General features: G+C 37.0%; 4 protein-coding genes, 1 non-coding gene and 1 pseudogene across 7 annotated transcripts; 1 reads left to right on the top strand and 5 right to left on the bottom strand.

Annotated features, from left to right (window-relative positions):
- Nucleotides 1–17966: 17966 nt before the first annotated feature.
- On the bottom strand, nucleotides 17967–21349 carry LOC132604646 (uncharacterized). The gene is made up of 3 exons (XM_060318244.1): nucleotides 19777–21349; nucleotides 19169–19533; nucleotides 17967–18198 (listed from the first exon to the last, which is right to left on the bottom strand). The coding sequence occupies exon 1, from the start codon at nucleotides 21246–21248 to the stop codon at nucleotides 20559–20561; it is 690 nt and encodes a 229-aa protein (XP_060174227.1). The 5' UTR covers nucleotides 21249–21349; the 3' UTR covers nucleotides 17967–18198; nucleotides 19169–19533; nucleotides 19777–20558.
- Nucleotides 21350–23591: 2242 nt separating this feature from the next.
- LOC132604639 (T-complex protein 1 subunit beta-like) lies at nucleotides 23592–31518 on the top strand (annotated as a pseudogene).
- A 368-nt stretch (nucleotides 31519–31886) lies between these two features.
- LOC132626209 (sister chromatid cohesion 1 protein 1) lies at nucleotides 31887–39008 on the bottom strand. The gene is made up of 20 exons (XM_060340999.1): nucleotides 38669–39008; nucleotides 37169–37237; nucleotides 37017–37075; nucleotides 36904–36948; nucleotides 36767–36786; nucleotides 36549–36625; nucleotides 35742–35862; nucleotides 35230–35299; nucleotides 35009–35081; nucleotides 34762–34871; nucleotides 34341–34414; nucleotides 34083–34244; nucleotides 33677–33842; nucleotides 33523–33596; nucleotides 33233–33434; nucleotides 33062–33140; nucleotides 32696–32841; nucleotides 32519–32603; nucleotides 32303–32415; nucleotides 31887–32195 (listed from the first exon to the last, which is right to left on the bottom strand). The coding sequence occupies exons 1-20, from the start codon at nucleotides 38719–38721 to the stop codon at nucleotides 32113–32115; spliced, it is 1881 nt and encodes a 626-aa protein (XP_060196982.1). The 5' UTR covers nucleotides 38722–39008; the 3' UTR covers nucleotides 31887–32112.
- A 2118-nt stretch (nucleotides 39009–41126) lies between these two features.
- Nucleotides 41127–46059, bottom strand: LOC132604629 (serine carboxypeptidase-like). The gene is made up of 8 exons (XM_060318225.1): nucleotides 45594–46059; nucleotides 45180–45348; nucleotides 44489–44608; nucleotides 44221–44364; nucleotides 43965–44115; nucleotides 43782–43870; nucleotides 43316–43574; nucleotides 41127–41534 (listed from the first exon to the last, which is right to left on the bottom strand). Exons 1-8 carry the CDS (start codon nucleotides 45911–45913, stop codon nucleotides 41287–41289), a joined length of 1500 nt encoding a protein of 499 aa, XP_060174208.1. The 5' UTR covers nucleotides 45914–46059; the 3' UTR covers nucleotides 41127–41286.
- A 17186-nt stretch (nucleotides 46060–63245) lies between these two features.
- LOC132604613 (vacuolar protein sorting-associated protein 24 homolog 1-like) lies at nucleotides 63246–69173 on the bottom strand. 3 transcript variants are annotated; one of them, XM_060318209.1, is made up of 6 exons: nucleotides 68777–69168; nucleotides 68555–68631; nucleotides 67158–67260; nucleotides 64772–64893; nucleotides 63755–63946; nucleotides 63246–63673 (listed from the first exon to the last, which is right to left on the bottom strand). In XM_060318209.1, exons 1-6 carry the CDS (start codon nucleotides 68886–68888, stop codon nucleotides 63611–63613), a joined length of 669 nt encoding a protein of 222 aa, XP_060174192.1. In that variant the 5' UTR covers nucleotides 68889–69168; the 3' UTR covers nucleotides 63246–63610. The 3 variants fall into 3 exon arrangements, with proteins under 3 accessions (XP_060174192.1, XP_060174183.1, XP_060174197.1); XM_060318200.1 differs by lacking the exon at nucleotides 63246–63673 and having other exon boundaries at nucleotides 63689–63946; nucleotides 68777–69173; XM_060318214.1 differs by lacking the exons at nucleotides 63246–63673; nucleotides 68777–69168 and having other exon boundaries at nucleotides 63689–63946; nucleotides 67158–67278; nucleotides 68555–68624.
- A 1144-nt stretch (nucleotides 69174–70317) lies between these two features.
- On the bottom strand, nucleotides 70318–70412 carry TRNAY-GUA (transfer RNA tyrosine (anticodon GUA)). Its single transcript has 2 exons — nucleotides 70376–70412; nucleotides 70318–70353 (listed from the first exon to the last, which is right to left on the bottom strand). It is a non-coding gene; the product is annotated as a tRNA-Tyr (tRNA).
- Between the last annotated feature and the right edge of the window lie 1332 nt (nucleotides 70413–71744).

Here is a 71744-nt window from a genome sequence, read left to right as displayed (position 1 = left end):
CGCCCTTTGCATCGCTTTCATATTGCCTGGGCCATGCACTGCCCTTTTAAAATTTCTGCATAAGGCCGTGCACCGCCTTTCATATGATGCATGAGCTGCGCACCGCTCTTCGCATCGCTTTCATATATTTACTGGGCCATGCACCGCCGTTTTAAATTTCTGCATAAGGCCATGCACCGCCTTTCATATGATGCATGGGCTGCGCACCGCCCTTTGCATCGCTTTCATATTGTCTGGGCCATGCACCGCCCTTTTAAATTTCTGCATAAGGCCATGCACCGCCTTTCATATGATGCATGGGCTGCGCACCGCCCTTTGTATCGCTTTCATATTGCCTGGGCCATGCACTGCCCTTTTAAATTTCTGCATAAGGCCATGCACCGCCTTTCATATGACGCATGAGCTGCGCACCGCTCTTCGCATCGCTTTCATATATTTACTGGGCCATGCACCGCCCTTTTATATTTCTGCATAAGGCCGTGCACCGCCTTTTATATGATGCATGAGCTGCGCACCGCTCTTCGCATCGCTTTCTTATATTTACTGGGCCATGCACCGCCCTTTTAAATTTCTGCATAAGGCCATGCACCGCCTTTCATATGATGCATGGGCTGCGCACCGCCCTTTGCATCGCTTTCATATTGCCTGGGCCATGCACCGCCCTTTTAAATTTCTGCATAAGGCCATACACCGCCTTTCATATGATGCATGGGCTGCGCACCGCCCTTTGTATCGCTTTCATATTGCTTGGGACATGCACCGCCCTTTTAAATTTCTGCATAAGGCCATGCACCGCCTTTCATATGACGCATGAGCTGCGCACCGCTCTTCGCATCGCTTTCATATATTTACTGGGCCATGCACCGCCCTTTTAAATTTCTGCATAAGGCCGTGCACCGCCTTTCATATGATGCATGAGCTGCGCACCGCTCTTCGCATCGCTTTCATATATTTACTGGGCCATGCACCGCCCTTTTAAATTTCTGCATAAGGCCATGCACCGCCTTTCATATGATGCATGGGCTGCGCACCGCCCTTTGCATCGCTTTCATATCGCCTGGGCCATGCACCGCCCTTTTAAATTTCTGCATAAGGCCATGCACCGCCTTTCATATGACGCATGGGCTGCGCACCGCCAATTTGCATCGCTTTCATATTGCCTGGGCCATGCACTGCCCTTTTAAAATTTATGCATGGGCTGAGCACCGCCTTTCATATATTACATGGGCCATGCACCGCCCTTTGTAAATTTCTGCATAAGGCTGAGCACCGCCTTTCAAATATCACATGGGCCATGCACCGCCCTTTTAAATTTCCGCATAAGGACATTGCACCGCACCTGCCTTGTTTTATTATTTTATTAGTACCCTGCACGTGCTTGCAGCCGCATTGCACCGCATTTGCGTCGCTGTATTTCAATATTTATTCTTACTGACTATTTTCATCTAGTTTTTAGTTTCGCAGGAGCTTTAGCGCAATGTGGAACTATTTCTTCGGCAGCGAACTGGGGCAATACGTCGGGAAGGACAAGCAGACTTCTCGACAAGGGTCAAAGATCTACCTCGAACACTCGGCTCCAAATTCGAATTTCCCGTTCACATTCCAGCACAATCAATTTTCAGGGTTCTATCACAATACCCAGTGTCATCATAATTCGACACTGGGACAATATTTTTTGCGAAGATTCGCATCAAATCGTGAGTTGCCAGTCATAAGTGTCGTAGACATTCCAGAACTACACGCGACCTGATTCTCGTACAGCCCGAGATATGTAGGCGATTCAGAGACCAGAATTCGACCGTAATACTCTTTACCTTTAGGCCTCATAATCCTTTAGCCGGGAAAAAATAGGCTACTAAGTCAACGTCTTTGCCCGACAACTCTTTTCATCATTACCGGGCAAAGAGGGACAAGTTGTTGACACCCAATTTTGCCCCGCCTCTCCTCCGAAACACCTATTTATACTTCTGGTATTTTGAGAATTTTTTTTTAAAAAAATATGCATTTAAGTTTTACTATAATTATTAGTCTCTTATTAACACCCTCATTTTATTATTCTACTGCAGTTATTATTATTATTATTATTATTATTATTAATTATTATTATTATTCTTAAATTATCATTATTACTAATTGTCATTAATTATTATTATTCTTGTTATTTCCATTATCATTATTATTATTATTATTATTATTATTATTATTATTATTATTATTAATTACTAATCATTATTATCAGCGTTATTTTTGTTATTAATTATCAATCATCATTATCATCGTTATTTTATTATTAGTTATTATCATTGTTTTTATCAATAATTGTTATTTATTATTATTATTATTATTATAATTATTATTTATTATTATTATTATCATTATTATTTTATTATTATCACTATTATTGTTATTATTATTAATTTATTATCATTTTGTTATTATCAATAATTGTTATTTATTATTATTATTATTTTTTATTATTAATTATTATCATCTTTATTATTATTATTATTATTAATTATTATCATTATTCTTATTGTTATTTTGTTATTAATTATCAATATTTGTTATCTACTATTATTATTATATCTATTATTATTTTTTATCATCATTATCATCAGCATTATCATTATTACCATTATCATTATTGTCATTATTATTAGCAGTATTACTACTGCTATTTATTTGCTGCTATTATTTGGTATTATTGAAATTTGCATTTCTCAGCGTTTTACTGATTTTCGCATGCACACCGCATTTATTTCGCACATTTAAAATGATAGTGTTTATTTATTGTTAAAATATTATTGCACGGTCATTGCAACATCATATAATTTTGTTATCCGGATCTTTTATAATTACATATTTTCCGTACTAGGTGATATTCCGGCATCCTCAGTACACCGTTAATCTAAATGGGTCTTTTATTCAAATTTAGAAGCCAAACTATTTCTTGCACTCAGTCCGTATTTTGACTTACCGGACCCCAAATCAAAGTCCGATTAATTCCTAATATTTTGGACTAGCCCATATCGTTTATCTCAATTTTTTTTAGACCAGTCCATGTCTTAATACTAGCCCATTCTTTTAATACCCGGTCTAAAAAATTCGACTCAATCCATTTATGGACCGGTTCCGACCCATTTTCAAGAAAATAAGGGAAACCCTAAAAAGGGTTCCCCTTCATTTTCTTCTTCATTTTCCGCCGCGTCTTCATCTTCTCCCTTCCCCCACTTCTCCATCGCCACTCCACATCACCGCCGTCTCCACCGACACACCACTTCCTCTCCACTCCCTCTCCTTTCTCTCCGCCTCTTCTCCACCATACCCTGACATCATCACGCCCCACTGCCACCCTGACACCACACCACGTTACCACCCACTTCATCACTGACACCATCACGCCCCCATACCCCCACGTTACTTCCACTGTACCACTGACACCCCACGCGTCTGACACCCCCACGCCTCTGTCACCCCACCACAGTCTGTTCCCCACTCCTCTTCTTCCTCCATCATTTGTTCTTCAACCAAGAACCCTATAAATAGGGGTTTTTTTTTCTTTGGTTTCAGAACGGGAAAATTCGATAAAAAGAAGTTTAAATCACTGCACCCCCCAAAAAATAAAGGTTCAGTCATAGAATTTCTATCGAGTCCAAGTCCTGTGTGTGGACCTTGATTTCTCTGCTCTGTTCTTCGTTCTGTTTGAGCGAGGCGAGGCCTCATAAACGAGGATTCGACTTCATTATAGCTGAAACCGCACTAAAAAAGAGACCCTAGTATCTTGCGAGTTCGAGCGTAGATTGGAGATTCAAAATCCCATTTCGCTGCACCTGCAAAAGGTCAGCAAATCCCATCTCTTTTCCTTTTATTTCAGTGTATACGTTTGTGTGCCCATACGGTTTAGTTTGATGTTAGTTTAGCTATCGCGATTTGAGGAGTCATTGTTACGTTTAGGCTTAGTTGAAACCTTGAGGCTGTTGTTTCCTCACTATGATTTTGGCACTCCCTTGCCTCGAATGAAACTCTTTGCCTTGGTTTTCATGTATGAGTTTATCTTCCTGTGTTAGTATGAAATCAGTTAAGTGCTTCCTTCCTTTGGTATGTAATCCACTTTCCCTTAGTTAAGCTTTAGTAACCGTTTGGGTGCTTTAAACCACTTATATGATCTGTTGGTTAGTTATGGTTTAGTTCCTGTTTGTAGTTGTTTTAGTCGTATCACGCATGATTAAGCTTAGATTATTCCTGCTTTCTAGTTTTGTAGTTGTTCAGTTCCGTAGCATGTATCAACTTGGATTAGTCATATGTATTCAGCTCATAGCAGTTTAAGTATAGTTTGCATGCACGATAATGTTTGTTCATAGATCAGTTCAGGTCTGTAGCTCGTCTTAGTTGTGCCACACATGCCTAATTCTGGTTAATTGAGCATCAGACTAATCTGTGGAGTTGCCTGGGCTGTCCCTATATGTCTTGTGTCTTCATAGATGATGATCAGAGTCAGAGTTGGCCTTATATGTCTTTGTTGTCCAAATATAGTCATGTCCACCTGTTTGCTCGAAGATAAGCTTGTATCTGATCATCTAAAAATGTCTAAACACCCATTTCACTGATATATGAGATGTTGTCTTATGTCTGAGATGTTTTACATGAACACTTTGGCTCTGAATTTCTGTTTCATCTCGATTGCTGTGTTGGTTTGAATTCTAAACATATTAATATAAGACCATGTTTAATAGCATCACTTGTATCCTTCTGTGTTTATCAACTCCTGTGATTTGAATGCTTGTCCCTGTCTAGACTAAACAGTAGTTTTATATGCCTACATGCTTGTCAACAGTTCTACTCTTTGGTAATAACAGATTGAATTGGATAACCTTTCCTTGTGTCAACACTAAGTATCAACTGCATGTTTGGTTGTTTCAAAACTGTGGTTGGCTGGGATCTTGTTTAGTTGGTCTCTGACAGTTATTAAATAGCTTGACATGATCATGTTGGAGATTTAAACTGAAGTTTAATTAGCTACATAGGTACTTGAATCCTAACTTTGCCTAGTTTTAGAACTTCCTGTTAAATGCTTTCTGTCAATGCAAGAATACTCTAAGTGTAATGGTTTGGTCTTCCGTTATTTCATTTATTAACCATAGTCCAAATAGGAATTAGATATCAGTCCCATCTAGTCTCCAGGTCCTCTATATGTTAAGATAAATTTGAAGCAACTAGTTATGCTTTTTCTCCTCTCTTTCTTGTATTAATCTGTGTATGTGAACTTAGAAGTCTACAGTTGACCCTGTCCCTCCTTTATGTGGAAAACTGTTTTGCTTGAATTTGTATAAGAAATTGCAAGTGATGATGAGTTTTTCTTCTACAAGAACTGAAAATGATCCTAATACTTGATAAGTTGCCTCTTTTTTTTTTAAACTCTTTGTGGAGGTGTACCCCTTTCTCCTCTTTCCTCTCTTCAGGTTAATTGAATTGTGCCAATGAAATGTCCCGATTTGTTCAGTTATATGCACACTTGACTAGGCATGTCCTATTTACTATATCGTTCTCAATCCTGAATCCATCAAGAGCTTTCGATATTAACCTTTCTAATCATCCTTATGAATATGTGTACATGAGATATATTCGAATATTCATGATGTATATATAACCCACTGGTCTGTTGAACTTGCATTATATATTTTGGCTTTGTTGGTCATGTACTAATCCCTTTCTTTTCATTTTGTGTGCATGACCATCGCATACGAGTCCGAGAGACTCGTTCTTCTCCCGCATTCGGAGTTGGGCTAAGGGCCCAACGAAATCTTTCCGGATCATTCCCTATCAATCCTGTCCGCAGTCAAGAAAATAAGAAGCTAAAAATTCTGGGCCCGAGCCCACTAGCAACCATGGGTCGCAGCAGCCCAAATTGGGCCTAAGCACCATCCTGTGCATAGTTCCAGCATTTGGGCCTTAAATGGGCCAGATCCATTTCATCTTTTCCTCCTCCCTCTTCCGTATTTTATTGTTGTGTATTTTTTTTATCTTGTATGACTAACCTTATCTTATTAACTTAGATGAATCCTAATGAAGTAGTAAATTTAATTTTAGTAATGGGTAGTTAGTTTAAGAGAGATTAACAATCAATTCCATAAATTCAATCTTTCTTCTTTTTATACTAAAGTTATTTACAGTACCCATAGTATTTACTTATAGAATAATTGATAGTATGAAATTCACATTTTTGAATTAAAGGAGTCACATTCGCATTGTCTTAATTTCAAAACATCATTAATATGCAAACATAAATTCGAACTTATTTTAGATAACTTTTTTTTCAAGTTTTAGTCAATCACGCATATTCTTAATTAAGCATAGTTGATAAAGATAATGAGAAAAATAAATCTATTAGCTATTTTCGTATTTTTATCCACACTTCTAAAACTGAAAGGCAATTAATACTTCATTGCTTAGTTCGTTTAAATATATATTGAAACATTGCATAAATTCACATCTTCTTTACTTATATGTAAATTATCATATTTTGTGAACTTCATTTTTATTATCCTATTGCCTTAAAACTATTAGCAACTATTATAAATTTTATTCCAAATAGCATTCTAAGATTTTCTTTTATACAAAGTATTAGCCTTATTTTGATAGCTTTCTTATTTAAGGCCTTAGTAATATTTATAAGTTTTATTTAAAAAATGGCATTTGAAGTCCTCTTTTATAAATTAGCACTTTAATTAATTAACCTAAGTTTGGTTGGATAACCGTAAGTTAACGGATTCTAAAGGATGCCTAACCCCTTCCCTTTAGGATAATATAGAGCCCTTACCTAGAATCACATTGGTTACGCAGATTGTTAATAGAGGTTTAGCTTTAACTTTTCCTTAGTTAACATTTAGGTGTCCTAATTCACCGTTAAATTAATTAGGTGGCGACTCCTTAAAATAAACAAGCAATTTAGGAATCTCCAATATGTTGTACTTTACTTTAACCCAGTTTAAAATGGGGTATAACATCCCTTACTAAAGGGCCGGGTTCTGTTATATGCATATGTGATATATGATGTCAGTATACATAATGAGTCCATCCACCGCGTCCCTCACTAGAGGGCCGGGATCTACTATATGTATATGTATATGATGACATATGAGGTCAGCACGTATGATCTGTGTTTGGAAAGTAAGTATTCTGATACTCTGGACGATTTACTCATTTTCTGTACTCCTTCTGACATATGACATCGGTACACATGATTTGCATTTGGAAAATAAGCTCCTTGGTTTTCTGGTTAATGTACTTACTTTTGTACCGTTGTTCCGATTATGATTCTGTTTCCTATACTTCATGCCTTACATACTCAGTACATATTCCGTACTGACCCCCTTTCTTCAGGGGCTGCATTTCATGCCGCGCAGGTACACCCAGATGAGTTGAAGCTATTATAGAAGATGTTCCAGCGAAGTTGGCAGACTCCACTTGTTCCTGGAGTGCTGCCGAGTCGGAGTATATGTGCTATGATGTCTGATTAATGTTAGAGACTTTACAGACAGAGTCGTGGGTATTGGTTGTCAGTTCTGTAAATGGCTCCATCAGCCGATGTGTCATTTGTGTTATGATACAAATTCCATATGATCACAGATTTTGTTTGATTTGTGAACGATAGAAGAAAGATTTTGAAAGCTTACTTTGCATTTTACTTTTATTTGATTTCAGAGTCCGAAGAGGTTATGTATGTAATAAGAGTCTGTGGGTTCGCTCGGCTCCGGATATGGGGTCGGGTGCCCATCACACCCTAGGGAGATTAGGGTGTGACAATGAACATACGACTTCTCAACAAATTTTGTCACATAATCCTTTTCAAGCTATTGCTCAAAGTGACAATTTGGTACCAGCTGGGATTTTAACTACTACAGATGAGGTGCAAGAAAGAGAATCGGGGCAGAAATTCATGCTCAAAGAAATTGATAATGTAGGGGTAACATCAAGAGTTAAAGTCAATGAATTGCAAGTTGATTCGGGGCAGAAAATAAATGCTACATGTGAGATTCAGGCTGCTGATTCTGGGCAGTGTGTTATTGAAAATGAGAACGCTACTGGTGAGACTAATGCAACTATTTTTGACGATGCATGGGATCTTGACTACGAGGCGTTGAATATGGGAAACAAGCAACACAAAGATAATTCAACTTCGAAAGAGATAAGTAAGGAGCAACCTGGACAACTAAATAATGATTTAGTTTAGGTAATTGACGAGGTTTCGTCCAAGTCTAAGACATGGGCAGAATAGGTTGAAGATGAAGAATATCAAATTAGTGGTAGTGAAAGAGAAAGCTTACAGGAGAATAGCTCACCAATTTCGGGCAGTAATCTCAACCATAATGCACCAAGTTTGTGCCTAAGAGTAGTAGAAAAATTGCAATTCAGGTGACTACTCCAGTTGGTAGGAATCAGCAACATAAAGGGTATGGTGTTACACCTCTAGCTAAGCAAACTTGCACAACCAGTACCACATCTCTTGGGCATATGGGGCAGCAAGCAACATCACCTACAACTTATGATATTGACTTGGGCGATGACGATGACATGTCCCATGGGGATTATGAGGATGCTATGCTGGACATATGCTTTGATAAGATGGCCAAGGATGGAGATCTCTCACCTAGGCAACAAAGAAGTGGAAGCAACAAAAGCACAAAGAAGACACATGGAACGCAACACAGTTGGGATGGTAAGGACACATGGAACGCAACACAGTTGGGATGGTAAGGTGACTGTGGAATTTATTCCAAGGCACTTACCGATGCGACTGGCAAAGCAGAATCATCTGACAATGTCAATAATTTTAAAAAGATCCAATAAATCCAAGAAGTGATGAACTATCAAGTATTGTTGGACAAATTTGAAGAAAAAGACAAGAGAAAAATACTTCAGGTTGACGGGCAAGCTATATTTTTTAGTTCATACTTATATAACATGAAGTTTGAGGTTGATAACTCAACTTTATTCATAACTTTTATATTTTTACACTACTTAAGCATCCTCATTTGTAATATCATCATAGAGTGTATTATAAACTCTGTGATGATCATAGAATACCTAGTTTTCTCTAGCTCTTATTTTCTTCATGCTTGTTAATTAGTAGAGATTCATTACCTCATTAGGATTAGTAAGGTAAGGCCTAGCCCCCTTGCTTGTACTCTTCTCTTTGAGGTTCACTTTTATTTATTAAAAAAAAAACCATTAAAAAAAAAAGCCTTACCTAGTTTGGTTACATCAATTCATTATAATCCGGTACAAGATTTGATTTGTATTTGGTTATTGGTATCAATTAAAACAAGGCGGGCCAGGCTCAACAAATTTGGTGGACTAAAGCCAAACTATAGTACGAGATCTTAATTTATTTTGTGTTCTTTATTCCAATGGTAAATGTAGATGACCCAAAAAGATCTTATATTTAGAGTTAATGTAAAAATCCAAATGATTTTTTTTTTCAACACCAATAACAATCATAATTTCAAAAAATTATTTTTTATACTCGTTCCATCCCAACATACTTGTTATATTTCGTTTCTAAAGAGTCAAATCGTATACTTTTTTATCAACATTTTTAAGATGTATTTTTTAATCATATTGATATAAGAAAAATTGCAACTTACAGTACTTTTCGTATAGTTTTTTTAATAACTAACTTTTAATATATTGAATTAATCAAATCTAATTTAGCTTCGAATATTAATCAAATTGACTCTCGAAAAGTGAAAGATACTAGTTATTTGGAGTGAATAAATATTTCATAGTTTCTAGTTTCTACATATAATTTTAAAAATAACATATATATATATATATATATATATATACTATAATTAGAAAATGGGGGCCTCAAAATTTGGGGGCCTAAAGCAATAGCCTTAGAGGCCATACCCTCTAGCAGGCTCTGAAACGAGGATAAAATTTATACAAAAATTGTGACATTATCTGTCCCATATAGAAGGCGAAAAAATCTATCTTATAATCTCCTATAGAAAATGGGAAAATATAAGATGTCCACTTCGCGTTTTAACATTTTCAAAATATTGTTGTTTGAAGTCAAACCGTCACCTAATAAGTAACCAATTAGTAATATTAACTACTAAATTTTAAGCAGTGTATTACTATGGAAATTTATTAAGGCTGTTTCATTATTGTACATTAGTCAAACATACATAGGAACCTTTACTTCTTTTTTTTTCCATACATAGGAACATACATAGAAAGTTTTTGATAGGTTACTAATTAGATGGCCTTGACGATAGGCCCTTCAAAATCCATCGCACGGAAAAATATTTTAAAATTTCTAAAAGTAGTAATATTTAAAATCAACTGTGAGTTGAATTTCTAATAAAATATTTCAACAATATATAAAAAAAAAAAAAAAAAAAGGACGAATTTTGACAACATCATGAGAAAAGATACAGGATAGAAGTAGGTAAAAGGAACTCTTATGGCATGGAAAGAAATGGGTGCACATTCATGTGAGATTTCTACGTTACAAGAAACCGACTAGAAATTATGAGAGTGAAATATGAGATAATTATGTCATTATTTTGCTAGACCAAGAGTTCATGAGTCAATTAAGTTAAATGATATTAGCCTCCAGTCCCCTCCACCCCACCCCCACTCCTACCCAACTTTTCATGTCATTTTTCTCATTGGTTGTAAAATTGTCATGCATTTTAATAAGCACTACATCTGGAAAGCTATATAATCTAACACGTACCCCATGAAATATAATAAACTAATCAATTTAGTCGTTGGCATGTCAATTATGTATAAGTCGAAGTATAGACTGGACACTTGTTGTTTGATAGATAAAATAATATTAAAATATTGCAATTCAACTTATGATTAGAATACATGGCCAAGTTGGAAGATTATGCATTAAGCTAGCACATGAGTTGCATTTGTCTTATTAGTAGTGGTCCTTATAAAGTATCCTCTCTCCCAAAAAAAATTTTTAATTTTGATAGAGTGCTTGAATATAAAATTTTTAATTTTTTGAAATAAAATTTACATATTTGAAAACTACGTAAAAAGTACTATAAGTCACTATAATTAATAATTTAAAATGTTTAAAAGACATATGAAAAAATTACAGTCAAGAACAACTCGATTCACTCTCGAAAAGCGAAAAGTGCCAATTTTTTTGAAATGGAGGGAGTACTATCAACCTCAAACAGTCTTGATTTTTCTGCATAATAATTATCATTTTTTTAATGACTTAATTGTATTTTGTTTACTCCATTAGTATATATGTAGGACATAAACTTGTTTTTAATTTACCCCTTCAATTTAACCAGGTATATAAGCATTAGAAAGGTAGTCATTTGACATGGAACTAGATGTGATAAATGGGTGGGTTGGATTGAATTTAGATGTATTGAAAATGGGTTTAAAGAATGGGTCACAATTCAACCCATCCATATTTTATGTACGGATTGAATACGATTTTACTATGAGGGGGTTGAATAGGTTAAAGAAACTTGAGTTAAAATTGCCCCCACTACATGAAACTATGACATTTCAAGAGGCATATCGTCTAAATTTAACAGGAGTGTAACAATCGCTCCGGGAGAGATTTGTATGGTCTGTATTCAATCCCAAAAATATGATTAATTATTTTGCATCAACCCTCTTCTTCTATTGTCCTATCCATTTTTTTTTATATATAATGTTGCAATCATTGTTTCACTTTAAGTGTCTCTTTCATTGACAGAACCAACATGTAATATGTCCTTAATTTTTCCATACACCATTAAGACTTAATTAGTTGAGATAGTTCCATATCTTAACCAAACACACCTAGGACAAGTGTCCAATGTCAAAAATTTGAAAACATAACCAATAATAATTAATACTAAGAAATTTAAGAAAGAATAACGAATAATTAATCAATGATTTGACCGATTACTGATCATTAGCGTGTCTGCGCAGTCTAGATTGAGTTCACAGTGTGTGTACTGTGAAAAAGCAAGAACCACGAAATGTCCATGGATCACTACTTAACACGTAAAGACTCATATATGGAGAAAGACGTTACTATAGTGCAACATTTTTATTCTTTTTTTGGAAATTCTAATTAATTAAGTGTGGATCTGAATCCGATGTTGATTGAATAATTCCACCTTGCAACAACAAAAATGGAGTCTCGCACAGGTCGAAGAGTAAAGCAATGAGGATTCCACTTTGAAAAGGGAAAGGACAATTCCCAACGAATGATCCAATCTCAAGATGCAAGCTTCTCGGTGTCTAAGTGTCATGTCCCGTGCCCGTTGAAAACATTTCTTTTTTAAAGTCTTTCCTTGCAATAAATCAAAGATAAGAGGCGAGGCTCAGTCTCAAGATTTATTTGCAAAATTGCAATTGGATGCCCAGTATGCGTGGGTAAGTCATGTATGTATAAAATATTTTTTCTTGGGTGACCTCGTTAAAATAAGTAGTAGTACGAAGTAAAGAAGAACCACACCAAATTAAGTCCTAGAAGATTTGATGTTACTCATCACCTTCTTTGAGCAACAAGTTTATAATATATGATGATAGCCTAAGAACGAAGAGTAAGCTAATCATATATTCTAAAAAAAGGGGTTTGAATTATATTTCTTGTCCAGGATATTGTTTGGTGATAACAACGTTTATATTTTCTAGCAATATTGTCACCTACACATCACCAACTAGAAGGTTTCGTTTATTCCTTAAACATTATAATTATTTAAGATCATGATAACATGAATAATGATAATAGTTCCGGTCATGATAAGTAAATAAATTAATTAAGCAGTAACTTTTTCTTATAAGATTTATCAAGAAAACTCCATGTTGGTTCTTGTCAAAGGCTGCTGACAAAGACAAAAGTTGACGACCATAGTAGCATGTCATTGCATAATTAAGAAAAATGAAATCCTGTTTGACTTTACTAACAATTAATGCACGGTGCATTTTCAACCAAAAGCTAATTTATCAGTTCAAATCAAGAGTAAAGAAGTCAATGAATGTGCAACGATTAGCTGTCAAACACTTTAAAGTGAAACAATTACTCCTCCGGTCATGTTTTTTTTTTCACGCCTTAAGAAAATGTTAACTAAATTGATAACATGATTAAATTAAATTTTTTATTTGATCTCCTTTTAATATTATTTTATTTTTTACCATATTAATCTCTCTACATTTATTGAGTAAAGATAGGTTGAAACTAATAATTAATTATATCTTAATTTTATAAAATAACAGTTATTTTGAATCATTTATTATATTTATATTTTTATTAAGGACAACAAGCAAAATGAACCAAAGGGAATAGGTGATAACACCACATCTATATATATATATCATGAGGCTGCCAAGATCTAATAATGACCAGTTGTTAAACACTAATTAAGTGAAACAGTTTGAACAAAAGCTGTTGAATCTGACTGAGCTCGTATGTCGGCTTTTACCTCAGCTCCTGTATATATATCGTGCAATGTAAAGTAAAGAAAGAATTCTAGTAAATATGTCAAGATCTCGAAGGATAAGTTTTAATTGGGAAAATGGAAAATCTATCTTAGACCATTTTCCAACTAAAACTTACTTGGATATTAGCTTCAGTACTCTATTTTCCTAAACTTATAATTATGTGCAGTGAGCAAGTGGCGGAGCCAGAATCTCCATTAAAGGAGTTTAAAATATAAAAAAATAAAGATACGAAAAAGTCAAAGGGGGTTCAACATCTACGATATATATATATATATAAATAATTTTAAAGGGTTCAACATCTACGATATATATATATATAATTTTAACTATGTATAAATAGTGTAATTTTTCGCCGAAGGGGTTCCTCAGTCCTTCTCGGCTCTGCCCCTGATTATGTACTTGAAAGAACGTAAGAAAAAAAACAATAAAATAAATTATAAAATGAAGGGGAAAAAACAGCTAAAGACCCTCTTTGGAGCTTAAAGAATAACAGCTTGAAAGTTAAATAAACAATTAATGGTCCAACACGAAATAAATAAAAGCATGCATATCTGTCTTTTCTCATGCAACATGGAATCGTTTACTTTAAAAAACATATCATAGGAGGACGCCGTCATATAATATGTGACACTAAAAACATATTCAATTGTTAATAATTATGGATCCGTCATATAATATGTGACACTAAAAACAATTATGTGACACTAAAAACATATTCAATTGTTAATAATTATGGACCCGTCATATAATATGTGACACTGAAAACATATTCAATTGTTAATAATTATGGATGATCATATATACATATGTATAAGAAAAATACTAAAATAGGAAGGTGGAAAAATATAGGTCTCCATTGACTCTGAGACAACCAAGATGTGGACTTTCAATTCTCTATATGTGCAACTTCTCAATGGTTGGCAAACTAAGGTGGAAAATCATGCAGGCTCTTTTCTTGCTCAATTTTTTAATCCTCCTTAATTTAAAAAAGAAGACAAAAGGCACCTATCCAACAAAATATGGCAATACAATTTTGACAATTTTTGTTTTGTTTCGTTTCGTATTCGCATCCCTTCTCTTTTCAGATACTTCAAAGTGTGTTATTTTTGGCTTGAAGAGGAAGTTAACATAAGTAATTAAACTTCATTTATATTTTATGCTTGACTGATATCATATTTATAATTTATTTTCTTATCTAAATGAGGCCTTAATTTTTAACGTGAGAATTTTTTGTATCTTGATAATAAATTCTTATATTTTGTCTGGATCCTTTTTTATTATATATATACATTAAATGTTGCGCTGCATAATTGTATCGATTGCGGTAGAAACGTCCGCTTCCTTGAAGAAAGTCATACTCCCATCAGTTTTCAAGTAAATAAAGAAATTAAGACTAGTGACATGAGTTGTCACTTATTGGCCTTTGTAAGTCAATGATTATAGGTTATTCTCGACTTTCTAGTAAGAGTCCACTCAGTTATTGCTAATTTGCTATAAATACTCTGCCTAGACAAATGATTTGACTGATTAAGCAACTCCAAGGTAGTATTTTCATGTAGATATGTATTTAATTTTACAATGTTGAATAAGATCTCAACATTAGCAAATTACAACTTGCAATTTCCTATTGCAAGAACAATGTTTTAATGTCAGTCATTTGCGCGATTGTCCTTCAAAGGCACTGGTCTTTTAAGTTTTGTTCCTCAAATTGGTGATCTTTAATTTTTGCCCTTTGTCTACTACCCCAAAGTCCTAGGTTCAAACTCCGGCTTAATAAAATTATTAAAAAAAAAATCGTAAGACAGATTTTCGTAGCAAAATCAGGTCTATTCGGGCAAAAATTAGGCCTTAAGGTAAAGTTTTGCAAAATTTCAACTGAATAAAAAAAATACCTTCATAAGGCAAAACTCTACCTTAAAATGTCCCTTAAGGCAGAGTTTCAAACTGTGCCTTAAGGCAAAACTCTACCTGATCAGGTAGAGACTGAGGCAAAACTCTGCCTTGCGAATCCAAACTCTACCTTGTGACTTTTTTTAATTTTTAACTAAGCGAAACTTCGACTCCGAAACCAAATTTTTTTTAGCTAAGGATAAAAATTAAAGACCATTAATTTGAGGGATAAAAATTAAAGGCAAGTGCCTTTGAGGGCATTCCGCACAAAAAAAGGTTTTAATGTTGCAATTGTCAAAAGTAAGTAATATGACGTACGGATGAACCTGTCATTTAAAACGATACTCCCAAGGGCGAATATAAAATATAAAAGTAACCAGTGAAATTAAAATTAATGGATAGTAACTAATAGTTATCATTCTAGTGGGACATGACTACAGAATATCCTCTTCACATTGCACTTATTTGCACATTGCACTTATATTTCCACTAAGTTGGAGAACTAGACATGTTCACCAATTTATTTATTTTTTATAATAAAAACAAAGGAAATAAATATCTTTCTTTATATAAAAGATCAACAACAACTACTATAACAACATCATACCCAGTTGAATTCCACAATGTGGAATCTGAAAAGGGTAAAGTGTACGCAGACCTTACCCCCACCTTAGAAGATAGGAAGGTTGTTTGCGAAAGACCCTCGGCTCAAAAGAAAACAAGGAAAACAAGGAAAAAGAGTCAGATACGGACAAACAAATCAAAACAATGCGAAAATGAGAAATAGCAAGAACAAGGAAGTTATGATAAAACAGCAAAGATAGACAAGACCTAACACATAGAAGCAGGGTAAAAATACTCCTAATACTAGAAAAGAAACCTCGCGGCCCCCCACTAGCCCTCCACCCTGATACTCGACCTCCACCCCTCATATCACCAGTTATGTCCTCGATATGCTGAAGTAGCGCCATGTCCTGCCGAATCACCTCTCCCCAAGCCTCCTTTGGCCTACCCCTCCCTTTCTTCAGGCCCACCACTGCTATCCTCTCACACCTCCTCACTGGCACATCAGCGCATCTCCACTACACATGGCCGAACCACCCCAACCTCCCTTCCCGCATCTTATCCACCATAAAGGTCACACCCACCTTATCCCGAATCACTTTATTCCGAATCCTATCTCTCCTGGTATGCCCGCACATCATCTCAGCATCCGCATCTCAGCTACCTTCATCTTCTGGACATAAGCTTTCTTAACTGGCCAGCATTCCGTCCTATATAATATAGTCGGTCTAACCACCACTTTGTAGAACTTTTCCTTTAGAATAGGCGGCACCTTCTTATCACACAACACCCCCGATGCGAGCTTCCATTTCATCCATCCCGCTCCAATACGATGTGTGACATCGTCGTCAATTTCGCCAGTCCCTTGGATGATCGACCCCAGGTACTTGAAACTTTCTTTCTTCTGGATGACCTGAGTATCCAGCTGCACGTCCTCGTCCTCTACCTGTCTCCCACCACTGAACTTGCACTCTAAGTACTCTGTCTTAGTCCTGCTCAACTTAAAACCCTTCGACTCCAGAGTCTGTCGCCAAATCTCTAGTCTCGTGTTAACACCGCTCTGCGACTCGTCAATAAACATAATGTCATCTGCAAACAACATGCACGACGGTACCTCTCCTTGAATGTGGCTTGTCAGAGCGTCCATTGCCACAGCAAACAGAAACGGGCTAAGCGCGGACCCGTGGTGCGGGCCCATCGTGACTAGATCCATCTCCTAATTTCTTTTTCTTTTTCTTTTTCCTCCTTTCCCCTTTTCATCCTCCTATTTTCTTGTGTTCCCAACAAACAGGACAAGTAATTATCTGTGGAGGCAAAGTTAAATACCGAAAGTAGATGGGTTGTATGTACAAATAAAGGAAGACATAGGAAAAAAGGTCAAATGCGTCTTAACTAGGATTCGCTGTTGGGAAGACGACATAAGTTGCGTGTGTTCTTTTATTTCTTTCTAAAAATGAAGACTTTGGGGTCCATAACCCACATGTGTGTTTTATATGCCCTGATGAGACAGTGAGCCTGACCAAAAAATGGCTGGAAAATTCGATATATTCGTGTGGCCTGTACAATAGTCGCAACGTGTCCTTTCTGTTGCTTATGAATATGGATCTCTGAAATGTGGACCCAAAAGCCCAGGCGGCTATCTTTATTTTAAAATTTTCACTGGGTTGTTTGTTTTAACCGCTATTTAACATATGCTCATCTTTTTATATTTTAATTTCACATGTAACACTTTGGACATGCGGTGTCTAAAGTTAAGCCTTTTTTTTTTTTAATAAAGTCAAACTTCAGCCATCTTTTCTTTTCAAGTTATAGTGAAGTTCATACATTTAAGCCTGAACTTCAGGACAATTTTTGCCCGATATGATTGAATTCCAGTCATTATTGCATGAACTTTGGACATTATTTATTTTTTGTTGGTGCTCTAATGGTGGTTCTTCTTCCTCCTCAAATGAGTTGTGAGTAAGTAACTTTTAATTTGGGTATTGGATCTGCGTTGGTGCTCTAATGGTGATTGGACAGTGGTAACAGAACATTCCTCAAAACAGAACTACATAATCTTCTCATTGCTAAATGCAGGTCTGCACAACACAAAGTAGTCAACGCATTATCTTTGTGCGTAAGCATAAACATGGATATATACGCCAATGTCTTCTACCATAGACCCAAAAAAAGAAAAAAAACATAGAAGTGTAGCCAAACCATTCCAATACCTTCAAAAACTGCTTGAGCAACTTCATTTCCCCGTTGTTGAATCCTTTATCCTTGTTACTAAGAAAAAGAAAGATAAACATCATTAATAACATCATTAATATATGCATGTGCGGAAAAAATGCAGATCCTAAGTCAAGTGCTAAATGGAAGGCTGGATCCTCACTTGGTAGAACATAATTCAAGGTTCATGCAGAGGGACAAACAACTAATTAACAGTAGTTTCTCATTTCCAATGAACAATGGGAAACTAAACTACTAACTGTTCTCATTACTAATAACATCAATATTAAGAGAAGAAATAAGTGATAGACACTGAAATCCCCTTAGACTCGGGGAGGAACTAACAGGTTCGTAGCACATCATCTACAAACATATAGTAACAACAATAACAACATGCCCAGTATAAATAATCCCACTAGGCGGGGTCTGGGGAGGGTAGAGCGTACGCAGACTTTACCCCTACCTTGAAAGGCAGAGAGGTTGTTTCTGATAGACCCCAACAAACTTATAGTAAGGAAGAAGCAAAAAGATAACGACATAAATCTGTTGTGGCACCTCATGGAAAAAAATACTCAGAATGCTAGGAACTTATAGTACTTTTGATGAAATCCTGTAAAGGAAATTAAAATCTCTGTAACATATATATTGACAAGTTCATTCCTCATCTTGTGTTCCACAACCAACTTAAGAATCTGACTTCTATGAACGTTGAAAACATTATTGGCCACACATATCCATGTATGGAATTGAACTACCACCATATTCTGCTTGCAATTTAATACTCTAATGGTCTTTATGCAAACAAGTGGATAGTAATAGGACATAATGACACCACGCTTCGTGAAACCCAAACAACAATAAACCCAAACAAGGAGAGGATCAAATGACCGACAGTTTTAGATTACCAAAACTATAAGGGAGAAATGCATCGGATGCTTAACATTTAAAGTAAACTGGGAGAATAAAGGTCCAAATTTCAAACGACTTGTTAACTGTATATTCAAATACCCAAACCATACAGGTTTACCTGTTGCATTTTGATCATAAGTGCATCGATCTTTACTTGGATCCTTTAGCCAACTTGTATATCCATGCGTGCACGCTCCTCTTCTAGTTTCCTTTGCAACTTAGAGCCACTTGTTCTTCTAATTTTCTATGCAACTCAGCAGCCATTTATTCACGTTCTTCTTGCAATTTTCTTTCCATTTCCGCTTGCATCTCTTGGCGCATACTTTCTACCGCAACAACTCTTTTCTGCAGGCCTCTTTCCGTACCCTTTCCACAAACATAGCCAATTCGATCACCAAGTACAGTGTTTAAAACATCATCTGCACTCATTAGATGCTCATTTTCTTCAGATTGTTGTTGAGCCACAATTTCCTGGAGCTGGCCCTGCAATTATGCATAACAGTTTATGCTATAAAATAGGAAGCATATAACAAAATAATATTTTTCATATAACATAATTCATCCTAAGTAGTGATCCTCCAAGAATCACAAGAGCTTGCAACACAACACACATGTTCTAGCATACCACTAGCTTTAAATTTATCCTAAAATAAATATGTAAAGCTATTGAAAGTAAACAAAACGTGTGACACAGAAGTCTATATAACATAGAAAGTAAGTTGTTACCTTAACCTTCAACCACATCGCTTCTCCATGTTTTGTAATTATTGCCAGCCAATTACCATCTCTGAACGAGATATTGCTCCACATAATCAAGCCACAATAATTAACAATATCATATATCCCACAATGTCATCTGGAATGACAAGTTTTCATGTCCTCATGTAAAGATTTGTATCTTCCTCTGCCTTTCTTAGATTTGTTGTGCGAAACTGTGAAGCAAAAGAATCCACATGAACCCTTGTTAATTAACTGTTGTCACTACTATTACCACTAAATAGGATCACTTTAAGCATTTCAAATACCCTTCCTTTATACCACTTCAATCAACTATCTTGATGCCAAAAAAGCAGACGATAAGATATATCTTAAATGTAAGCCAAAAAATGAAGGATTTTTATCTTTGTTTCCCAGGAAGTATTGCTCAGTTGTAAACTAACCTTCCAAGGCCCCCTTTGGCCTTATAAACTTTTCTCTCTTTTACGAAATAGTGAATAATTTTTCACTTTATTTGAAAATTAGTATTTGATCATGAAAATTCCAAATCCAACTTGAAGCTATTATTTCAAATTTGAAAAACAACTTATAACATGTTTCCTAACTCGCTTTTCAGTTTTGATGTTGTATTTCAAATTTAAAAAGTACATCCAAAATAACATTATTCCAAATATACTTAGCAAAAAAATATAACCATCTTCAACTCCAACTCCATAAATTCCAAATAAAGTGAAAAACATTTGGAATGTATGGCCAAAGAGATTAATCAGTAAGAACAAGTTACAAGTCTTCTATGGGTTTATAGTGGTGGCTTCAATTTCTGATTTTTCAAGCTCTAATGTAGCATTGAATCCGAATTCATTTCCCGGAACAAACGATGATTTTAGTTCATCTGCACTTTGAGTAGTACTAATCTTGTTATCCTTCACTGTTAAATTCTCCTTCTTCACATAATCAGCAAGTGTTGAGGTAACAATTTCTCGTATTACAAATTTCGTAACTCGTTCTTCACCAAGTATCTGCAACATAAAATCCCTAGGAACCTTTGATGTTTTCCCTCCTTTTGCCCTACGGAATCCTGGTACAGGTGGCGCTGATTTTGCTAAATTCGCCAAAACTTTTTCGAAAACTATTTTCGTGTCTTCCTCTGTTACATCTACTCTTACTTGTATCTTGTCAGCATCTTCGGATTCAACTGATATTTTTGCATTTTTAACGGTTATTAAAGACTCATCATCAGCAATATCTGCCTCCAAACTTGAACCAGTTGCACATACTGGTTTGACCAAATATCTTAGGCTTCTTTGCGAGAATATACAGTGGTTTGATAATCCCTGATTTGTAATTGTCGTTGCAGGGTAAATGGCCACGTGGCTGGACAACACGTTCTTGGGAACGGTGCTGATGATACTATGTTGAGATTTGATAAACAGCTGGCGGGAGGGTGACGCCGCCATTGCAGTGGTCATCGTCATTGCCATGGTTCTGCCGGAAACGATGAGAGCCTTTAACTTCTACAGTATTTTTCTTGCAAATGTGAGAAGGAAACCAAAAATTCAAAGATAAGATGATGTAGGGCGTTTCATTTTGGACCGGCCGAAAATCGCGTGACCCGTTTGATAAAATTGCACAAACTGTCCTTCAAATGGGCTGATCTTTAATTTTTAACCGCTCATTCGCACAAATGGCCTATTTCGGGGACGGTCTTTAATTTTTGTGCCTTAAATTGCTGGTGTTTAATTTATTTTCCTTCAACACTTTAAGTGGCTGAAAATATCGTGAGATTCAGGGTTCAAACCCCAGTAGAGTGTTAAAACAAAAAAAACAAAGGCAAGGCATGATTTCATAGCAAATGATGTCTATACGGGCAAAAATTATGTCTTAAAAAGGCATAACTTCTGCAGTCTCATAGGAGAGTAAAAAAAAAACGTAAGACAAGATTTCTTTACAAATTATTCCTCTTTGGGATAAAATTTTGCCTCAAGCCATATTTCTGTAGAAATTAAGTTATTCTACAGAACTATACCTTAAGGCATAGTTTCTATACATAAAGCATAACTTTACCCTTTGTAGAAGTTATGCCATAAGGCATAGTTTCTATTACCCCTTGTCTGGCATAATTCTGTAGGATACTACAGAAGTTATCATAAATATTGCCTTGCGACATTGTTTTTTTTTTTTTTTTTACTCTGCTAGGGTTCAAAGACGAATCTCCAGTTTCGTAAACGCGCGAATAATGGTACTTTGGGCTACAAATTTTCATTAAATGAGAAGTAGGGACAAAAAATTAAAGCCCACCGCTTTGAGAGAGATTAAAGATCAGTCCATATGAAGGGCAATCCGTGCAAATTTTGATTTTTAACCTTTGCCAATTGAACCTATGCTTAGTTTGGGACGAAACGACATAAATTGTTCCTTAACTATGATGATAGGTTAAAAATAGTCCCTTAACTATACACATAATAGTTTTGGTCCTTTAAGTTTGCCATGAGTTAATAAAAATGGTCCCTTAAGTATACACTTAATAGTTTTGGTCTTTTAAATTTGCCAAAAGTTAACACTCTTAGTTTCTGGCAAAATATTCATCAAAAAACTGTTTGTTAGATTTGACGGAAGCTATGAAAAAAAAGGAACATAAGCGAGACATTTAGAGGTACACATTACTAAAGAAAAGGCCAAATACCACAAGATAAAATCGATAGACGACCGTCAGTTATAGGAAAAAATCTAGGAAAAACCAACACACTTGATAATGTGTGAAAATAGTTCCTTGGAACGCAAAAACCGACGGTTTCTCTCAGTTAAAATTGAGGGAGTCCACTAGACTTGATTTTTATTGAAAATTCATGTATAAAACTAAATACTTCCATTTTAGTGTTTTTTTTTTAACAAAAATAGTTTTCCCGCATTTTTGCCCAAAAATAACCGACGGACGTCTGCTCATTTTTTGAGAAAAATAAAATTAAAAAGTAAAAAAATTATTGACTTTCTGATAGTGTCCCTCTATTTTATCCGTAAATTGTTAACTTGTGGCAAACTTAAATGATCAAAACTGTTAATTACATAGTTAAAGGACTATTTGGAACCCACCTTCATAAGGGACCATTTATGTCGTTTTCTCCTTAGTTGGGCATAAGTTTCATGGTTTTAAGGGCAAACATCATGCGGGGCGTAATTCTATTACTCTCTTCATTTTACTTTGTTTGTCTGGTTTTAACTTGACACGGATTTTAAAAAAGCATAGAAGACTTTTGAACATGTACCAAAATATCCTTTAGTCTTGTATTCCCTTCGTTCATTTTGGCTTATCTTGTATTGACTTGGCACACCCCTTAAGGAGCCATAAATAGAATGACAAATTCATTATATCACCCCTAATTATGACCAAGGCATGTAATGAATGTAATCGATCAAAAATATTTTAAATGTTGTGTAGCCACTAATATTTCTTGAAGTTTTTCAAGCTGGACAAATAAAAATGGACAAGTAATTTTAGTATATAGGATAACTAAAAATAGACGGAGAGAATAGAATTAAACATGTCATGTGGAAAGTTGGAATTAAGAAGTCGCCAAAAAAGAAAATATACGTTCTTTTTGAAACTGACAAAAAAGACAGTAAAACAAATAAATTGAAACGGAAGAAATATGATGCAAAAATATGAATTTATTTCCGGAAAAAACAAAAGTTAAAGACCAGCACAAGATAGGGACAGAGGTTCACCCGAGCCATTTTCATAAAGGAAAGCCTATATTTCTTGTTATGACAAATATACCCTCAGGAAACTAATAAAATACCGTCCACAGTCCAGACCATTTAAACCTTCAATTCAAACTCCATTTTCGCAAACCTTCCCCTTCCTCCAGATTCTTCCTTTTCTGATCATATCTCTCCACTACTCTCAGCATTGTTCTAGAAGGTTCGTCGCCCTCTCTAGTTACACTTGTCGCTTTTTCGTGAACTCTGTTTTACATGCGTTTCACAAGTATGGTGGATCTTGAGTCGGATAAACAACAAGTATTGTGTAGGTGGACAACTAGGTAAAAGATAATTAAACTATGATAAAAAATTGAGTGTAATGGAAAGAGATGAGATTAATACATATATGGAGTAATTGAGGTGTGTTTGTATTGTGTTGAGTCCTAGCTTTGTCTTTTAAAGGAACAAGTTAATGTAGCAAATTTAGTCACTGTTCGTTACCAATTCAGGATTGTCGTAGGTGGACAACTAGGTATAAGATTAATAAACTTTTATCACCTAATCAGGGTCGATTACTATGCTTTCACCGGAGGAAATTAGGGTTCAACTATAAAACATTTAGTTGTTGTTCGTTACGAATTCTGTAATTTCTGACATAATGGAGTGTGGATCAGTGTTGGTAATTCTGTCGGATCTGATGTTTAAGGAAAATACTTACATTTGTTTGTGTCGAAACATGATGCTTCAAATATGTTTTCTACATTAATTTTTAGCACCTAATCATGGTTGATTAGTATGCTTTCTCTTCATAATTTGCGTTGTAAGTATTTTCTGATATTGAAGCTGTGAGCAAACTAGTTCTGTCGTGCTTTCCACTGAAAATTATACTCCCCTGTTATGACCATTCTTCCTTATGCTAAAGCTAATGCTATTTCATGTTCATGTATGCTGAAATTTCTTTTGATTCACTTCGTTCATGTTTTGTCATTATAAATGGTGCTATTAAGGTTTACATTTCCAGGGTTTATAGTTGTCATCATGGACCTTAATGTCTTGCCATTTTTCTAATAACAGTATGCTGCTTATTGCTTTAGTTAATCTTCAGCCTTTGGTTTTAACTCAACATCTCAGTCTTCTTTCTAATGGCGGTATGTCAGTGGAGTTATTTTTTCTTCTGTTCCTTTTCCCTGTAATTTGTAGATACTATAGCTTACATTGTAGTTTTCCAGATTGACAGGATTCTTAAAGATGAAGCTACTGAATAAAAGGGTGAGGGAGCTAGAATGGTAAGTCTCATGTAGGAAATGAATATAGCTGGTTGTTTAGAAAAGGCTATCTTGCATGTACTTTCTATCCCAATTTATATGACACATTTTCCCACAAAATGTTTGTTGCAATTTAACAAATAGTATTATTTTATGGAAACTTTCTCAACTTTCAAGAACTTAATATTATTGAAGTTTAAAGTTCGATGTGCTATTAACTCTGTCAAACTGAATTTTCAACCATCTTTTTTATAAATTAATAATTCATTTTAATGTTTGAGCAAAAAACATATCCGTATTATTCAAGAAGAATACCAACAAGTAGAAAACCTACAGAAAGAGATGGTTTTCTACGAACGACCCCCAATCTTCTATACATAAACGAACCTTATGGATGCACAAAAGAAAGGGATAAAGTACTACTCAACAGAACATAACTCATCTCGATTACCCTAAAAAGCTCTTCTATTTCTTTCGCTCCAAAGAACCCCCATAAGAACTAGAGGCGCAGACTTCCTTGTCCTGCATTTTCTCCTACTATCATAACTTCAGCTGGCCATTACCTCTTTCACCGTTCCTGCCATCACCTAAAATACCAAACCATGTACAAGTCTCTTAACGTAATCTCGATGCTATCGGAGAATGAATAAGGAGGTGGTCGACATCTTCACCCGGATCCTTGCACATAAAACACCAGTTGACTTAAGTAAAGTTCCTCTTTCTCAGATTCTCAGCCATCAAGATCGGCTGTCTAGCTGCTAACCAAATGAAAAAACACACCTTTATCATACCTATGTGATCCAAGTTGACCTATGTGGAAAGACAACCTCCTACCTATTCAGAAGCTTTTTATAATAGGACTTGATTGAGTATTTGCCCAGTAAAATACGCCATGTAATATGAAAATGTGGGAGATAGTAATGAAAAAATTATTATAACTTTCTACCTTCTCTGCCAAAGAAAACATGAATTATGTAGCTAAACACTATTTTTTGTCCTCTTTACTGGAAGAATTGATTGCCTTTAATATTAGGCATCCTTCATGGGGCCAATGGCAATTGCTCACTTGGTTAATACCACCTTAGGACCTAATGGAACGGTAAGCTCATTCTTAGAGTATGTAGCATTCAGGTTTGCTTGAAAGGATGTCGCATTGTTGTTTGATACTGTAACGACCCGCTAGGTCGTTTTGAGCACCAGTACTCTTTTTCTCTAAAAGAACCTTTCCGTCAAGGTGTGCCCACTAGGTGCTTGGATAACTCTTACTCTCTCTGTCCCAATTTATGTGTCGATATTTGATTGCGGGAGTTTAAGAAAGAAAGACTATTGAAACTTGTGGTCTAAAACAAGTCACAGACATTTGTATGGCTATAAATTATCTCATTAAGGGTAAAATTATATGCCTAAAGTCAAATAGTTTCTATATAAGAAAGTATGGCATTCTATTTGGGACCGACTAAAAAGAAAGTATGACACATAAATTGGGACGGAGAGAGTATTTGCTTAAAGAAATGAGAATGAAGCTTGTTTACCTATTACATTGTGTATGTACTTTGGAGTTGGTGAATAGTATGTTTTCCTTAGGAGGTTCTTTCTTGGCATCGAGCAAATCTTTGAAGAGTTTGTCAAAACCTTTTGTGTATAGTTGGTGAGAGTAGTTGTTGTCTAAGTTTATCATCTTGACAAATGTAAGGAATATGTTTGGGTTAGCTCTAGAACTTGGCATTCAGAAGGAGATGTAGACCTTAGAATGTAGCTCCCTTGCCAGTTGGAACTTATGTGGTTACTTTGGAGGGAAAGGAATAAGAGAGCTTTTGAAGGGGTGGAGTACGACTATGTACAGCTTGGGACATGTCTTTTATTTGTAAATAGCTTTTGGTGCACCCATGAGCTTCCTATTAGTGTAGAGGTTTATGACCGGAGGTCATTGGTCGAGAACCATATTGTTGGTTAGGTCCTCTATTTTTTGGTATACTGCTAGGTTACAAGGTTTCTCCCATAACTTTAACAAACTATTGCTCCATAAAAAAAAAGAAACAAAAAAAAAAAGGGTTAGCTGGACCTTCTGTTACAATGCTCAGTTGACCTTTGTCTCAAAATCAGCCATACAACTCTTTTGTAGGATTCTAGATAGGGATATTTTCTGTAGTCCTTTTTACCTACCTCCTTGTTATAGTTTAATTGTTGGTCCCAATACTACCAAGCTAGGCTCTTCTTGATTTTTGAGCTTTTTCCTTTTACCTCATCAAATTCCTTGGAATATAAATCATTTCTTTTCTGCAGGTTTATTTTGGATAAAAAAATTGGGGTTCGCCAACCAAAACGTATTGAAAATGCTAAGATCTTGGTTGCAAACACAGCAATGGATACCGATAAAGTTAAAATCTATGGTGCACATGTCCGAGTTGATTCAATGGCCGTGGTTGCTGAGCCAGAAGCAGCTGAAAAAGATAAAATGAGAGCGAAGGTGCAAAAGATGATCTCTCATGGAACAAACTGCTTTGTTAACTAACAGCTGATTTACAATTTCCCAGAGGACCTATTTGCCGATGCAGGGATACTTGCTATTGAACATGCCGCTTTTGATGGTATTGAGCGCCTGGCTTTGGCAGCTGGTGCAGAGATTGCATCTACCTTTGATAATCCAGAGTCTGTCAAGCTGGGCCATTGCAAACTCATTGAAGAAATAATGATTGGTGAGGAGAAGTCGATCCACTTTTTTGGGGTCAAACTGGGTCAGGAGTGTACAATTGTCTTGATAGGTGCAAGGTATGTTTTAGCGTCTTAACTTTTTTGTTTGTCTTCAACTGCCATTTGTTTGGAGGAAGGGGGTAAGTGAGGGGTCTCAAGAATGGCATCATTTTTGTCTTCTACTTAGTATCTGTTTGATTTTCGTAAAGGTTGTAAACTACTTGAAATCCATTTGGGGTTTAACTATAATGCCTCAAGTGATTTTTGTTCCTCGGGAAGTGAAGATTTAGTAAAGGTGTTTGTTAAAATCAAATTCTCTTTGGTCACTGAGATGGCCCATGCATGTGCTGATCAAAATATCATTTTTAGTGGTTTGAAAGTGAAGTCTATTTAATTATGTGTTATGTTTTCATATGAACGCCTTCACTTATTCTTTTGGCAGCCCTCATGTCCTTGGGAAGTGAATGTTTAGTAAAGTTGTGTGTTAAAATCATATTCTCTTTGGTCACTGCCCCATACATGTGCTGATGAAAATCTCATCTTTAGTGGTTTGAAAGTGAAATCTGTTTGATTCTGTGCTATGTTTTCATATGAACGCCTTCTCTTATTTTTGTGGCAGCCCTTATGTACTGGATGAAGTCGATGGATCTCTGCATGATGCCTTGTGTGTACTGTCTCAGACAATAAATGACAGCAGGGATCTTCTTGGAGGCCGATGGCCCGAGATGGTGATGGCAAAGGCAGTGGATGAACTGGCTAAAAAGACTCCTGGTTAAATATCTCATGCAATTGAGTCTTTCTCTCGGGCACTTTTGGCAATTCCGACCATCATTGCTGACAATGCTGGTTGACACAGTGTTGAGCTGATTGCCCAGCTTCGTGCAGAACATCAAAATGAGGAAGGCAATGTTGGGATAGATGTCATCACTGGACAGGTGAGTAAACCCACTCAAAATGTCGGGATAATTAATTATGCTATCTTGCGATGAGGTCAGAACACACTGTGTTCATAAAATCAGCTTTCTGAATTGTTTAGCTTGCTTGAATATGCCTTGATTTTCTGCATCAAAGTCAATGCAACACAGGTAACAGACTCTAGCAGGAACGCTGATGACATTACCTGAACTGAATATGCCACCGTGTCATGCTTTCAATAGATATGGTCCTCATAATTAGGCACCGCTGTTTAAATGTTTTCTGATTAACATCGTGCAATTTGATGAGGAAAATATAAGGTGTGCCCTACGAATGCATTTTGGTATTAAATATGATTAAAAAAAAATGCTCCCCTCTTTCAGCAGATTTCAGGTAAGGGATACTCATTTCATCTGTTGTGCTTGACAGCTTGAGTGTTAGTCTTTGCATTTACATGTTCTTTTGTTGGTTAATCCACTCGGGGTTTAACTGAATCATTCTTTAATAATAAAAACAAAAAGAACTCTTTTGGGTTTTGATTGAGACATCTAATACTGAAACAGTTAATGTCTCTGGTGCCAAATTCTGACATCATTTTGAAGTTTCTTGTTTAGAAGTAGGGAATGGAAAGATAGTAAAATTTAGTGGAAAGATAGTAAAATTTAGTATAAAGACCATAATGGAGAAGAAAGTGGAGAAAAACAGAACTTCTCTTTCTTTTGCTCGGTGTTGCAATTAAGAACTGGATTCGAATTGCTAGATAGGAAAAACAATGAAAGCAAGGAAAGAATTTGCAGAAAAAGGAAATTTTACTTCTCACTTCATAATCCTCCACTACCAGTAAGGTAGGAATATAGAGATGTTGCCAGGCTCAACAAGCTGAGCTGGCATAACTAACTTAGTCCCTTCTTGTAATTAAAAGAACTACTATTGCCAAAAGTGCAAATAGTGGAAATACGATCATAAAAGAGCTGGGGTCAAAACATAATAAAAGGAATAGGATAACAGCTGTATTGTAACAAGTCTCCCTGGAAAAAAATCTTCCTTATCCTCAAGGAAGGAAGGTGGGGAATCTAATCCTGAGAGTGTGAGCATCCTCCTAAGTAGCTTGATCCTCAGGCATCTGTTCCCATTGTATAAGGAGCTGAGCAATGGCCTTGTTGCCCTTCTGAATCAGCCTCCTGTCTAAAACTTTCTGAGGGTTGGGACAAAATAGACTAGCAATATCCAGAATTGGAGGATGAACAATGACATCAGGAACAGCATGACATGGTTTCAACATGGACACATAAAAGGTGGGATGCATCAACAAATCAGCAGGCAAGGTAAGTCTATAAGCAACTAATCCCACCTTATGTTCAACCAAATAAGGGCCATAGTACCTTGCAGACAACTTGCTGAAGTGTTGTTGAGACATAGTGCTCTGCCTATATGGCTGAATTTTGACATAACCCCAATCACCTACTTTGAATTCCCTGTCAGTTCTGTGTTTATTAGTTTGATCAGTCATCCTTTGTTGTGCCCTTGCCAAATGAGACTTCAACAGTTGCAATTTGAATTCCCTAGTTAAGAGACTCCCATCAACCTCTTCCACCACAAACTCACCAGCCAAATAAGGCAAGTGCAAAGGAGGTGGTTGGCCATACAAGGCCTCATTGGGTGTTGTATGAATAGAGGAGTGGAAAGTGGTAGTATACCACCACTCAGCAGAAGCAAGAAATAGAGACCAATCAGCAGGTGAATCAGAACAGTAACACCGTAAATATGTTTCCAAACATCTATTAACCACCTTAGTCTGAGGATGGTAAGCAGTGGATAAATTCAGAGCAACCCCTTGAATGGCAAACATCTCTTGCCACAACTTACTAGTAAAGATGGGGTCCCTATCACTAATGATTTCCTCAGGCATACCATGCAACTTAAATATGTTATCCATGAACAGCTTGGCAATATCTTTGGCAGAATATGGGTGAGCAATAACAAAGAAATGAGCATACTTTGTCAGTCTATCAACTACCACTCAAATAGTATATTTTCCTTTGGACTTAGGAAGCCCTAATACAAAATCCATACTAACACTACTCTAAGCTCCAGTGGGAATGGGAAGGGTTGTAACAATCCAGGTGATGCAATTGTTTCATACTTACTTTTATGACAAACTGCACACTCCTTAACATATTTTGTGATATCATCTTTCATATTTTTCCAGTAAAACAAAGCAGCTAGCGTTTTATAAGTGTTCTCAATACCTGAGTGTCCTCCGTCTTTTCTCTTCTATTTCAAGAAAAGAGAAATGACCACTCCATTTATTTTGTCACTCTTTTTTTTAGCAAGTCTAAGTGAAGGAAGAATGCTGAAACTTTTCCTTTCTCTCCATTTCCCTTTCTCCAAGGACTATCCAAATCCCGTCCAAATAATCAATTCTTGCTGCTTATTGTGAGTTAGTACTTTGCTAGATCTAGTCATCCTTATCTGGCTTTTATGACAGGTTGGAGATATGGCAGAGCTAGGAATATCGGAGGCATTCAAAGTCAAACAGGCTATGTTGCGCTCTGCAACCGACAGGGGCGGATGCAGTAAGAGGCCAGGGTGTTCACCCGAACACCCTGGACAAAAAATTATAGTATATATTTAGGGTAAATTTTCTGTGTTCATGTACATATATTAACTTTTGAACACCCTGAACATATATTACAATGTATATTTAGGTCCAATTATTTTTCCGAACACCCTGAGTGAAAATCCTGGATCCGCCACTGGCAACCGAGGCTGTTGAGATGATCCTAAGGGTTGATGAAAAGCATCACATGCGCCCCAAGGAGGAGGGAAGATAGAATGTAAACCTAGATCGGATGTGTCTAATCTGTTGAGATGTTTATATCCAATCTCGTGGTTAAGATTTCAGGTTACTGTAGATGAGCCAAACTGTTGAATATTGTTCTTAGTCATGCCAGTATACACACTGCGGGGGAGTTTTGAAGAAACGTGCGTGTTATGTTTCTGTTTTTGTTGGGAGTTAGTAAAAAAGTGTTTGATCTAGATTTGCCTATAACTGGACATGTTGTGAACTAGATAGCTCTTACTGCATTACATGTTTTATTCATATGAATAGATTATGAGACGTCACTTCTAAACCAACAATGTATTGTATGAGTTAATCCATAGTATTATTGCAGCATGATGACATTTTTTTACAGAAGCAAAAGAAAAGAAAGTTGATAACATTGCAGAAATGTTGTCAATTGACTTCGTGAAATCTTTTGATATCTCGTCTCACTGGAAGTTCAGTGGACTTCTATGTCTCTCTGTTGGAATGCTTTAATTAAGTTATTTTTTTTAGCTTCAACATTGACTTCATACATTTTTTTGAAAAAAGTTCCAACTGGCTCGTTACGACCATGTCATTTTTTTAACGGTGAACTCTCTGTTGATACTTGGACTATAACCTTGTTGCGACAAAGAGATATGAATAGGCTTTACTCATTTTTACAGTTGTTTGATACCTGTCACCAAATACTAATACAAAAAACTAGCAATTACCGATTCCAAATGAACCAAATCATATTCGGTCTATATTCTCTTGGAGATAACTACAAGAATAGCATTAAACACTAGATAGCTTAGCAATGAAAAAATTGTCCTAATACTTTGAGCTGTGTAAACCTGCTCTTGAACTCTCTAATACCTTAATCAAACAAAAATTTTGCATCAGCAATAACAATAGATGAACCTATAAGACTTGTGAGGGCTTAGCATGTACTTGATTTATCAGTGGTCACATCTTTGCACCTCTGGAAATGAGAATGTCTCCATATGGCACTTCCTGTTCAACTTTTACAAAGTCTCTAGTGGCCAGAACTGTAAACATAGAATGGAGCAAACTTTAGTTTCTTTAATGAGAAAAGCTGAAAACTATGAAGTTTCTCGGTGCTGCAATGCAGAGTAAAAGAATCGAATATGCATACCACAAGTCTGATAGAAGAGGCATGCTGCTTGTTTCTTTGTCATCCCAAGTGTTAGTTCATTCAAACATTCTGCTTCGGCCGATCCAGGAGTGTCAAAATGACTCTTCAGCTGCCTGTAGGTATCAATGTATTATAATATAATATAAAGAATCAATAACTCAGATGATACATGCTGAAACTGGAGGAAGTTGTAGGAATTAATGGAAAAGGCTTTACATCCTGATAGAGTCAGTCATCACGTCAAGAGGTTGAGTAACGAATGGGTGTTGGGTTTGTGTTGGTCCGGTTTCCATCAACATCTCTGCAAAAAGTATTAAGGGAGGTTGACAAACCAAACCACATTAAAGAAAATAACCAGAACTAAAATGGGAAAGTTATTGACTATTCACAAACCGTTGTCTTGTGTAAAGCCTTTTTCAGATAGCTCAGATAGCCTAGTCAACTTGAAATTTGGAGTGGGATCGTGCCATGGGTTCTCTTCTGCTACTGGGTGCAGGCCATTGCCACTGTGTGAAGAATGGGGTCTTTTCTTGTTGGATCTGAAGATTTAACAATCTCGATCAATGTAACCAGATGTTGCATATATGGCGAAAGCTTCGTAATTTAAAATAAGAGGAAGAAGAAGAGCAAAGATTTAAAGTTTTTTATGGTACGGAGACCCATGATATCCCTTATTTCCTTCTGTTTATGTATGTATGATTCAAATGGTTCGTCTTTAGACAAATATCCGCTCAATATACATCTGCTTGTAGTACTAACCGGCTTGAATTGGTTACAGAGTTCTGTGATAGGTAACCATGATCAGATCCTGAGCTTGGAATGGATCTAGGCTCATCACCTATAGATTCACAAAAGTATTAGTTATACCACCTTAACAAATCACTCAATAACCAATCAGGATTGGGATATTCATATATAAATTTGATATACCAGAGCCAGGTGTAGCCATGCGATCAGTTTTTTCCACTCCATTAGCCTCTGTTGGATGCAGTCCCATGTTTATAAGATTGGTTCTGAGGTCCTCCATGAGAATTTCAGGTGGAATCACATTATTGTTGAGATTTGCCCTTTGTTTCTCTATGGAGATACCTACTGATGGGGAACCCCCACCGCCTTGGAAATCTTCGAAAGGCTTCACATTCAAATGCTCAATCAGAAACAAATAAAGGTGATTTTTGTTTAAAACTAGCTGAGAATCATAAGTTCCTTACATATCTGACAGGTTCCACATTATTCATCCTTTCACCTGGAGATGTATAGGATGGTTCAGGAGGATTAGGTGAAGAGGTTTTTCCTGCATGTCAAATAGAGTTACCATCTGTTTATAGTTTTTGCAACTAATAACAATCTAACACCATGGATGAAAAACCAGACCAGAAGGTGAATCATGCGGAGGTTGGGTATTTCTCATCCACAATTTTAGGAGTGGTGCTGGATAGTGAACTTCCTTATTTCCATTTGTGAGCAACCCTTCTAGTAATGCAATAGGAGGCACCTCCATGAGTCTGGCTATCTTCATAGAAGATATGACACTCAAAGTCTGCACAGAGCAGGAACTTAAGGTTACTAATAAATGATACTGCATCTTAGTTTAGTTAAGGGTACCTTCCAAGGAGATACACTTACTATTATTCTTAGGATTTACAAACACTAGCCATTGATGGAAGATTTTGTCCGTAGGATAAGACCCATAGTCAAATTTAATTGCTCATGGTGTGTAGAATGGAAAAAATTGAGATGGGGAAGATCTGGACTTGGGAGTTGGGAGGTATGGGAGTACCTTTCTCTTTTTCCTTGTTCTGGATGCAATATCTGAAGCACTCTGAAGCCAAGATTGATAGATGTCACCAGCAATAATAGTTTGTTCATGATCAATTGTAAGACCTGCGGCCTTTCTTGCTCTTTGTCGAGTTGGTTTTGGCCTTTTTTGGTCCTGCCGCTGCTACAAAATCATGTTAAGACATTAGATTAAGGTAGATTAATACTGAAGGTTTTTTGTTACATTATTTTCCAACTTGATTGCTTGTGGATTTTCTACCTCAAAAACTTCTTCAGCTTCATCAGATTTCTGCTTCACTTGGTCCTCTGGATATCTGTCAGGGATCTCATCAGCTGCAACAAAATTTGTCTCTATTCAATCAATTAGCAAATTAAGTAATTACCAAGGTAATCTAAAAACTTTTACGATCTCAATCCAATAGTGCTTTGTTCTTGAAGGAACTACACATGTAAACTGAAAGTTCAAAGATAAGCAACCAGGCAGTGCAGGTATATTAGCTGATCTGATAGTAGGTAAGCATGATTCGCAGCCATGGTCTAAATGTCTATCAGAAAAGTCTCTTAAAGCACTGAGTGAATCATCTTTAGTCCATCTACTAGTTACATCTCAAAAAACTTCATTTATCTAAAGCAGAAGATAGTACTTTTCTGTTAAGGAAAATCTAGTAACACATTCTTACGTTGATGGGCTTGTTCTTTAGGTGGAGATGGCACAGGAGTACTTGGGATTTGGGCGTCCTCTGGCTGGGTAAAATTCATTTGTGTTTCTTCATCCCCTTCAATATCAAACCTGTGGAGTAATTCATGCTTTAAAAATTAATAGGAGGATAGTAGAAGAAAAGCTTTGCAGCTAAAAATGAGGAAAATTAGTTTTAAACTTAGGTGAAAGTTTTAAACACAGATCCTTTTAACTGTTCATCATGATACCTCTCAAAATGATTAAACATATCTGTATGATTGGATTCCATGTGTTCAGCCAGGGTGATATTATCTGCATCAACTGCAACAAGGGTTTCAGGGTTGTTTAAAAATAGGCACAACAAGAGAAAGCTGAAAATAAAAGTAGCATTTGCAAGGATATAGTTATATATTCTACTGTTGTGATGAAATTAGCATAATCTATGCTGATAGTTGGGATCTAGGTATACCTTGATGCAGGTCCTTGGCTGGTTCCTCCTGTGCATTGGGTTTATCATAGAGGTTTTCATTATCTAGTCTCTGCACATTGAACATCCGCGAGTTTAGCTGCACTCTTATGTAGAAATTACTATTGATGATCTTATTTTCACTATGTACTCGGCATCAGGTAAGATTGCTTGCTCAACAAGGTCATGAACATTGTTAAAACCCAAACAACTCATAGATAGTCTCTCCAAAAGACTAAACAACTCAAGAGTTGAGATAACAAAGTGCAAAACATATAGAGTAACCAAAAGAATGCATAGGGAAATCAAACCACTTTATCATTGTTAACTTTCTATTGATTCATTACTGAGCAATGAAATACAACTTATTCGATAATCTAATGCAAGCTCAATATTCTAACTAGACCAGTTCCACCTTCCAACAAAAAGATGCATTCTGCATTTCTGCGTAGGTTTTTTTATCTGCATCCTAATACTTAACAACTTTTGTTTCAACTGTGCATTTCATAATTTACCATCGCGAAATAGGAGGTTTGTTCGAAATCCATCATTGTGACAGTGTCCGTATTTCGGAGTGTCTGTTCAATCTCGGGGAGTTCATCCTCCCGGTAATCCGGCAGAGTAACAGCTGCATGCCTGCAGGGATTGAGATGAAGAATTAAAAGTCAAGTATCAACCTTAGGAAAAACAACACAAGAAATCATAATGTAACTTTTACTACCAATTCATCACTAAACTACATTATTTTTAAGTACCAAAGTCCTGTGGTATGAAGGACTCATAGCATACGCTGGCCTTAAACAATCCATTGATGAAACTGACGCAGACTTCAGGGGTCGTTTGGTAGGGGGATTAGAGAAAATAATACTGGTATTAGCTTTGGTATTCTTTAATCCCTTGTTTGGTAGTGTTTTCAACCAATGTATTAATACATGTATTAGTTATACACTATTCAGTACAATTCTTATACAAGTAAACCATGGGAATAACACTACCAGTACTATTCTTATTCTAATACACCATATTCAATTAATACAAGAAACCAAACAATCGAGAAAAAATAATGCCAGCATAACTAATCCTAGCATTATTAATCTCAACATACTAATACACCTATTCCATACTATTCTTACACACGTGAAACAAACCATGCTAAATCGAGTTAATAATTCACTTAATTGGTGCTAGTTCATATTTTAGTTGTTAAATCTACTGAAGCACTATCGAGATAACTGAGACTATTAGATAGGTGCTAAAATTCGGCATTACAATCTGTGTCTCGGGAAAATACTGTGACGTGGAAGTGGAGATGAGTTACTCACTTGGCTTGCGATTTACCCTTGGGAAGCAACGTAGGATCACTAGCTGCTTTCACCTTCCAAGCTTCATTTATTTGCACCTGAAAAATACCAAACTTATATAGTATTACTTAATCATCAAAGCCATCACCTGTTAAACAACAAAGAAATCCCGAATATAACTTAAAACAGAGTAAAGAAAGAGATTAAGCTGATTGGGGATCGAAGACCAATGTTACTACCATGAGACGAGTCACATCCTCTGCATTAAACAAAACAACAAAAATTAAAAAGTTGAAGCAATAAGGAAGGGAAATTAGACATAAAATTCGAAGAAATTGACGTGAAATTCAAATAAAAATGTCATGGTAATTCATACCATAAAGGAGTTTCACTTTGCGTTCGTAAACAATGACTACTCCACCTGAGATAGAAGTGCCAATTAAATCTCTCGAGAAATTCAGTAACAAAATTGAAAAAAAAAAACATTACCCATGAGAATTCCAGAGAGTCTCAGAGCCATTGGGACTGATGGATTTAAGATTTGTTCGCTGTGATAAAAGAAATAATTTAAGATTATTAGTACTCAAAATCAATGAGGAATAAAGTGGAGTTCAATGTAGTAATGGAAGAAAACACCTCACCAGATCTTAATAATATTGAGTTTACTAAGCTTTTTTCTATTGAGTTTTGAGTGCAGAGTTGCTGCCATCCTTCACAGCAAAGAAAAATATCATAAACAATATGAACTTAACCATTCTTCGAAGAAAATTTGAATTGTAGCAGCTCAGCATATAACTCAAGTGGAACTTCAGATTACAAAAAATCATGTATGAAATAGCTTCGGAGAATACTGAATAAACGGAGTGTAAAAGAAGAAAAGAAGATCCACTATAGGGATTACAATATATGGAAGTAAAACACAGAAACTCAAAAAATAGCTTATCTATTATGAACTTAACGAATTTAGAAAGGAAAAAATTGAAATGACAAGTAGCAATTGAAAATATTCACCATATATTGTCAGGGCGGAGCTTCGCGAGCAAGAAACAAGATCATTAAATTCATAAACAATTTGAATTTAAGCATTTTTCGAACAGAAACAGATCCAATTCGAACTGTGACAACTTAACATAAACTCAACTGAACTTCATGTTAAGGAGCTTCAGATAATACTGAATATCATTAAACAGCGATCAAAGAAGGAAACTAAGAATTAGCACACAGGAATTGCAATAGATGGAAGCAAAGTCACAAAAACTCAAAACACGTAGCTTATTAAATGAATTTAACTAATTTAGAAAGGAAAAAATCGAAATCAGAAGCAGCTATTGAAATTTTTCACCATATTTGGCCAAGCGGAGCTTCAGAGTTCAGATAGTAAATATCATTAGACAGTGAGCAAGGAAGGAAACGAGAATCTAGCACAGGAATTGAAATATATGGAAGCAAAACAACAGCAATTCAAAAAATGTAGCTTATATATATATATGAACTTAACGAATTTAGAGAGGAAAAATCGAAATCACAAATAGCAATTAGCAATTTTCACCATATTTGGCCAAGGGGAGCTTTACTAGCAAGAAGGAAACGAAAATATAGTACAGGAATTGCAATATATGCAAGTACAATCACAGAAACATGTAGCTTATCTAGATGAATTTAACTGATTTAGAAATGAAAAATTCGAAATAACAAGTAGCAATCGACAATTTTCACCACATTTGACCAGGCAGAGCTTCGTAAGCAAGACGCTGGATCTTTAAATTCATACGTAAACAATTTGATTTTAAGCATTTTCCGAATACTAATAGATCCAATTTGAACTGTGACAACTTAACATTTAACTCAACTGCAACTTCATTCCGAAAAATCGTATGAACGAGCACCAGAGTACTGAATAACACTAGATACAAAAGTCCAAAAAAAAAAAAAAAAAAAAAAGCAAACGAAAATCTAGCAATTTAGAAAGGAAAAAAGGGAAATAACAAGTAGCAATGACAATTTTCACCATATTTGGCGAGCGGAGCTTAATGGAAGCAAAACAACAGAAATTCAAAATATGTAGCTTATGCATATGAATTTAACGATTTTAGGAAGGAAAAAAAACATCGAAATAACAAGTAGCAATTAACAATTTTCACCATATTTGGCCAAGAGGAGCTTTGCGAGCAAGGAGTTGATGAGAGTAGAACATATTGTCGTCGTTGCAGAGAAGGAGATTTCAGCACTGAAATTGCAGAGAATTTGAAGTGAAGAAGGTGTTGTATATATAGGTGGAGAGAGATAGAGAGAGAGAGATCACAAGCAAAGTGATGAGCAAGCTAAAAAGCGTGTGAGCATTCTGCCTATAGTAGTGTATACCCGCCATAACAGAAACGATTTCATTTGCATTTTGCAGAGCCTAGTGTGGGTCCCACCCCTATTGAAGAATGAATGTTGAACTTGAGTCACAGCTTCAACTCATGCAATTTCTATGCTATCGTTGGTGGATGGCTTCCACGTGTTCCTGTGCTCTTCTCAAGACTTCACTTAATTGTTAATGTTGACAGAGTAAGTAATTACACCAAATCATAAAAGAACCCAGTTAATTAACTTGACCATGGAAAATGTTAAAACTACAGCAAAAGAAAGCCATATTTCATGAATAGAAAAACGAAAATGTCCAAATGTTATCCTTTATAATCGGTTATGCCTCGAAACCATCTATATCTTTCTTTTTTTTTTTTTTTAGCAAATGATCTTGTATTTGTCTTTAATGTTGAAGAGTTATATATAAACTAGGTGAACTTCATGTGAAAAATACTTAGAAAAACTGATTAAATTTATCTCTTTACTTTTCATTTTGGTTTACAATTAACTTTCATTACAGTTCAACTTGGAGCTCTAAAAGCGTGTGTTCTGTGCTTGTGCGTCTGCGTAACAGTATATAACAGATACAACAGATACGATTGCATTTGCATTTGCATTTTGCAGATCCTCTTGTGGGCCCAACAGAAGAATGATCATGAACTCAAGTCACAGCTCAAGTGATGAAATCTCTGTGCTACCATTCGTCCACGCGTCCCTGTGCTCTTGTTCAACTTAATTGTTAACAGAGTAAGTGATTATATTTACACCAAATCATAAAAGAATCCACTTAACACGACCATGAAAATATTAAGTGCTTGGTAAAATCGAAGCATGCGAAAGCCATTGCTCATACAAATAAGGGAAAATGTCCAAAGAGATATTTGAAATCTATCCTCGGTTACACTTTGAAGTCATTCCAACCCTGTTATTAGTAGTGAATCATTCTTATTTATTAGTAATAAATCCTCTCGTGTTTATCTTTAATGTTAATGATGTTTCACATGAATTAGATGAATTTCGCGTGTCAACATATTTAGGAATAATGTCCAAATTTATCAATTTAAATTACTTTCCATTATAATTTAAATTGGAGCTCAATTAGTGTCAACGGTTAATATGAGACGATTTCTTAATAGTAAAGTATGAATAGCCCTAAATATAATGGAGAATAAAATTAAAACTTTTGATATAATAGATGGTATTTTTACCCTTTCCCTAAAAACGACGATTGGATTACCAAGTTGGGACAATAAGCAAGCCGTTTTTCAATTTGATTTTTTTATGGATCCGTTACGAGCTTAGTCCAATACTCTAATTTGACTCATCCCTAATTTCAACTCGTCAAACTTCATGCATCTCGAGCAGATCAAGGGAAAAAAGGAAAGAAACTTAGAATCGCCAGTAAGGTTATGGACCAATAATTAGTCCAAGAATATCAACTTCAAATCACTCTTAACTTATATGCTTTAAATGTGGCATATATCGGGTGACATTTTCAGTTCTAAGATGTATGGTAAGCCATCTCTTGGCGTTGCTAGTAATTAATGTGTGTTTTATGTAATATCTGCACACTGAAATTACCAAACTATCGCTAAATCATATTTATATATATGTCACTTTCTTTCCCCAAAACAATGTTAGAAAACGACCCTACAAATGATCGTAACTTGTCCAAATGTAGACAAATTCCACATCTAAAATGTTAGACATGATTTTACTCACTTGGATATTGATAACTTAGTAAGGGTCTGTTCCTACGTATAATGTTTGGTAGAGATAACGCATTTCAAGGGTTAGTTTGGTGTGGTTATAGAACTATTTAATGCTAGGCACCAAAGCTCGGTCACTGGATTACGAATCCCTGATACTACCATCGATTGATGAGAGTGGAATGATTAGAAAGTTAAGTTAGAAAGCAGGACAATGAAGTTCCATTTAGTTTAACCAAAAAAAAAAAAAAACCATTTAGGTGGATGAGGGCTTGGTTTGACCCTGTGTTATCCCGCATTAGAGGCAAAAACATGACAATAAATCATCTAGTAGGGGGTGTTCATAGAACACAAGCCTTTTTGAAGAAAGTAGACGACAAGTTTTAAATCTTAAGGCAGGCAAGGCATATCTCATTTGAATCAGTCTTTTTCATCGCATCAGTATAATGCTAATCAAATCCCCTCTGTTGCTCGCAGATAGAGGTATAACGGACTACTTCGATTCAACAACTTGTTTGGTATAGGTTTTTCAGAAAGTTAATTCTCCTCAAAGAAAAACCATTTCATTAATAAATTGTAGAGTTAACACGAAACTGTGATTTACATGGTTACTATAATTTTCTTGAAACATATATGAAATTGGACTTCTTTTTTTATAATTCTGTCTCAGTAATGTTTGTGTCTCTTATGTTTGAAGTAGTTCACATAGGAGCAAGATGACCTTCTTTAGACAATTTATTTTGCATCCACCTTTGAAGCATTTCTAAGGCTGCCTTGGGCTGATCCATTGGTACCATGTGGCCTGCATCATGAACCTTGAGGAAAGTTAAAGGCCCATGATTCTTTTGAACTCCTTTCTCTACGCCATCTATTGCAAAAGAACCTGATGTGGCTTTTCCAAAATCGTTTTGCCCCGACCATTTCATTGCATGCACCCATCTTGAATTCCCTGTCCATTGGAAGAATGAGAGTTTAATTGCCAATTGATAGCTTTAAATTGACTACTATAAAGAACCTGAGAAATATTCCTGGTCAAAATTGTAGTACTAGTTTTGTTGGGTCACGGGTCGTCTTCGTGCATTATCTTTCAACTACCAATTTATTGCACCAAAATCATAAAAATAATTTGTGAGACAGGAAAATAACTCAATTATGCTTATATATAACAAAAACAAACAGTACTGAAATTATTTATATTCTGGGTGTGTTCCGTATGGAGGAACATTTTCCGGATTTTTTTTTTCAATTTTGTCAGGTTCGTTTGGTCAAAAAATTTGGAAAACATTTTTTTTTAGGAAAACAAGTTCCTTGAAAATGGGGAAAATGACTTCCCTAATAAAAGTAGGGAAAACAAGTTCCCAATGCATTCCACCAACCACCCAACCCACCCCCACCCCCACCTCCACCGCACCACCCCTTGCCCCACCCCACCCCCCAAAAAAATTAATTTTGCTTTGAAAAAAAAGTTTTGAATTTTTTTTTTTGGGTTTTTTGCACCAGCCACCCCCTACCCCCAACTACCAAACCCCAACCACTTCCTCAACCATGCACCGCCCCACCCCTAACCACTCCCACAGCCCATGCACCACTCCCCCAAACACCGCACCCACCCCCACCACCACGCACCCCCTAATTTTTTTTTAAAATTTTCTTTTGGGTTTCTACACAACCACATCCCTCCCCCCTCCCCCTGCCCCTCCCCTACCCCCAACTACCAAACCCAACCACTTCCGCAACCATGCACCACCCCACCCCCCAACCACTCCCTCCACGCCGCACCCCCCTCCCCCGCAAATTATTATTTAAAAAAAAAAAATCTTTTGGGTTTCTACATAATCACACCCCCCCCCCCCCCCCGCACCACCCACCCACCCCCAATTTTTTTTTCTTAAAAAAAAATTGTTTTTTTAATTTTTTCACCCCACCCACCCCACCAAATTTTTTTTTTTTTAAAAGTTTTGAAAAGTTTTCTTTTTTGATTATACACCCCCCCCACCCCCGCACACACCCTTACCCCCTCCCGAATTTTCTACTTCCTATTTAATTTTATCTTTATTAAAAAATTATAAAAATTGAAAGTTTGTGTGGTTATTGGAGGGGGTGGGTGGTGTAAAAATCCGAAAAAAGTAACTTTTAAAACTGTTTTTAAGAAATATTTTGGGGGCGGGGGTGGGGGAGGGATGTGGTGGTTTAGAAAATCCAGAAAAGAAAATTTAAAACTTCAAAAAAAAAAATTGGAAGTGGGGGGGGGGGGGGGGGGGGGGAGGGGGGGGTTGGTGTGTTATGGTTGCACGCGGGGCGGGTGGGAGGGATGTGGTGGTTTAAAAAATTCAGAAAAAAAATTAAAAACTAAAAATAAAAAAAAATTGGTGGTGGGCGCCACAAAAAAGAATCATTTTTAGACCCAACCTAATATCCGATGTCCGGGTGACACATCATTGCTCCTTTTTTTTTTAAAAGTTGGTCAGAAAATGGACTTTTTGATTTTTTAAGTCGTTTCAAGTCCATATTATGTAAGGAGAGTTGTTGCCGTAACTATACTACATGACAATTTTATACATTTGGCAGTACTGTACTGAGCTTTCTCGATATTATGTCGATGTCTTGTTGTGTGATAAATAGGCACAATTGTGTTTATTTTCCATTACAAAGTAGCTTCATGACTTCCATATAATAAATTACAGATCATATGTGAAATTAACCCATAGGTGAGAGATGAATGAAGCTTACCAAGCCAATTGCAGATAAGGTCGTATTCCCCTGCATATACAAGTAGCTTGATACCATCTTCAAGAAGTGAAGGAATGCCCACTTCAAGATTCTTCATCCAGTCCAATTGCATTGCCTGGTAAACTGCTGAACTGCACGAAACAAATTCAATATCCCCAACACCAAGGGCCTGTCTTACTTTTTGATCATTCAGGAAAGTTTCCATTTTGGAGAAGTCATAGCACAGATCACCCTCACATGTCTTCCGCACATCATAGTACTGCAGCTCGGAAATTACAATATCCATATGAGTTTAACTTTTGTACATTGATAGTGTAAACAAATTTTTACACTATCAGATCACTTAAAAGATAACTATAAGTAACCTTCCATAATAAGTGAATTAGTAATCTAGAAAATAAGACAAGTAACCCGCTACAAGTCTACAACATGTCAAAGTTCAATGATAAAATGAAATTGCTCTTACATTCTTATTACCAGCGAGGTCCATTATCTTGTTGAAGATGCTTGTACAAACAAGATATGCAGCCATGCAAGCAGTTCCGTTATCTTTTCCTGATATTATTTGCATAGAATAAAGCTAATGTCAAGACTAGCTGCTGCCATATGAAAAGAAGGAAGAACATTGAGGATAAACAAAATGAATTACCACAAAGCTTGATAGCCTGTTGACATCTTGGATATGACTTCTCTATGGAATTGTAATCAGATTTTTTGATCAATTTCATATCCAGAGCATAGTCAGTGTAGGCTTTGTACTGGATTTCTGGATCAGTGAGTCCATTACCAATGGCGAATCCCTGAACAAATGTAATTAAGTTAGCAGGATAAGAAATTCAGACAAAAACTACACTGGTAAGAGCAAAAGGGATGGTATAATTAATGAGACAATTAGGTAAAAATACCTTGAGATTTACGTAGATTCCTTCTTTGTTTTTGTTTCCTTGGTGAACCCGAGAAGCAAATGCAGGAATGTAATGCCCAGCATATGATTCTCCAGTAATATAGAAATCATTTTTTGCATACTGAGGATGTGCCTTGAAGAAGGCCTATATATCATCAAAACAATGACCATTTAGAATTTTGAAAAAGATTAAATTACTTCAACATTAATATAACTTGATTAAAATTGAATGATTTAAGAGCGGGTAAAAAAAAAAAATACGAATGAACCTGCAAGAAGTCATAGAGATCATTGCTTACGCCCCTTTCATCGTGACGAATGTCATCATCATTTGAACTATAACTAAAACCAGTTCCAGTTGGTTGATCGACATATAAAAGGTTTGAGACCTGTCAAATTACAATTTAACTACTGTTATCATTCTTTAACTAATTAACAAAGAACAGTTTACTATACACCAATAATGCATTTTAACATTTATAACAGGTGTAATCTGTTTGATGTTACCATTACTAGTCCCACGTAAACAAAGAGAAGCTAGTCATTAATGTCAATAAGCGTCAAACAACTTTTGAATTTCTAAAATTCCAAAAGTCACAACTAATGAACACCAAGTGTCAAAAAGAAAAGCTAGTAGGTGAAAAGGTACTTTGCGTGATGGAGAAAGGTTGAATAAAAAATAACTTGGAGGGAATTCTTTTACCATCTTCAAAAGATCTAACCAACGTTTTTGAAATTTAACTGTGTAAATTTTAAAGAGATATTTACCTAAATAGTTGTCTACTCAACCGTTTATTTAAAAAATAGTCAGAAATATACATATACATAGGAAAAGTAACTGTGAATCCAACTAGCTATTTATGTAAAGATTCCAAATTTACAAAAAGAAATTACAGAGAAAAAAAAAAGGAAAAAGAAGAAGAAGGGGGAAAAAAAAAAAGGAAGAAAACAAGGACCAACCTTGTCCCAACCAAAATCATTCCAGACAAGAGACATGTTGTCTGCAATTTTGAAAGGTCCATTTTCATAAAACACAGCCAATTCACTGCTACATCCCGGTCCTCCTGTTAGCCATATAACTACTGGATCATTCCTCCTGCTCCTCGATTCAAAGAAAAAATAAAACATCCTGCAACAACATTTCAAAAAAAAAAAAAATTAGCATTAATTAACAATACCCATGATTGTTTTTTTGATCAAAATGAACACTTAATCCAATTCAAACAGATAATTCAGCATTAATTAACAACACCCATGATTCTTTTTTTTTTAAATCAAAATGAACATGTAATCCAATTCAATCAGATTATTTAGCATTAATTAACAATATCCATGACTCATGTTATTGAGTAAAATGAACAATTTAATTCAAACCTTGCATCTTTAGTGTGTGGAAGACGATAATAACCAGCATGATGACCCAAGTCTTGAACAGTTGCCCCAGAATCACCAATATATGATAAATTCAATCTCTTTTCAAAAAGACTCTGTTCAATAGGTGCTGCAGAGTCCCCAATTGCCTTGTTGATTTCATGTTTAGGAAATAAATTAAGTTGTCTGATTAGCTTTTCCGCCATTGTTATCGGGAATTTCGGTTTAGAAGAAGTGAAAAACTTATCATCATTAGACTTTACACTTGATGAGATAGATAGAAAAAGCAGAGAAAGAAAGAGAAGAGATAAATAAGAAGGCATTTTGGATTATGTTTTTTGGAGTGAAGAAATGGATTGATATGCAGTTGAGATTTATAAGGGAGAAGATGAGTGTGAAATGGGCATTAGTAGGTGTGTGTAACGAGTGAGAGAGAAAAGTGGGGGGGAGATTAACAGGCGGTTTGTTTCCAAATTACAGTGCCGCTAATATGGACAAACTAAAGGTGAAGAAGGCAAGGATGCTTCTTTTTCTTTTTATTTTGTTTATTTTAAATAGTAGTGCAAAAGACAATTTATGATACTTTTTCCTAATTTTGACTGAATATAAAATTTAAGATATTAAATTGATTATATAATATGTTACTTTTTCTGGTTCTTTTAATTTGTGGTGTGAAGTGTTGGATATTCATTAAGAAAAATTAAGTGTTGGATATTCATTAAGAAAAACTATTCAATACTACATCATTATTCATAAAGGCATTTGACTAGATTATCCTAATCTCGTCTTTTAAATGAATAATTGATGAAGATATGCCTTCTTGTAATAGGAATGATGGAATTGGGAAAAAATAATTAATGTAGTCTTACTTTTTAAAGTGATAAATATATATATATATATTTTTTTAAATTAGGAAACTCGTGACCGCTATCTTTTGGGTGCATTTTGGGTGAGGGGTAAATCTACTCCTAATGCAATAGCCCGCAAATCACATAGGAAATATAACAAATATTATGGACCTTTATTTTATTAAAATGGCAAATGAAACGTTAAAAAAAAAGCGTGGTACAAATTGAAATACGTGAAGTATGAGGTTAATTACTTAGAAGTTAGAAGTCAATTATAAGTAAATGCTTATAGTTTATAATAAAAATGAAGATTAATAATTAACTTATTACAATGGGTTGCGCTTCACTAATTTGTGTATTCTTTACACTGTACATCAATCTTAATCACGCATTTGCTTTAATGATTAAACGAAACTTTAATGATACAATCCCTACTCCGGTCCTCTCCTTTTTGGCCCACTCTTCAAATCAGTGTTCCTTTACTAAGAGTTAATCATATGAATTGATTACGAATCAGTCAATCACGGTCCGTGAATCCCTATTCTTGTTTTTTCTGCTAAGTAAGAAGTAAGAAAATTTAGGTACAGTTTTCCGATACCAAAATTTCAACTCTTTCAAGCTGATGGATATTTGTATTTTCATATTAAAATATCCTCTACTAATCATTTCTTTAATTAATTCCTAGAACTAGAATGGTGCCAAATTGGGCGTGACGATGACAATTGACAAACAAGGTGATGGTCCTTTCACCTGTGAAGCCATATTTAAATACAACATAAAATTATTGGAGAATTAACTTAACAAAGTTTATTCGTTCGTTTGAATGACGAAAGTAACTTTATGAAAACTTTAGTTGCCAAATGGATTTTCCAAAACAACAACAACTGTAATCCTACAAGTGGGTTCAGGATTTTCCAAATTATATTTAAAATCCGAAATGAAAGTGGCAATTACTATATTTAAAATTCGAAATGAAAGTGGCAATTACTATATTTAAAATTCGAAATGAAAGTGGCAATTACATATTGTTAAGGATGTTTACCCCGAATTTAGGTAAAAAACTGAATTTGTAAGTGAGGTATAGGATATGTGGATAACTTTAATCTATTTTGTGTTTATGAGAAATATTTATGGATTTGCGTGCTTTAATATGTGTATATATATATATATATATATATATATATCAATGCCCTGAATGAATATGTTGCTATAGATGATTAAGCTAATGGTGTTGGAAGAATAAGCTAAGACCACAAAAATCCACTGATTCGGACCAAAAGAAAGAGAAATGATGCTTATATATTTGCTATTACAATGTTCTAGATCTCAAAAAGTCAACTCCTAAAAGTAGGAAAATGTCCTCTATTTATAGTTTTGCCTCATGGGCCTTTCATACTACACAAAACCCTTTTGAAATAAAGAAACCCTAAAAGGATAAAATAGGACCGTACGGTTGTCAGTACAAAATGGCAGAACAATTTTGACACGTGGTTGTTCTACGACCGGTAAACCGAACTAACGGCCACATTCAATCCAGACACAGAGAAACCGGGCTAACGGCCACGAGAACTTGACTTGGCAAAACCGGGCTAATGGCAATGCAGAGTTTGGCCCGGAGACACCGGATCAACAGATTTACTTCTCTTTTCTTCATCAGCCACATCTGGTGCAATCCCCGGTCCGAAGAAAAGATTGATCATACTCGTGCTCATTTGATCTTACCCCCGGCCCTGGTGTCACCGGTCTTGCGCATATCCGGTTGCATCCGAGTCATCCGGCAAGACGAATGATCTGGGTACACCGAAATCATCCTCTTCACACCCCGGGTCTGACCCCTTCTGCTCCGTTATCAAACCCGTACACCTTAGTTGCTATTTAGAGTCCTTGCCACCGACTGACTCATCTTCTTTTGGATCCGATTTTTTGGGCAAGAGTGGCGCTTCCTCGACCGCGAACATCTCCCTTGCAGCGGGTTGTTCTCGGATGGTTTTGATCCCTTCCGGTGTTGGGAATTTCAACAGTTGATGTAATGTCGATGGCACAACCCTCATGTTATGTATCCACGGTCTGCCAAGCAAAGCATTATACTTCATATCCCCTTCGATGACATAGAACACCGTTTGCTGAATGGTGCCGTCAATGTTGACCGGCAAAGAAATCTCCCCCTTCGTGGTTTCACTCGCCATATTGAACCCACTAAGCACTCGGGCCACCGGTACAATCTGATCGAGTAGCCTTAGCTGTTCAACCACTCTCCACCGGATAATATTGGCCGAGCTACCTAGGTCAATCAAAATACGTTTAACTTGTGATTTGAAAATAAGAATTGAAATTACCAACGCATCATTATGTGGTTGAATGATGCCTTCTGCATCCTCGTTGCTGAAGGAGATAGAATCCTTGGGCACGAAATCTCGACTGCGCTTCTCACGCACAACGGTAACCTTTATCTGTTTCATCACCGGCCCTCGAGGAGCATCTGTACCCCCCGATTATCATGTTGATTATGTGCTGAGATTCCAGTGGTTCAGCCCGTTTGTGGGACTCCCTTTCCTTGTAGTGGCTTTTAGCTCGTTCACTCAGGAATTCTCGAAGATAGCCATTTTTCAGTAACCGAGCCACCTCCTCCCTCAATTGGCGACAGTCTTCAGTTCTGTGCCCATGAGTTCCGTGGTACTCACACATCACGCTCGATTCCCGTTGACCCGTATCTGATCTCAATGGTCTTGGCCATCTTGCTTCTGCGAAACGACTAATGGCCTAGACGAAATCCGAGGTATTGATGCTGAAGTTGTACTCTGATATCCTCGGTAGGTCTTGTTGCTAGCTGAACTCCCGACATCACTTCTAAATGATAGACCTCGATTGTTCGGCGGGTGCTCGGTCCGTTTATTACCCCGACCAGAGAATTGACTGGGACCAACCCTTGATTTTTCTGACCTGGAGCTTGGCTTTTCCGAATGAGAGTACGGTCGATACCTTTCCGTCGATGATCTTGACTCCGGCTGGTAATTTTTCCTCGATATCTCAGAGCTTTTGCTCATATTTACGGGCCCCGGGGGAAGTTCGAGTTGATCATCGTCCACCCGAATCTTTGATTCGTATCTGTTATGGACATCTGCCAGGTCACAGCCTCGTATTCCAACAAGTTTTCTTTTAGTTTGAACGAGGCTGTCGAACTCCGAGGATTAAGCCCTTTGGTAAAAGCTTGTGCAGCCCATTCCTCCGGAACCGGAGGGAGCTCCATCCGTTCCCTTTGGAACCGGTTGACAAATTCACATAACAACTCATCGTCCCTTTGGGCTATACGGAAAATATCCGTCTTCCGGACCTGCACCTTTTTAGCTCCAGCATGGGATTTTATGAACGCATCCGCTAGCATTTCGAAAGAAGTGATTGAAAGCTCAGGCAGATGGTCGTACCCAATCAATGCTCCCTTCGATAGTGTTTCACCGAACTTTTTCAATAACACAGACTAAATTTCATCCTCTTCGACGTCATTGCCTTTTATGGCACGGACGTATGAAGTGTTACGGGCTGCCTTCGTTGTGCCTTGGCGCCCATAACCCCTGCGCGCCCAGCAGGGCCAAGCGAGTGTCAGTCGTGCAGGAGATGTGCGCAGATGATTGTCAGCCGCGCGCGCAGGCAGGGTCGGCCGCGCAGGCAGTGTCAGTCGTGCGCGGGCGTCGTGCATTGAAGAGGGGATCCGACGGGCGAGAGTCAATAAGCATCTAGAGATGCTCTATGGAATATTATAAGAGTGCCAAGGAAGTTTAACAAGGATCTGGGATGAGCCCATGGGCCGTCGGCGGACGAGGCCACGCGCGAGCCTGAGTGTCAGTCCCGTGCGTTTCCGAGCTATGGATGGAATCTTGGGATTTCGGGTGAGATGACCCTTCCTAGGATGTTATGGAATGTGCTTACCAAGTTTGGCGTCAGGTTAAGATCGTTCACCTAAGGGCTTGACTTAGCCAAGGAGCAGTGTCAGTGATTAAGCTCCCGAAGGCTATATCTCGTTCCACGAGTATGGGGATGAGACGAAACTTCATGGAGGAGTGAAGGAAGTCAAGAGAAAGAGTTAGGAACAGACGGCGCCTCATTTGGAGTTCGGAAGAGTGAGAAAGGCCCATTGTGATTCTCTGGCAAAATGATGTCCAGTGCTAGAACTTGGGTTTTTCTTTTTAAAGCATATATAAGGGGGGCAGAGGTGTCACAGCTCAGCCAGCCTCCCCCGTGCGTGCTGTCGGCCAGTCGTACCAAGTGAGCAACCTTGAGGGAGGACCTCAAGGGCCTGCCTAGGCACCTCATAGGAGTGTCCTAGGTATCCATACGAGTTAGGGGACTCTATGGACGGCGTCGTGCCTGCGGGCCGCGTTGGGCGCACAACTTGTGCCGGAGGCTTGACGTAGGAACTGATTATGCCCCGCGGGCTATCTTTATGGATGTTAAAGACCTCCGTGCCGATTGAATACTCGAGGCACCACTCAAGAGCCTCGTGTATTGACTTGTGAGCTTGGCTTGGGTTCAGCCTTGCAAGCAAGGGTCCGTTGGCCTAGACGTGCAGTCGTGGAGTGACGCTGCACCACGAGGGATGGAAGTAAGTTGCGAGGGCTATATTCGCCAATGCCATGGGACAACCATAGGCACATGAAAGAGGACCGCACCTGACAAAGGCCAAGGATTGGAAGTTGCCCTACTCGGGCACGACACAAGGCAAGTGTCAAGCTTGAGGATAGGATTGTGCGCGCAGGAGCGACGCTCAGTGTCAGGCGAGGGACGTGCATGTCCGTAGCCAACCCAAGGGGTGCGCATAGACGAGTCCCAGCATATGAAATGTGCCACAAGGGTATGATAGCAAGACAAGGCTGAAGCCTTGACATCAAACGGGCGGCACAAGGAAAGCTAAGCCTCTGAGGCAAGCTTCACCTTAGGCATGGGGTCGTGCCAAGAAAACCTGGGATAAGTAAAGGCTGGCTTGTAGTCAGGTGGGACTACGAGCGCCGCACGGGCTATTTTTGTGTCGCTGCCGCTTAGGAGGAGTCGGCCCATGACAGTTGGTATCAAAGCGAAGGGTGAGCATTGTGATGCTGAGTTGATATCACGTGTGATTGATATTGGAAATAGTGGATTGCAGTGCGGTTTGAAATGAAGCCATTGGCGAAGGTTGATCTGGCCAGGGTCAGAAAGATGAGTGAAGCCACCGTTATGTTCACAGCTCCCATGAGCTAAATTTTTTTTAAGAGCATTAGTTGAATGTCAGTGCAGAGATCACATCAAAGCAGGAATGATATTCTTCGTGCTAGTCGAATGGGTGAACCCGATACTACTGGTTACAAGGGATTGGTTGCGCGTATTATGGCTAAAATTTGCTTTGTCAGCCATGAACTACGACTTTCAGGATCAGGCAATTTCACAGCCGTTGTTTCCGCCATCGTCTGTGTTTTGGGAGTTGATTTTGGGGCATCCTAGTTTGATTGAAGTATCTTCAGGGGATGTCTTCCGTGCAGTGGATGCTGTTTTCAGAGGGATTCCATTGAGGCATGTTTGGTTGGCTTTTGCGCCATCAGAGGATGGTCGTCTTAGTGCACCAGCGTGCTATACTGTTGGGATCTTATTACAAGATTGGACAAACGGATAGCTGAAGCTCAAATGTTCTTGATTGTGATGATCCATCAGTTAGTTAGAAACTCTGTTAGCAGTGGGCTAGCAGCTTTGCTGAGCAAGGCATAGACTTGGCTAGAATGTCAAGTGAAGGTAGCGAGCGTTCCAGAGGGTTCACTTGCATCAGAAACTTGTCGGTTCAAAATGTCTGGTCGTGTGATGCAACAAGTAAGAGTTGTTGGCCATTTTGAAGAGGGGAAATAGGAAATATAATTTTTCTTTCAAACAGTCTAGGCTCCCGTTGAGGAGAGGGACATGTCGATGAGTCGGGTGGTCAGGAAAAAGGCCATGTTTGCCAGGTTGAGCAACCATGTTGTGGAGAGCTACGAGTCTTGATTTGTTTATACAGCTGGTATAGCGGGATCTTGCGAAGGAAAACGGACAAAGGACCATGAGGAAATGGTTGGCAAAGGTTGCCACATCGAGGGATGCCTACCTTGAAAAATAAGGAAAAGTGCCTTCCACTTTTAGTGGGGGAGTATTCGCCTATGAAGAGCCGTTGGGCCATGTGAAAATTGAAGGACGATTGTCTTCTGAAGTAAACGGTAAGAAGGAACTGCAAAGGTCGCAGGGAGACTATGGAAGTCGCACCAATGGGTGCTATGGTGAAATTACCAAGATGGGAGACAAAGGTTCCTGATCTGATGAAGGCCGTGAGGAACATGGTGTGGATGACAGGCGGTCACCACAAAGTTAGCCACCAGAGGGGGCAAGTGCGGAGGCACTTTCCAAGCGGGGTGCAGAGGCACGCTTGGGAGAAACTAGGGAGGAGAAGTGCATGGGGCACGACTCCATTTTTAAGAGGAGATGAGATGGGTTTTAGACCCAAAGGATTACGGAAGGGGATGTGAGACCCCGAGGGGGCAAACTCCGGGTTGACGTGGACGTGTCTATGTCATCGAGGACGATGACGAGCTTGAGTGGGGGAGAATGTTACGGGCTGCCTTCGTTGTGCCTTGGCGCCCATAACCCCTGCGCGCCCAGGAGGGCCAAGCGAGTGTCAGTCGTGCAGGAGATGTGCGCAGATGATTGTCAGCCGCGCGCAGGCAGGGTCGGCCGTGCGCGCAGGAAGGGTCGGCCGCGCAGGCAGTGTCAGCCGCGCGCGCAGGCAGGGTCGGCCGCGCAGGCAGGGTCGGCCGCGCAGGCAGTGTCAGTCGTGCGCGGGCGTCGTGCATTGAAGAGGGGATCCGACGGGCGAGAGTCAATAAGCATCTAGAGATGCTCTATGGAATATTATAAGAGTGCCAAGGAAGTTTAGCAAGGATCTGGGATGAGCCCATGGGCCGTCGGCGGACGAGGCCACGCGCGAGCCTGAGTGTCAGTCCCGTGCGTTTCCGAGCTATGGATGGAATCTTGGGATTTCGGGTGAGATGACCCTTCCTAGGATGTTATGGAATGTTCTTACCAAGTTTGGCGTCATTTGAAGATCGTTTAGCTAAGGGCTTGACTTAGCCAAGGAGCAGTGTCAGTGATTAAGCTCCCGAAGGCTATATCTCGTTCCACGAGTATGGGGATGAGACGAAACTTCATGGAGGAGTGAAGGAAGTCAAGAGAAAGAGTTAGGAACAGACGGCGCCTCATTTGGAGTTCGGAAGAGTGAGAAAGGCCCATTGTGATTCTCTGGCAAAATGATGTCCAGTGCTAGAACTTGCGTTTTTCTTTTTAAAGCATATATAAGGGGGGCAGAGGTGTCACAGCTCAGCCAGCCTCCCCCGTGCGTGCTGTCGGCCAGTCGCACCAAGTGAGCAACCTTGAGGGAGGACCTCAAGGGCCTGCCTAGGCACCTCATAGGAGTGTCCTAGGTATCCATACGAGTTAGGGGACTCTATGGACGGCGTCGTGCCTGCGGGCCGCGTTGGGCGCACAACTTGTGCCGGAGGCTTGACGTAGGAACTGATTATGCCCCGCGGGCTCTCTTTATGGATGTTAAAGACCTCCGTGCCGATTGAATACTCGAGGCACCACTCAAGAGCCTCGTGTATTGACTTGTGAGCTTGGCTTGGGTTCGGCCTTGCAAGCAAGGGTCCGTTGGCCTAGACGTGCAGTCGTGGGGTGACGTTGCACCACGAGGGATTGAAGTAAGTTGCGAGGGCTATATTCGCCAATGCCATGGGACAACCATAGGCACATGAAAGAGGACCGCACCTGACAAAGGCCAAGGATTGGAAGTTGCCCTACTTGGGCACGACACAAGGCAAGTGTCAAGCTTGAGGATAGGATTGTGCGCGCAGGAGCGACGCTCAGTGCCAGGCGAGGGACGTGCATGTCCGTAGCCAACCCAAGGGGTGCGCATAGACGAGTCCCAGCATATGAAATGTGCCACAAGGGTATGATAGCAAGACAAGGCTGAAGCCTTGACATCAAACGGGCGGCACAAGGAAAGCTAAGCCTCTGAGGCAAGCTTCACCATAGGCATGGGGTCGTGCCAAGAAAACCTGGGATAAGGAAAGGCTGGCTTGTAGTCAGGTGGGACTACGAGCGCCGCACGGGCTATTTTTGTGCCGCTGCCGCTTAGGAGGAGTCGGCCCATGACAGAAGTCACGTGCTCTTGTGGGTCCATTGTGCCGTCATATTTCCGGATATCCGACATTTTAAACCTCTTTAAAATCAATTTCGGAGCGGCACTTGGAGGAAAAGGCCTTTGAATGTACCTCTTTGAATCTGGTCCTTTTAGAATACGCGGAGCCCCCGGGATCTGATCCACCCTAGAGTTATATGTTTCCACCATCTTCTCAGTTGAGTCTACCCGCTTTGCCAATGTTTCGAGCATTCTTAGAACTTCGATGGATGAACCGGCTCCAGATCCATTACTCTCGACCATCCGTGTTTCGTCCCTTCTTAGTTCGGCGACACCTTTCGAGCTGAGCTATTGCGATTCCTTATTCAGCGATGGCGGTTCTCTGTTCGTGCAACATTTCAAAAATTAGACATAAGTTAACCTCGTCCGGGGTATCCGGAACTTTACGGCCTTGTACCCGGGATAAAGTAATTGAATTATGAGTATTTATCAGTGGCCGGCTGGGTGACATTCTCCTGGTTCACGGTGTTCTGCCGGTTGAGGCCTTCCCTCGAATCAACAGAATTTGGGTCGATGGGGTCTGCTGGTAGGTCCCGTAGCCCACTGTTCTCGTTTTCGGCCACAATCTCGTTGTTGTTGACATGACCAGATTGCCCACTGCTTGCCATTTAGTCCGTTTTCATAGAGACCAGCAAAAGATTTCTTAAACCAACGGGTAGGAGAGAAACCGAGATTAAAAAACCACTATTATCCTAGCTCACGGTGGGCGCCAAACTGTTTACCCCGAATTTAGGTTAAAAAATTGAATTTCTAAGTGAGGTATAGGATATGTGGATAACTTTAATCTATTTTGTGTTTATGAGAAATATTTATGGATTTGCGTGCTTTAATATGTATATATATATATATATATATATCAATGCCCTGAATGAATATGTTGCTATAGATGATTAAGCTAATGGTGTTGGAAGAATAAGCTAAGACCACAAAAATCCACTGATTCGGACCAAAAGAGAGAGAAATGATGCTTATATATTTGTTATTACAATGTTCTAGATCTCAAAAAGCCAACCCCTAAAAGTAGGAAAATGTCCTCTATTTATAGTTTTACCTCATGGGCCTTTCATACTACACAAAGCCCTTTTGAAATAAAGAAACCCTAATAGGATAAGATAGGACCGTACGGTCTGACACCCGTGCGGTTGTTAGTACAAAATGGCAGAACGGTTTTGACACGTGGCTGTTCTGCGACTGGTAAACCGGACTAACGGCCACGTTCAATCCGGACACAGAGAAACCGGGCTAACGGCCACGAGAACTTGACTTGGCGAAACCAGGCCAATGGCTACGCAGAGTTTGGCCCGGAGACACCAGATCAACAGATTTACTTCTCTTTTCATCATCAGCCACATCTGGTGCAATCCCCGGTCCGAATAAAAGACTGATCATACTCGTGCTCATTTGATCTTACCCCCGACCCTGGTTTCACTGGTCTTGCGCATATCCGGTTTTTACCGTATACAAAGGACTTAAATCATATTTGATAGAGTAGCATATTGTCAGGCAGAAATAATGAAAATATTTTAAGAAACTTTGAATGAAGTAGAAGTAGTCTAATGGCTCCATAATAAGAATCCCTTAATTTAAAAGAAAAAAAGTCAAGACAAAGAATACCAACACAAGCAGAAAGACATATCCAAGCCACAAAGGCTAAAAAGTGAAATAATCAAAACCTTTGTTTTATTACTGCACCTACAAGTCCATATATAGTCGTTTTAGCAAGCTAAACTTATTTCAACATTTGACGTGTTCAAGAATTAGCCCTTGCCACATTTTCAAAGCTCCATAATAATTATGTCAACCTAAAAAGAAAAGAAAATCATAATTAAGGATATCTTAGTCAAAAATCCTCTTAAGTTTTAGAACTCAGTGAATTCCTTAATTCATGTGTCAAAGCTTAAAATCTCAAATATTTTGGACCGGAGGGAGTAATTATTTTTCTTTTCTTCGAGAAAATTAAGTTTTATGAATTTAATGTTTATCCCGTTTCTTTGGGCTGAAGGAATCATTTGACACTAAAGTATTGTGCATTAAATTTTTAGAGATCCAGGCTTTGAAACATGCATGTTGCTTGAAAGGCAAATATTAGGGGCCCATAGGAAACGTAGACGCAAGTGGTGTTTGTTGTGTCCCCATAAAGCCTAAAGCAATGGAATTTTAATTTGAGGATTTAAAATGTGTTTCATCTTCTTTTGTGGTATGGTTAATGGTTTGAACCCTATATACTACTCTCTATATATGAACTACAGATTGATATGTACCTAGAAACTTGTGTATGATTCACCCACACAATGTGTGGAGTGAAACGACATCCACTCATGTATAATAATATACACTACTCTTTCCGGAAACACCATATAATAATATGTGAAAATGGGGTAAAATAATTTTATCTGTAGTCTAAAGTTTTGACAAGAGGAGGTAAACAAGGACTTTTTCTTAAAAGGTCAAGCTTCAATAAGTTAATTACTAGATGGTGATCTTGGTTACTTGTGTTATTAAACAAATTATACCTTGAGAAGCTCTTTGAAGTTTGAACTCTTCATAATTGGAAACAGAGCAATTGGAAAGGCATAGGCATGCATCCTTCAGAGCTTCAATTATATGGATATACATTAGTGAAAATACTTCACAGTATGTGTGTGTGTCACGCGTATGTTCTACAAATGAGCAATTTATCAATGAAGTTGCGAAAAATTCTAACTTATTCTCTTTTGTGTATGAGCCAAAGCAAGTAGAAAGCCGCATGTATCTTCCAAAGCTTCAATTATATATTTAATCTGATATAACATTTTATACCAGGGAAAATACTTCACAATTACAAGTTGGTATGCCATCATTGACCAAGTAGTAAGAGTTAAGATTGGTCCATGATTATTTTACGTCACTGAGCAGCTCCCGTGTTCGCCATGTTCTTTGTGTAATGCACTAAGTGTTTACCCCAAATTTGAATAATCAATTAAATTTGTGAGTAGGTATAGAATATGTGGTTAAGGCCCAATCTATTTGGTGAAAAAAGGTATGTATGGATATGATATGAAGAGAGTAATAATGATCAGAGATTCGCTATAGATCGATGTATCTATTAATATATGAGTATCACTTAATTGAACAAATCTAAGAGATGAACACAATGAATCCGGAAAATTTTATATTGAGAGAGAGATTTGTATATATTTTCTAGTACAAGATGTTCTTGATATGAGGAAGCCCCCCCCCCCCCCCCCCCCCACACACACAAAAGTAGGGCAATGACCCCTATTTATAGTATTGCCTCATGGGCTTCATACAACATGAGGCCCTCAAAAATAAAGAAAAAACTCTGAAATGGATTAGGTGGGTCGTACAGTCTGACATCCGTATGATTGACAGTTAAACATGGCAGGACGGTATCGACGCGTGGCAATCGCGTAACGTATCTCCCGGACCAACGGCCACGATCAACCGGACTAACGGCCACGATCAAACGGACCAACGGCCACGATCAACATGACTATGGAGAAACCGGACCAAACGATATCCTTTGCTTTCTTCGGATCAAGCACTCCTCCGATCCTGAAAGAAAGCCTTCATGCTCGTGCTAATTTCTTTCTTCCCTCGGACTCCGGTCTTACCGGTTTGGCATATATCCGATTTTTACCGTATACACTAAGGGGGAAAAAATATCAGACGTTGAAGGAGAGTAATTAAATAAAAATAATAGCATGAAAAAACGTGTGAATGTGAAGGAGAATATGTATATGAACATCAGAACATGTATGTATAACGAAGGTAAGATACCATGTGTACATAGAGTGAAACCCTCAAAGCATGTCGTGAGAATATGTATATGAACACGGGTTCGAATTATGAGAGCAGAACAATCTTGGTAGGAAAGCACTTTCACATGAAACGGCCCCAGACGGTGCAAATCTGAATTTTTACAGCTAATGAATTAGGGATACTAGATGGTTAAGAAAAAAAAATCTTTATGGAAGTGGAAACGGGAAGAAAATGGCATCCTACTTTGCATGCTTCACTTTGTATAAAATTACTACTATATTTATTTGGTTTAGTTTGAGATTTGTTTCAGGTTTCTCTTTATTGGTGTAATATCGGATAAATTTCACATATACTCACTTAACTATCACTTTTTTTTTTTTTTTTACAAAAGTCACTTTAACTATTGTTTCCAACACAAAAGTCACTTAACTTTGAGTATACTAACACAAAAGTCACTAAACCACTTTATGGTGATAACTCATTTTTTTTCTCTTTTCTTTTTTTTAAAAAAAGGATAAACAATTAATTAAAAAGGTTCAAGACTCAAAATCCATATAAAGAAAGTAAATAACCTTTCATATTCTTCCATTTTCCCTACCATTTTAACACGTTTGGTTTGAAATAACACTGGATAATTCTTCTAGCTACCCAAATCAATTAAAATTACTGTTCTTATTTTTAGACCATGAGTCCATGACCAAATTAAACAGGGTATGACATCATCTGGTATAACAAGATTTTCTATAATGAAACAGTAAGGGGTGAATTTATTTAGCATAGTGAATTTATTTCCTCCTATTTCTGCAGTTACAATACTGATATTTGTTAAAAAGTGCGAATAAATTGCTAAAGAGTAAAATCCTGATATATGAAGAAAATCTTTTTATACAACATCTTGCAAAATAAATTCACCCTAGTCGGGTTGAGCCTTATTTATTAATTTTTTATTTATTACTTTCTTCGTCCTAATTTATATGAAACTCTTTCTTTTTTATTTAGTCCAATAAAAATGAAACCTTTCTATATTTTGTAACAATTCAACTTTAAAATTATTTTTTTACCCTTAATGAAATAATTTTTAACCACGTAAATTTCTATGGTTTGTTTTAGACTACAAATTTCAAAAGTTCCTTTATTTCTAAACTTCGTGCCCAGTCAAACACTTCATATAAAATCGGACAGAGGGAGTAGATATAATTTTTTTTTTTTTAAAATAGCTATCACCGTAAAGTGGTTTCGTGACTTTTGTGTTAGAAACGATAGTTAAATGACTAGAAACGATGGTAAGTGACTTTTATGGAAAAAAAAATGATAGTTAAGTGATCATCTGTAAAATATACCCTTGTAATACCATTGATCAATGTAGAAATTTTACCGAATTTTTTCTTAAAAAAAGTAAATAAATAAAATGTCCAGTCTACGACAAAGGCTTTTATACGATCATCGTTTACATGAGTTATCGGACCAGGCGAAGTTCCTGGATTTGAGTCTTCCTCATCCATCAACAAAATAATTCAAATTATTTGCCTAAAAATGATCCCATATATTCTATGGTGTTTTGATTACCTAGAAATCTGAGGACCAATTGCACACAATTCGAAACTCGAAGGCTAATGGTTATTTCTCTACCATTTTTCATTTAAATATCAGATTTTTATCTATGACAGATTAAAACATGTGATGTGCGTCTAACCCACACATCACCCAGTGGATTAAACTCTCATTAGTGCAGTTTTCGGAAAAGGAAAACTCTGCTAACCAAGGTTTGGATAAATTACATGAAATCACCGAACCTTTTTTATCTCTGCCGGGATTTAAACCCTAGTCTCCCATATTTTTCTCACGATGCATTGACCATTAGACCCCAGTGCAAAAGATAAAAGCGCTACAAATGGAAATTGATGATTCCAAGTATGAGTGGTCTAACCCTCATTCTGCTTATAGATTTGTAGCACCACACAAAAAAAAAAAAAAAAAATTAAAAGAAAAAAACTTTTCTTTTTTATTACATAGGGGGTAGGGTACGGTGAAATGGGGAGGGGATTACAAGGTGGGGAATCCAACGCTCACCAACATGGCGTTCCGGTAGCTAACCAACTAAGCTACTAGGATTCCCCTGTAGCACCAAAAATTTGGTTTTGACAGAAGCAGAAATTATATTCAGGCAGTATCTATTCGAGCAAAACAAATAGGAGAATTCTTTAATTTTTCTTTTTTTACTTAAATTGAGAAGAGAGAAGTCTCCCCAGAATTAAAATGGTTTATCAAATCCCTTAATTGAAGCTCTCAGTTCGCAATAAGTTTCCAGTGAGCAGTATATAAACAAATAGAACAGGCTCCCAAAAGAAGACCCTTTTCAAGCCAGAAACAGACGAGTTCCTTTAACATCCTTTGAATGCTGAAACACTGACGTTATCCATCATAATACCTACAGTACTTATTCAAGAAACTTGAAATTAAGCAACCGCATATCTTTCCACTACGCATTTCATATCAAGAAAGGACAAAAATCCATAACACGTGAAAAAACGAAAGAATGCAACTATAATTTCTTCTTGTCTGAAATTCTAGTCGGATTCAGTTAAATTATAGGTGCATATCTACTGCAAAATATTATCTTGCTAATCTCAAGCCAGAGTAAAAATTATAACACTAGCAGATAGGAACAGTACATGAATTAGCCAAAAAATCATGCTCCACAGGTGCCCAAATGAACCGAAAAAACATTTTTCTTTTAATGAAGCATCACCATGGGGTTTGGCACGGACTCGAAAAACAATGACCACTAAAAGTAGGCTGAACATTAACAAAATACTCCACTAAATCCTGAGTTAGAAGGGTAAAGGCAGTGTTCAGGAAAGCGTGAAGCGGAAAAAAGCGACAAGGTCCCGCTTCATTGAGGTGAAGCGCAATTTTTTTTTAAAAAAGAGCAAAATAAATAGAGAATATATATATAAGTAAAAGTTCAAATCCAAAACTAAAGTAGATATCCATAGACTAAAATTTCAAATAAAAAACTAAAGTGGATATCACAAAATCCTCCCGACCATAGGACAAACAAAATCAAAGCTACTAATAGTTCGACATCTAGTTCTTATTCTTCTACAAGATTGTCAAAATCTTGTACTCCCACATCATCACCATATTGCTCATCATCTTCTTCAACTTCATCAACTAGCATCAACTAGGGAATGACTTGTAGCTACTTCTTTTCCCCTCCTACGTTGGCTTGAAGTATTCCCCCTTAAACCATACTGGTTCTCCTCTACCCCCATTGCCTTGGCAACAACACCGAAAGTGAAATCAGAATCTCCCTCAAAAATTGCTTCATCTTCAGCATTCTCAACCCCGGTGAGCCATTCATTGGCATCATCAATATTGTCCAAACCAATTAGATCAATTACATTGCGAGCATTGTAACGACGCCTCAATGTTCTATTATATTTTATGAACACTAGGTCATTGAGGCGTTTTAGGGTTAGTCTATTTGATAGTATAAGCACTTAGTTGGTCCCCTATTTGATCTTGCTCATCTATAAGTTGTCCGTTTTTGTGATTTTGAACGAACGGACAAATCAACAGCTTCACCTTCTTCTGTTTCATCATCGTCGTCGTCAAGATTAGTTACAGTTGGTTGATGTAACATTTGACGTTTTAGTTCCTTTTTTCCTTCGACATATGTTTTTATTTCTTCCCTCACATTCTCCGGACATCTTAGACAGCGTGCAACATCGCTAAAGGTACCAATAAGATGTTGTTTGTGGCGAAAGATTCCTCCTTTAGTTATCTTATCACAAAACAAACACATAACTGCAGTCCGATTGGTCTCACTAAGTTTTTTCCCATACTTCCAAAGCCGGGTCTTCGGACATTTTTTAATTGCTGTTAAGATTTAAGAAAAATAATCAGGAGCAAATATTTTTTTGATACAAAATCAGCAGAGAACACAGCCAAACAAAGCAGAAAAAGTACTCTGGAAAAGAAAGAAAAAAGCAGAACTGGAAAAGAAAGAAAAAGGCAGAACTGAAAACAGAACATATATAGCAGCAAACCAGAGCAGAAAAAATCAGCAGCAAAAAAGAAGAAAGAAAAAACAGAACGAATGTGAAGAAAAAAACAGAGCAAAAAAAAGAGCTTGAAAGAAGAAGAAGAAACAGAAGAAGAAAGAAAGAAAGAAGAAAGGCAGAGCAGAACCCTATAATTCGAGAGAAAAAAAAACAGAGCAAATGTGGAGAAAAAAACAGAGCGAAGAAGAAGAAGAAGAAAGAAGAAGAAGAAGGAGGAGGAGGAAAGAAATTACCTGAAAGTGGAGAAGAAGAGCTCCTGCAAAACCCTAGTTGATTGTGCAAATAAAATGTCTCAAAGTGGCGCTGAGGATTTCAATTAACTGGACTAATTATTTTATTAAAATTGGCCCAGACTTTTTATTTTATTACGATTTTGACCTGGATGTATTATTGTATTAAAATTTTGACCTGGACTTATTATTTTATTAAAGTTAACCTTTCAAAAAACAGCCCACAACATAAAGCGGACGCTTCAGCCGCTTCACCGCTTCGGTCTCTGAAGCGTCCGCTTAATTGGGTAGCCTCCGCTCCACTTACCTGAAGCGACAAATCTTCGCTTCACCGCTTTAAGCGAAGCGTAGCGGTGAGGCGCCCGCTTTCCTGAACACTGGTACAAGGTGATGGTGAAGAAGGAAATTGAACATTTCAAGATCTTTAAGATGGCCAACCAACACAGAAAGTATGGGAAGCATGTAAGTGGGGGTGGGGGGAGGTGCCAATTCTACTAGACAGCAAGAAAAGTCATTAACATAGTGTTTCATCTCCATAAATTGAAAAGCAAAAAGTCATTAACATAGTGTTTCATCTCCATACATTGAAAAGCACTACATTTCCGTTAACACATAGCGTGAGAGAATAATAACTCGGATTAAAGCACTACATTTCCGATAACACATAGCGTGAGAGAATAATATCTCGGATTTGGACAATGACTACATGGTATCAAAAGCTTGATATGACTTCACAAGACAGTTGATTCTTAGATACAGAAAGTACTCAACTATTTCCTCAACCAGAAAGAAGATGCAGCCACAGCAGTCCATACAAGGAGTCTGCCACTTCACATACTGCCCTTTTATAATTGAACCCTCAGGAACATATCAGTTACGATCTTACTTTAGCAAGACGAGCCCTTAGTTCTTCTAACTCTTCCTCGTCATCAGCATCCTGAAGAATTACATATCACCATATTTCATCATTGAAAAGATCAATTAGACTTCTATGCAATGGATTATAGATGTGACATACCTCTTCATCTCCAACTGCCTGAGCAGGTTGCTTTAACTTCTCCTTTCGGACTGCTTCAGGAAGTTGAGCAGTAGTCTCACCAGCAAGTTCCGTTAAGACCTTGTCAACTTCGTCTTCAATCTCATCTTCTATGTCTTCTGAATCCAATGCACTGTCCACTGCATCATTCACAATTTCTTCAATGACACCAGCCTGCAGCAAAGTAGAAAGTGATTTACATTTCAAGTCGAAAGACACGCACTAAAGTCTCAAATACTAAAATTGAGATCATCCTAAATGGTTATATGGACACACTGTTGTAGGCGGTTTGGCCGAGCCAATTTCAGGGTGTGTTCGGTATGAAAGAAAATGTTTTCCAGGAAAATAAGTGGGTTTCTTACTTACTTTCTTGTGTTCAGTGCATAAGCAAAAATATTATCCTAAAGGCATTTGTATATAATCTAGACAAATACTACGGGAGCTGAGGCGGGGTGTGCGTGTGGGTGGTGGGCAGGAGGTTGGGGTGAAGATGACACAATCACTAGGGAATGCCACTTGTGGAACTTGTTTTCTCCCTACTTCCACTAGGGAAGTCATTTTCCCCATTGTTAAGGAACTTGCTTACTTAGAGAAAATGTTTTTCAAAAATTTTGACCAACCGAACATGGGAAATTGAAATACATTTTCAGAAAATGTTTTCCTCCATACCGAACACACCCTAAAAGAAAGAGTGGAATAGATATTCCTGTTTCTTTCCTCCTCATTTTCCCTTGTGGTAGAGACTGGCTAGTTGATTCAAAAGTTAAGTCAAAGTGCAGAAGTTGCCCATATTTTCTCATAGGGAGGCAGGCTAATCGATTCGCAAGGAAAGTAAAAGGGCAGAAGAAGCAAGATTATAGAAAGAACAAACTATGATCATGCCGTGTCATAGAGCTTAACAATTAAAACTCAGACTCATACAGATGCAAAGGTGATTCACCAACCAAGAGAGAACTCAGAAATCTCTTCAGAGTTCAAAAGCTAAAGCCAAATAGATACCTTGGTCATCTCTTTATTGAATTCCTGCATAGTAATAGCCACTTCTGGAGCCTTCATAAGATTATTAACAAGCTTCATGACTTCAGCACTCTTGGACAAATGCCCCACAGTGCGAGCGATAGCTGCAAAAATGAATTAGAAGATTATGAGATACTTGAAGGAATTCCACATACAAATGCACGGCTTATAAGTTATCAGGTCTTCTTTAACCGTTTATCCAGTTTAAGCAACCAAAATAAGGTTTCTAGCAGCAGCTTAAGACAAATTTACGGTGCTACTAGTTATCTCGACGAAAGTATCATGGAAACATGTAATCGAGCAGATGGATTTCAATCAGAAGTGTCTTAAAGACAAGATCCAACCTTTAAAATGTGCACGTACAAACTCCATGGTTCACTCAGTTTTGCAAGATATATTAGCAAAATATGAGCATCCCAAATCAAAACTTATAAGCAAAGAGGAAACAATCTCGAAAAGTGTTAGCCAAAGCTAGGAGTAAGATATGACAGATTTCTACTTTCATACTGGGATATAAGGTCATGATGAAAATACAGTTTACTTTTTTTGATGAAAGAAAAAAAAGTCAACTGTATTTTCATCATGACCTTCTAGCATTACAAATTCCAATTTGTATCAGAATAACAAATGCACCGCTATGAACCTTTACTTGCCAAATGTCCTACCGACACTAATAAAACTACCAGAAACCAACCTTCGTAGAAAAGTTTCTTGGTAATCATAAACATAAGGCTTAACTTATTATCTTAAACTACACAAAAATCTCAATAAAAAAATATCTTTATATATAAAGCACGTGACATGCTCCCAATAATTATAACAAATTACCAAAAGTTAATTCTAGTAATTATCAGGCAAAAGAAAAGTTCATAACTAGGAACCGGGAAAGAACTTTTTTTTTTCCTTCAGAACAAACAAAAATGAATTAAGCTAGTTCTTACAAGAAATTTCAGAGAAAAGTATGAAGTTGGTTGCTAAGAACTTTATTAATTATTAGGTTAAGAACTGATCAAATACTAGTGGTTTGAAAGTTAAAAGGTATATTTTCTGGGGATATAGATCGGATAATTACTTCTGTCTCCTGTTAGATGTTCCAGAGTTGCTGACTGCATTTACTGATCAAGTGGGGTATGCATAAGGGAATACATATTAGTGATGCAGCTAGATTATACTAATGCTGTAACTCTATCCAATCTCCTCCACCATATGGGAAGAAAGTAAAGTATGATTTCATGTTTTGCTGACATTTTCTGGACCATTAAGACTTCCTGACCCTTTTTTAAGCGATCAACAACTAGGACTAAACACAGGATGGGTAGGAAAGGGTGGTTGTGACACAGGGACACATGGGAGTATTTCCTCCCGTTTTACTTACATCAAGCTCTGTCATCATTGCCACAACCAACTATCATGGCAGCCAAAGGGTAGCTGAGGACCAAAGAGGAAAAAAAGCGGACTTACTCTGATTGAATAGACAGATATGATTAGATAGAGAGATTAGTTAGAAGCTTCCTTTTGAATATTTTTGAAAAGTTCAGATAAAACATGGAGGGCGACCGAACACTAAAGAAGGAGCAAGAACTAGCAACTCGAAGATGGGTCATTGAGTAATCATTACTGTGTTCACCACCATTGATGGCCACTCCTTCTATTGGAAACTTGAGATGATATCACGGTGAAAGGTGTCCAGTTTCTTCTTTCAGCGGTGACGAGCACGAGGCAAGGTTTAAAAGATAACGGCGATAGGAGGGAAGAGAGCAATGCAGTCAAACAAAAAAGTTACTCCCTTTATATCAACTCAAATGTCAAAGTTCTAGTTTTGTTTGCCAAAATTTTTCCAATCGTCTGTCCCCCGAAAAGAATATTCACATCGTATCATATAACACCAGAAGTATAAGAAATTGTGGGAGTCCTAATTCCTAACTTCCCGAGATCTGCAAAATAAAAAGTAATCTATTACCTCACAATTAACCTTCAAGTCAATAGGCTATGCATCTTGAAACCCCAACTCAATGAATTATACGAGGTATATTTTCCTTAGGAGGGTGCAAAAGTACATCAGGACATTTAGTTTGAATTCAGGGTGTATATATGTGACACAATAGAAAATTTCCTGAAACAAGAATACTTGCACCTAGGAAACTGAGAAGCCCTTAAGGAGTGAATTTAACTACATCCTAAAATGTTAAAGAGTCAGATAAGGGAGATCACATTACTCTTTCCGCATCAAGAATTATTATTACTTCATTTTCAGAAGATACATACAATGCTTCCAATAATTTTCTCATCAAAGATCTTTAGAGGAGCGATTGAATACTTGTCAATAAATAACGAAAAAATACAAGATGGGGTAAGAATATGATCATACCGACACTTTCTCCAAGGTGCATGGATATTGAATTCAACTGCGCCTTGTTCTCATACAATCGGTTCACAGTTCTTTTAGATCTCACAAGCTCTTGGGCTAGAGACTATGACAAAACATAACACTGAAATGTGAATAAGCAATAGAACATAAAATCATGAAATCAGAAGGCAGAATAACTGATGATGATAATGCTGGAATGTCCTAATATATTTTTTTGATGACAGAATGTCCTAATATATTAAACATGGACAAAACAACTCTTTAATCCCAGAAATCAGAAAATAGAGTTTTCTCTATGATAGGAGGGTGTGGAGTTCGAGAATTAGGGAATAAGGGTAGTGGGCGCATTTCTTTTCCATTCCCTGAGTTTTAGCATTATTCTTGTATTCTCTTATTCTTATATTTCTATTATTATATGTTGTTTCTTTAGCCTCGGTTACCTAATTATCTTGCTATTATTTTATGTTGTTTCCTTAGCCTCAGTTACCTTATTATCTTGCTATTGTGTTTACTTGTTGCTACTGCCTCTTTTTCTTCTTTCATTGAATTGAGGGTCTCTCGGAAACAGTCTCTCTGCCTTCTCAAGGTAGAAGTAAGGTCTGCATACACTCTACCCTCCCAAGACCCCACTTTGTGGATTACACTGGGTATGTTGTTGTTGTTGTTAGAGTTTTCTCTATGACATAAACTACCAAATAAAGCCCCAGATAATGTGTGTGGATCTTGGAGAGAAAACCAAACATCAATAAATAAAGATGGAGCATGTTTCGAACACCTGGAACTCTTTGAAAAGACCCAAATAGAAAGGAACTTTAGAAATGCATCACATAGGGTCAAAGGTCAATCACATATCAAGACTAGAACTCAGAACTCATGCTCATCAAAATCCATGTGAAATACTTTCTGTTTTAGCAATGTTCCAAAATGCTCTACTTATACTGTAATTCTATACAATATTAACGTATACAGATTTTAAGATTGCAAAGTCATTTAACCATTAATTTGAAATTTTCTAACTTCGCCAAATCAAAATTTCAGCTACTATTTTAATACTTTCTTCAGTTGTCACTAACTAAGTATGCAATTCAAGTAACATCTTAAGTTTTGTGTCAATCAAACTATATTGCATAACGTAGGATGGACCATGGAGGACGGGGAATTTGGCCCATCCTTCTCTTTCTCATTTTACCAACTCTATTCCCAGGTCCAAAAAAATAAAGGTTTAACTAGCTATAATGATTTTGTTTGTCCAGCGTTAGTTCAAGATGAACATTATATACATCACATTGAAGCAGTGGCAAACATTACAACAACAACCAAAAAAAAAACTACTACTACGCCAAATAAGCAAAAAGTAATTCAACCTGAAAAGTTAAATTACAGCAGTTCTAAATTACCTTAGCAGAACCCATGTCATTTCTCTTAGCAGCTTCTTTAATTGATTTCTGTACAATCTTCTCCTCTCTCTGTATATCTGATCAAACCCATTAAACCAAACAAAACAAATCAAGACCCACCAATAATAATCATCAAACATTCCAATCACCAAAAAAAAAAACAGATAACAAGGAAACCCTTTTCTTCCTTATCTTGAAAATTAGGACAGAATTTGCTTTTACCTCGAATTTGGCGTTCGATATTTCGACACTCTTGTCGGAGACGACGTTGCCAATCTCTCAAAAGTTGTTGAGGATTCGGTTTGGGTTTCAATATATTCTTCACTTTCTCCATATTTTCCTTTTCTCAAAACTCTTCAAAATCAAAGTATTCAATAGAAGATCGAAGACCAATAAATCGGATCGCGTGATTCTGATGATTTAACTTATTGTACACGCTAAATTTGCAGAAGATTTTTCACTAAATTGACTTGGATAAGGAGTGGAAAAGAAAAAAAGAATGAGCAAGGCGCGTAAGAGACAAGCAACAGCACTTAGATATGAAGTTTCCGTTCGTTATACTAGTTGAAGTCTGACATGGCGGTTTACCAAGTTTCCATTTGTTGTTTGGTCTATGTCTCTTTTATGGTTTTTAATAACTACAAAAAGAAATATTTTCTTAGCTAATTCATTTATCCTCTATTATTATTCCAGATTCATTTGAACCACTCCATTAAAAGCGTTTGGTATGACAGGAAATATATTTTTTTTAAAAATATGTTTGTTGAATAAGTTAACTTTTAGTTCGACGATCATAAGATACTTTTCAAGAAAAAACATTTTTACCTAGAAGTACTGTTATCAATTTGCATTACTCAAAAATTTCATCAAAATAGTAGTATTTAATTTGTTAATATTAGAATCAATATTTAATAACTGTTGTTTCCGTTCTCTAACTAAATATAGGAAAATATTTTTTAAGCAATGTTATGTTTCTGCCATCACCTTGATATGTATTGGAATGCAACTTGAAAGCGGTGAGAATGATCTCGATACGAGGAGAGTTGCTATGTACTCCATATTTCAAAATTAATTAAGGCCTTAATTAATTGAATTGAATTTAGTATTTTCGGCAATAAATATAAATTTATATGTAAAAAGTTATAACAACTTCAACAAATTATAAATTTTGAACGCATAATTTTAAAAACGTAATAAATGAAATTGAAAGAATCTAAAGGTTGAATACCTTAAATTTAAATTACGTATTTGCGACTATTCTTGGTTAGAAGTTAGAGCTTAGACCAATGAAAACAATACACACAGAAATTGAGATGGGGAGATTGGATAGCCTTGCAAATCTCACATTATGTTACTTAGGTTGCAAGATTTCATTATCACCAAATTTTCTTATATTTTCTACTTCCAATTCCTCTGTATTTTTGGGCCTATTCTTCCACCTAATAGTCGAGATGAAAATCAATGAATTTGGGCTTTGGTAGATATAATGTTTGAGCCTAAGTTTGGCAAAACTACTTGCCTATATTTTTGCTGTAAATCACTATGCAATTACTGTACTATCTTACTACATTCCAAGGTCAGAAGCAAGGACCAAGTTGTTTCTTTTTAAGCGACCAATGCAAGGGATGGAAAAATTTCTCCACAGAGATTACATGTAGACAAATATAAAGATAGCTTTTAAGAAAACTGTTTTTTTTTTTTTAAGTTGAAAAAACCATGATGCTTTTGGGAAAACAAAAAATTGGTGAAGCAAAAGAAAATTTTCCGACCTGCCGGATTCGAACCAGCGACCTAAAGATCATCTGTCAGGCTTTTCACCAACTACAGTCTTCCGCTCTACCAACTGAGCTAAGGTCGGTTGTTGTTTCGGAAGTCAGACAAATAATATTTATATGCTAAATTATTGTTTGTCTATATATGAATCGGCAAATAGCGTTAACTATTAAATTCTAATATTCTACATAGTAGAAGCACAGCTAAATAAAAATTATCATTTCCTTTTTGTTCTCATTCAAAAAACCTGTTCATATGAAACACCTACTATTGTGTTTATTTTGGGCCTTCAAAATTCTACAGTAAATTCTCCAAATATATATTCATGTAATATGATCTATAGCCTGTTTGGCTAAAATTTTGGAAAGTCAAAAATATTTTTTCCTTTTTAAGTGTTTATTTTAGAAAGTTGAAGTTTTGGTCAAGCTTTTAGGAAAAAAATATGGAGCTTTTGAATATAGTAGCAGAAGTGGTTTCCAAAAACAGAAAAAAATTGCTCTTTTTTTCATAGGCACCTTTGAAACCCTAATCAAGCTCAAATGACTACTCTAATATTGTCAAAAGTACTTTTTAAATTGAGTAGTCAAATATAAACTCCTACTCTCCAAAATACTTTTTGGAGAACAATTCTGACAAAGACATTAGTCAAGATAAGCAGGTTTTGGATACTTGGCAAATTAGGCATAACTGTGTTATTATTCTAATTTTTGAAACTACACCTCTTAGTAATAGAAATAATGAGTCATTAACAGTCTTGGCATATGATGAATGATATTATTAAAATAGAATTTCGTTGTGAATGAGGTTATAGACTTATATTTTCCCTTTCTTTTAAATTGCATTTACCTAAGTTACGTTGCAACTTACTTATGTAATATTGGAATTTGACATAGAAGTATCATGTTAAACTCTTTTTTTTAATTTTGAATTTAGGTTATATTTTTATTTAATTTATTTGCTTTAGTACTATTGACTTGTTATTTCACATTGCATGCTATTTATTTTTCACTTACAGTTGATAGATTTTGTTTGTCAAACATTTGAATAATCTTATGGCATTATGTTTATTAATATTAATTTTTTTGTCCAACATCCAATCCACGACGTTCTCACAAAAAAAAAAAATGCTTTTAATTTTTATAATTAATTAAATTAAAAAATTACCAATTTAAAAAATATATATCAATCATTTTTTACAATATTACAATTTTAATATCATTTATAAAGGCACATATTTTCAAATATTATTTTTTCATTTTTGATAATTAAATTATATTTTTAAATTAAACTAACTGTGTAATTACACTTGTACAACCAAACAATACACTTGTAATTACACTGTAACTACGTGATGACAAACAAATAGATCGTTATAATTACAACAACAACAACAACAGCCCAGTGAAATCCCACATCT

The sequence above is a fragment of the Lycium barbarum genome, chromosome 1 (genome assembly GCF_019175385.1).
Source record: "Lycium barbarum isolate Lr01 chromosome 1, ASM1917538v2, whole genome shotgun sequence".
NCBI classification, from domain to species: domain Eukaryota; kingdom Viridiplantae; phylum Streptophyta; class Magnoliopsida; order Solanales; family Solanaceae; genus Lycium; species Lycium barbarum.
Note: the sequence above shows the minus strand (reverse complement) of the source record. Positions and strands in the feature narration are given on the sequence as shown.

What these genes read in the sequence shown, in the direction of transcription:
- LOC132604646 (XM_060318244.1), bottom strand. Translation starts at nt 21,248, where the DNA reads ATGGCAATGACGATGACCACTGCAATGGCGGCGTCACCCTCCCGCCAG.
- LOC132626209 (XM_060340999.1), bottom strand. Translation starts at nt 38,721, where the DNA reads ATGTTCTACTCTCATCAACTCCTTGCTCGCAAAGCTCCTCTTGGCCAA. An exon ending in AAGGGTAAATCGCAAGCCAA is followed by an intron (nt 35,863 to 36,548) that starts GTGAGTAACTCA and finishes CAATCCCTGCAG; the next exon opens with GCATGCAGCTGTTACTCTGC. An exon ending in TAAAGAACAAGCCCATCAAC is followed by an intron (nt 34,415 to 34,761) that starts GTAAGAATGTGT and finishes ATTTTGTTGCAG; the next exon opens with CTGATGAGATCCCTGACAGA.
- LOC132604629 (XM_060318225.1), bottom strand. Translation starts at nt 45,913, where the DNA reads ATGCCTTCTTATTTATCTCTTCTCTTTCTTTCTCTGCTTTTTCTATCT. An exon ending in GAATCTACGTAAATCTCAAG is followed by an intron (nt 44,116 to 44,220) that starts GTATTTTTACCT and finishes ACATTTGTTCAG; the next exon opens with GGATTCGCCATTGGTAATGG. An exon ending in ACCTCGCTGGTAATAAGAAT is followed by an intron (nt 43,575 to 43,781) that starts GTAAGAGCAATT and finishes TCCGAGCTGCAG; the next exon opens with TACTATGATGTGCGGAAGAC.
- LOC132604613 (XM_060318200.1), bottom strand. Translation starts at nt 68,888, where the DNA reads ATGGAGAAAGTGAAGAATATATTGAAACCCAAACCGAATCCTCAACAA. An exon ending in TATCGAACGCCAAATTCGAG is followed by an intron (nt 68,632 to 68,776) that starts GTAAAAGCAAAT and finishes GGGTTTGATCAG; the next exon opens with ATATACAGAGAGAGGAGAAG. An exon ending in ATGACATGGGTTCTGCTAAG is followed by an intron (nt 67,261 to 68,554) that starts GTAATTTAGAAC and finishes GTTTTGTCATAG; the next exon opens with TCTCTAGCCCAAGAGCTTGT.